General features: G+C 41.3%; 3 protein-coding genes across 6 annotated transcripts in view; 1 reads left to right on the forward strand and 2 right to left on the reverse strand.

The window, feature by feature from the left end:
• si:ch73-383l1.1 (receptor tyrosine-protein kinase erbB-4) overlaps positions 1-28,057 on the reverse strand; it is a 252,376-nt gene extending 224,319 nt beyond the window's left edge. For all 4 annotated transcript variants that reach the window (XM_032506281.1, XM_032506280.1, XM_032506282.1 and 1 more), the window contains exon 1: positions 27,688-28,057. In XM_032506281.1, the coding sequence (XP_032362172.1) occupies positions 27,688-27,751 (64 nt within the window). In that variant the 5' untranslated portion in view covers positions 27,752-28,057. The remainder of the gene's footprint in view (positions 1-27,687) is intronic.
• A 3,857-nt stretch (positions 28,058-31,914) lies between these two features.
• On the forward strand, positions 31,915-41,541 carry LOC116673919 (receptor activity-modifying protein 1). The gene is made up of 3 exons (XM_032506287.1): positions 31,915-32,200; positions 35,332-35,470; positions 41,049-41,541. The coding sequence occupies exons 1-3, from the start codon at positions 32,146-32,148 to the stop codon at positions 41,302-41,304; spliced, it is 450 nt and encodes a 149-aa protein (XP_032362178.1). The 5' UTR covers positions 31,915-32,145; the 3' UTR covers positions 41,305-41,541.
• A 3,301-nt stretch (positions 41,542-44,842) lies between these two features.
• si:ch211-93g23.2 (putative methyltransferase DDB_G0268948) lies at positions 44,843-48,059 on the reverse strand. The gene is made up of 6 exons (XM_032506285.1): positions 47,907-48,059; positions 47,416-47,576; positions 46,722-46,938; positions 46,509-46,612; positions 46,097-46,234; positions 44,843-44,969 (listed from the first exon to the last, which is right to left on the reverse strand). The coding sequence occupies exons 1-6, from the start codon at positions 48,012-48,014 to the stop codon at positions 44,873-44,875; spliced, it is 825 nt and encodes a 274-aa protein (XP_032362176.1). The 5' UTR covers positions 48,015-48,059; the 3' UTR covers positions 44,843-44,872.
• Between the last annotated feature and the right edge of the window lie 12,889 nt (positions 48,060-60,948).

The following is a 60,948-nucleotide window of genomic DNA, read 5'->3' on the forward strand; positions in this document are numbered from 1 at the left end:
TGTTTACATCAGCACAGATAATCAGGAAATGGCGACATAATGGCCTTTGAAATAAAAAAGAAAGCAAACTGCAGTGTGCACTGTATGATTCAGGTACAAAGAGACTGAGACAGGAAGCTAAGCATAATTTACATCACTAACACAGCTGCAGCAACCAATTTAGCCATGCGTTTTCCTTGTGCTGTGCAAATACATGTAGCCTATTAGAGTTCTGCATAGGTCTAAATCTGAGACATGAACCCCCATACCCAAGTCTTTAAAACCCGTTGAATCTGACACTGCTATACTCAATCTCTGAACCCAATCTAAGCCTTATATACATTATAGTTTAACTTAATGTGTGGCTTTTAGAGAAATATCTCAACTATTGGATGAATTTTCATGAATTTTGGTACAGATATACTGTATATGGTGCCCGGAGGATGATTCCTAATCATGTTGGGTATCCTCTGACTTTTTGAATCCAGCGCCCTTAACAGGTTAAATCAGTCAATTTTTTGGTTTATAAGGACAAACATTCAAATATAGTATGATGCCATTCCCATTATCCTCAGCTGTATTTTCTGTCCAAGTTTTAAAAAGGTGAACATGCTAACATGCTAAACTGATGATGAGCCCGGTCTGCGCAGAATCAATCACCGGCGATGCATGTCGGTTAGATTTGTGTCCGACTTGATCCCGACTTGTTCTGATGTCATGCACACGCAGGCAACGATGATCTCGCGAGATTAAGGCGGCCGCAGTAGCTTTTGACCCAGGGCATGCTGGGAAACGCCAGCCACTCGGCTGATTTAACAGCTGATTGGTTCAGAATCGACTCAACACAATGACGTTTTATATAAACTTTTTAATGTTTTTGAATCTGAGGGATTTTCATTGTTAACTTTGGCTTATTCTGTGTGTATGTTGTGTGGCTGATAGAAGTCAGAGAGACTAAATCCGTTCTTATGTGCAGCCTCACAAAACGTACTGGCATGGCTGTAGACCACCAGTCATTTGTACACGCAACAAAATATGAAGATCACACTTTTGAAGTCAAACCATCAAGTTGTGCGAAATGGATCCACATGATCACTTCTTTTAGCATGATGTGTGCAGATGCCTGTATGGTATGAATCAGAGTGTGTGATGTGCGCTCCAACAACACAGCCTGCCATTGTCTCCCGCCCATATGTTGCTGTCCTTACTCGCTCCTGTTCCATCCATCTAATAATGGGAGGAGGGTGGGAGAAAATGCCTTAGTGTCAATGGCCCAGCCACTGAGATTCCATTATTACACCCATAAATCCTTCCCCCATCTCTCCCTCCTGCTTTCTCTCTCTTTCCATCTCATACACAAGCAGTATCCACGTTTAGATGACAAAACACACACACAGTTGAGAGTGTTTAACATCTTCTTGAAAAATAACCTTCCATCACGACATCAGTGGCAACAGCTCCGCTCATGTGAGGCAACTCTAAGTGCTGTCATTAAAGAGTTTGAGAGGAAATGTGTGGCTGTGTGTGTGTGTGTGTGTGTGTGTGTGTGTGTGTGGTGTTGTACATATCTAGATTTGTATGTGGTTGTTTTGTGGTGTTTTGGCCACTTTCACAGTTTATCTATATATATTTTTTTTTTCAAAGACCACCTATATTTCCATTTTTATAGTACACGCGTGCATGTGGGTGTGCATAAGTGTCGACAATGAAAGCCGTAATGAAAGTCCATGACTCCATTCATCTCTTGAGGGAGGAGATCCACCCTTCAGTAGCCTCAGATTTACAAGCCCGGTGCTCGATTGTTAATGCCTGACCTAATGGCACGCACACAGGATCGCGGTGATAACGATGGACCCTCGGTGAACCCGATTAAACAATGGGTGAAATATCTGGACCATGAAAAACGAACCTGCCTGCGTGTGACAATCACGCCAGACTTGAAAGGGGGGGAAGGGAGAGACGAAGAGACTGCCAACTGCTTTTTGGTGAGTGGCATTAAGTTCAATAGCGTGATTAATTAGGTGAGAAGGGATGGTGTGATACGGTCTGCAGCAGAGTGAGATGTGAAGAATTGCATTTCACAGATAGCAAAAAAGAATCTACAGAGCCAGATAGGCACATCGCATTCCATCCATTCACTGCTGACTACTGTGAGTTTATCATATGAGGGCAGAAGGGAAGTGAACGCAACACCTGCTCACCATTTGAATCAGCTCATCTGCCATCGGAAACAGCAACAACAAAAAAACTAAGGCGTTTCAAAATCCACTGGCTGTGAATCACCAGAAGTTTACTGCTTCATCTTAAAGTCCACTTGCTAAATTGTAGTGTTTCTTCTTGTATTTATATTCCAACTGTGATGTGAAATTTCAAGGTCAAATCCCAAAGAGATGTCCTTAGAGATTCATAAACTTGAGTGTCTGAGAAATTCTGTTCATGGATAGACTTTGTAGGTGTGAGAGGTGCGTGATTTTTAAGCAAGGCGAGGCAAGGCTTTGTTTTTATGGCACATTTACATGAAACATTAAAGAGCAGTCGAAAAATTTAAAAAACCTACAATTACAAAAACAGATAAAATATGCTAAAATATTAGAAGTTAATGACTAATAAGTCTACTAAGAATGGGTTCTCAAGAGTTTTTGTGTATTGGTGTAAGCTTTGGAATATGTTCAGATCTGTGTGTGTGTGTGTGTGTGTGTGTGTGTGTGTGTGTGTGTGTGTGTGGTGTGTGTGTGTGTTTTTTTTATCAGCTTATGGAGTTTCTTTTATTTTCTATTTAACCACAATGTACACGTACATGTTTAAAAAAATAACATTATGGTTTTTTTTCAATCTATTTTTTTACCCGCAACGCAGATCTGGTTTTATATCATCATATATCACTGTGGCAATATCAAACTATTTTATCCCATTTTCCAACTTTGAAATGAATAAGTATTTTCCCTCACGTGTGATGTGCTACTGAAGCTCGCTTGAGCAAGGCAACAGAACTGGAACCACTCAAGCAGCGCTGCTCAAAAGGACAGGAGTACAAAAAGTTGTACTTGTACTGAAGGAGCTCCCAGGTGTATCTGTTACTGCATGAACATGAGGCAAACCGTTGCTGAAAACAAGTATGAATGCTCAGCCAACCTGAAACATTACAAAGAAACAACGAAACAAACATGTAAGGTTAAATGAGATTGACTTTACAGAAGCGACTGCCTTTACAGTGGAAATCTGGGCCCTGGGCGTACACAAATCAGTCTCTCTAAAGGAAAAGAAAGCAGACTTGTGTGCTTAATTTCAACCTTTTAAATAAAACTTGTGAAAAAACAACATTTGTGGCCTTGTTTCTCGATGGGGAGCTGCTGCTCAAGATGATCCCGCTTTGGAAAGGATGCGCAAAAAATGAAAGTGATGGTAATTTCCTAAAATGAACGTCAGCCTCGGAGTGCGTTGTGAGACGACAATGAAAGCGAACTCCCTTTCACCTCACGTTACTATCTTATTCTGCCGCTGTTTCGCAATGCTGCGTCTTCCACAGGCTCCTTCCCTTTCCCTTTCAGTCGGCACATGAAATGGATGGTCTCTAATTAAACCATAGCCGTCAGTGGGGAGTGGTTTGCTTGTTTACTCTTATTGAAATTAGCAAGGCCTGCTTCCCCAGAGACACGACGTCAGAAGCACAATTAGCTGGCACTGGACTAATTAGGACACGATGCTAATGACACCTCCATGGTTGCATGGGTAAGCGAGGAGAGAAGACCAGAGGAAAGGAGGGACGGGAGAGAAGAAACAAGGGAGGGGAGCGGAAATAAGAAAAATTAGGGAGAATAGTAGAGTTCCTCCACAAGGTTCCTACGTCAGAGGTGGGTGAAAGGACACATAAAGCTCCCAGTCAAGCTGAGCTTACAGTGGCTGAGCTGGTGTCCCTGTCCTCCCAACTTGGCATGCACACAAACCGTCAGAAAACACCAGTGGCGGATTTGATAGGAAGCAGCCTTCTCGCTCTTTCTCCTGCAGGCTTTCTCGACACCTTGGCAGGCAGCTGGCCTCGCCGCCACTGCAAACTGCCATTAGGCCGATTATCACCCCTGTCAATCGCATGCTCCGCCCCCCCCCCAGGGGAGGCATGTTCGCCCAATTAGCAAGTGGGCCGACCTCACAGAGAAGTAAAAAAGTAAAGAGTCGAGGAAGGGAGCGGGCGTTCGCACGGGAGAAAAGATCCGGGCTGAGATGCATCGCACTCGGTTTCCATTCTGACAATAAAAGAAGCAAGCATGAATGTCAGAAGGAAAACATGTATTTTCGCACTAATTCACACTGTGCACACGGGGTGAAAATGAAGCGAGGGGAGTCAGGCGGCACGTATTACTTTGCAAGAGTAAGAAGGTCACATAGCAACAGTAAATACGCTTTGAGCTTTGATCTCCTGTACAATTTGTAGGCGGCAGCCCACAAGATTGGGGTTAACCTTGTTAGAAAAAAAAAGACACCATGGGTTTAGTGAAGAGAAATCCCACGAATGACACCAGCGCTTCCAATGAGGGTTAACAGAAAGATCAGGATCAAACTGTGACCGCATTAAGCCCACTGACATGAACATTTCCTCTCATGAAAAGACCCAAGAGAAAGACATAACAGACCGGCACAAAGCTTTCAGCTGCTTCCTGAGTTTGCTCATCAAGGTAGGAAATCACGATGTCCACACCAGTGCTCCTGCGGCTGCTTTTTTTTTCTTTTCTTTTTTTTCATTTTTCTTGCCGAATTTCATCTGAAAAGAAAACCCCACTTTCTCCTACTTCCTTCTGTCTTTCAAAACTGTGTTTCCTTTTTTTAAACACAGGGAATAGCAATTTCAAAACTACAAAGGCGCAAGTCTTCCGAGAAACAGAACACTCACAGTGTAAAATAAAAAAAAATAAAAAAGGTGATAAAACAGTAAATTCAAGGGCAAAATGAGTGGGATAAATCTCCCCGCTCAGTTCATGGGAGCGAGTGTGAGAGCAGCTCTGAAACTCTTTCTCAAGACTTTCCAGGACTTGGTGTGAGCCATGAATTTAAAAGCAGCCTTTTCCTCATCACAAAGATAATCAAAAGAAGACCCCACTCAAGAGGTAAGCTAATGAAGAAATGACTGAAAGAGCTCTTGCACATGAAAACAGCAGGTACGCGGTCTATTTGTAGGTAGTAGTGAGAAAGGATTTAAAGCAAAATGACAGTTGAAAACAATCCCACAGCTGAACAACTCGGCCCAGTTTCAAAAAGCTGATTTTTTTTGTTTTCCTAATCTTTCTGATTTGAAATAACGGGAAAAAAAAAAAAAATACTTCTTTTGAATCTGACATTGTTAAAATGCTGTATTCCCCCTGATACTTCCTAAGCGTTTCCTGCACTAAACTCTGAAGCATGTGCTTGGTTCCAATCTAAAAAAGAAACTTCTGAGGAAGGGAAAAACCTGTCAAAATGCAAGGTGTATGATTTAAATAATGCAATGAACTAAAAAGGATATTCAGCCATACTTAGCAAAGAAAGGAATGCACTCAAAGCACTAGAAGGAAATTTGAATAAAAAGCTTCACCAAAATGGCACACAAACAATTGTGACTTTACAAGCCGCCATCAAAACCTTTTAAAAGACAGGTCCTTGAAAATGTAAAAATAGACAGATTTGAATCTTCTTTTTGAACATTAAACAGGGAAAAGAAAAAAAAAACAGAGTGCTTCTCATAACCATTTAGCACCCTGACGGAAGTGGCAGGCCTCTTAGGAAGCGCTACCCTGGGCTTCATGAGAGAAAATGTCTTTTTTCTTCTTCTTCTTCTTCTTCTTTTATTCCGGTGGATGCTACAGGAGAAAATTTGCTGGACGTGCACCAATGTTGGCTGACGTGAGCTTGGCTCAGGCCGAAGCCGCAGTGTGAATGGGTACACCAGTGGCAGCCAAGCGGCAGATGGAGTCGGGCGTGAAAGAGCTCGGTGGAACAAACGGCGTTGGGACACTGAGGAGGACGGAGAGGTCAGGGAGAGGGTGTCCGTGTCAACCGCCGCCGGTCTGATGTCACCACCATCTATGCACACTCGATGTCGTGTGTGCGCATCTCAAAAATGTCCAAAATATTCATTCGCGGTGTTGTCGGCGCAGCTGTTTGCTTTTTTTTTTTATTTGTACGTACTGTACTGTGTGTGTTTCTGTGTTGGTCCGCGTCCCAGGCGGTTTCCACGGCAGCCAGGACTGTTCCTGTGTGAGGCTGATAAATGAGCCCTGGTAGCAGCCTGGACACTCCCATTTAACACAGCATGGAGGTACAAACTACCACTGTAGCAAACAGTAGCAGCTTGGGGACACACACACACACACACACACACCACACACACACACACACACACACACACACACACACACACACACACACACACACACACACACACACACACACACACACACACACACACACACACACACACACACACACACACACACACACACACACACAGAATGTACACTAGCACGGCTGCACCGTCGAATTGAAAAGACTGTTCTTGACAGAAAAAACAACAGCGCCGGTGATTGTTTAAATTCTGGCATGTCAAATTGCCCTCGTTTTTTCCGTCTCTCGCATAATTTGACAACATCTATGCACAGTGCGTGATGCCATGGTCGGTGGCATTACTGAATCCAGAAGTCTTCGGCCCTCCCTGTCCTATCACCTTTGTACTAGTTCATTGTTATTTGGTCAGGGTTCAACTTGTAGCCAGAAATTTAAAGCTGCACTTTAATCCATTCTTGATTTCAGAAAAAGAATCTAAATGCTATTGTTGTGTCATGTGTGCATAACGTAAAAAAGGCAACTCCTTGCTAAAATGTTCCCCACAACAACTTTAATAAAATGTTAATGTTGTGTTTACAGCGTGTTCTAATGCCCCCCAGTGGCAAACTAATCAATTATTCCTGCTTTAAAGGGGAGCACGCTGAAATTAAGAATTCCAGTATGTCATTAGTATATTTGTGAACAGTCTCTCTTTCTTTTAAAAGGCAGAAACCAGAGAAGTAAGTCTTAAACTGGATGTCATTAAGTATAAAGTTAGGAGCTGCTCCATAGACAATAAATGGGAGACTGACTTTATGGACCCAAATCATGTTTGTCTTCCTTTTTTATGCCTAAATGAGCTTTATTGTATTCTAATATTGGGTGTAAAAAAGGCATAATGCCCATAAATGAAACCATCACGTATAGAAATCAAAGCAGAGAATAACATTTTACATGACAGTTTCTTTTGCTGATATGTATAACATCAAGAGAGAAAGAAAAGTGTGAGCTGCTGGTGTTGGCACTGTATTTAATTAGGAGTCAAACATGTGGTATTTAAATGGTAAATTAGCAGTGCTGGGAATTGGCCGTGTTGGTCCAAGCTGTGGTGGCAGAGAGCATGTTTAGCAGCTCCAGGAATCCACGCATGCAAACACGACAAATGAGCACACACACACACACACACACCACACACACACACACACACACACACACACACACACACCACACACCACACACACACACACCACACACACACACACACACACACACACACACACACACCACACACACACACACACCACACAATTATGCTCTTAATTAAACCTGGAACTCAAAAGGCCAACAACACGCACTTCATGAGTGTGTGTGCGTGTCTGCTTGCAAATAAATGGCATGCTTTTCATTAGCTAGTGTGTTTGTAACAGAGCAAATTAATGCCTGTGTTTCATTTGTGGGTGTGTGTGTGTGTGCCCGCGTGTCCATTTGGGAGTCTTTGAGCAAATTAATGTAATATCTCATCTCCTGGTAAATCAGTGTCATTTCTCATCTCCTGGTACGTGTGTGTGCTCAAGTGTTTGCATACATAAATCCCTTCCTTTGCATGCTCGTGCATGTGTCCATTTGTGAAATTTAGAGTACATTTAAAAAGGACCAGTTTGCTAAAATTGCATTCTCACTTAAGGCTAACAGAATGTAGCCATTCAGACAGTTTTATGTGGCTTGGTAGTTCTAATAAAAACTGTTCACTTCAAGGTTTTTGAATTATCTAGAGTAACTGGGATGATCCAATCACCCAATGTGTTCAGTCGGCAGCAGTTATCTCGATGACAAGAACCTCAGTCCTTGGACAGATGAAACCAAATAAAGCCACGTGGGATTAAGTCATTTTTGGTAACAATGTTCCCTGTGATATATTTGCTGTATGTTGATTTCTACTTCAGCCATCCATTGCACTCCTGCAAGGTGAACAGCATATTTTGGCGTCCGTCTGTCCGTCCATCCGTCCGCCTGCATCGCCCACCCCGAACATGTGTTGTGATGCAAATGAGGCCTGCAGCCTCCACGCTACAACACCACTTTTTAATTGAACCTTTTGATCTGTGGCTAATTCCACTAATTAGCAGCACTATTTTCCCAACAGAATGATTTCTGCCGTGCAAGTGTGTGTGTGTATGTGTGTGTGTGTGTGTGTGTGTGTGTGTGTGTTCGTTCTCTGTTCACTAACTACCCACCAAGCCAATTGCCGACTGGCATTTAAAAGGGCTTCTGAAAAAATAAAATAAAACAGCAAATCTCCGTTCCTTATCCGAGGCGCAGAACAGACAGGTGCTCTGTTAAAGGTAATAACGTTACATAAAAAAACAAAACACAGATGCTCATTATGGCACACACAGGCAAATGAGCAGTAAGTGTTTTTATATGCCTGTATAGTTTTATATCGGTGTTGTTCTCTCATCGCCTCTATAAATGTAGTTTATGTACTCACTGTTGATGTGATGATTACTTTTAATTAGTGCCTCCATAAATTATCTTTCTGTGATATATATATGTATAAACAGCCTACAAATGCCTCACATATAAACGCAAGCTAATCATTTACATAAAAGGGCAGGGTACTATATTAGCATAGACTAACTAGGCAATCTCCTTTAAAGAATTACTAATTTCTTGTGTAATCTGAGCTATAGCTATATATGATTCACAGCAGACGACAGCTGTATTCACCCGGTTTCTTAGCATTTACATTGTATCACAATGGAGAAATGATTACACTAAAGTGGTTTGAAAAGTTAATAGCAGTGTGTTTTTGTCTGAGGTGAAATTACTATGTGATTAATTGATCAACAGCTGCCTGCATCTTTCAAGCAAGCTTCTCAGATGTTAAAAGGTCCCATTTCATACAAATTTCACTTTATGAGTTTTTTTTAACATTAATATGCGTTCCCCCAGCGTGCCTATGGCCCCCCAGTGGCTAGAATTAGTGATAGGTGTAAACCAAGCCCTGGGTTTCCTGCTCTGCCTTTGAGAAAATGAAAGCTCAGATGGGCCGATCTGGAATCTTTCTCCTTATGAGGTCATAAGGGGCAAGGTTACCGCCCCTTTCTCTGCTTTTTCTACCCAGAGAATTTGACCCACCCATGAGAGAGGGACATCATGGCTTTCAAACGAGCAAAGTGGCAGTTGGTCAGGGCCACACCCCTGGCCTCCACCTTGCCCCCCCCCCCCCTCCCTCTCTCCTCCTCAATAGCTACAGACTCAGAAATGGCACATACTAAGGAAAGCTCATTGCGGGACTGGATCTAGTGGCTGTAATTCTGCACCAAGGCTGAATTTGGGAAAGAGACTTCAGATACAGTATTAGGGGACCACTGAGGTCTATATAAAGAGACTTCAGATACAGTATTAGGGGACCACTAAGGTCTATATAAAAGAGACTTCAGATCCAGTATTAGGGGACCACTAAGGTCTATATAAAAGAGACTTCAGATCCAGTATTAGGGGACCACTAAGGTCTATATAAAAGAGACTTCAGATCCAGTATTAGGGGACCACCAAGGTCTATATAAAAGAGACTTCAGATACAGTATTGGGGGACCACTAAGGTCTATATAAAAGAGACTTCAGATACAGTATTAGGGGACCACTAAGGTCTATATAAAGAGACTTCAGATACAGTATTAGGGACTACTAGGTCTATAAAAGAGACTTCAGCAGTATTAGGGACTACTAAGGTCTATAAAAGAGACTTCAGATCCATATTAGGGACACCAAGGTCTATATAAAGAGACTTCAGATACAGTATTGGGGACCACTAAGGTCTATATAAAAAGACTTCAATACAGTATTAGGGGACCACTAAGGTCTATATAAAGAGACTTCAGATACAGTATTAGGGACTACTAAGGTCTATATAAAAGAGACTTCAGACAGTATTAGGGGACTACTAAGGTCTTTATAAAAGAGTGTGCACTTGCATCTCAGTGTTGTTAGTCCCTCACGGTGGCAGAGATGTTGGACTGCTTACAGCCGTAACATCTGGGTTTCCCTCTGCAGTCTAACTGCTGTACATTCATTTTCTGCCCTTTTCTCAATGTTAAAACACACATGCAACTACTAAATCAGCCGTTTATAAAAACACAAAATTAACAAGAGCCTCTTTTGCTTCTGCATTTGCAAACGTTGAGTCGAAGCACCGCCAGACGCTCGGAAGAAAACTGCAAACACCCAATTTCTACTCATCTTTACACTCCAGTGAAAGCTTGAAAAAAAACGCTGGCTTCATTTCGTGATAAATAATAATCTTTTATTAGTTTGATTTCATCTACAAATGAACTCAATGTGAGCAAACACTATGTCAAAAAATAATGAATCACTTTATCTCACTTTGAAAAGTTAAAACTGGAAGTTATCTCACTTTTGCTGTGTTTCCACATACAATCCTCCTCTTTTCTTCTCCATTGTTGCAGATTCCCTGAGTCTCCAAAGCTGTCTTGATAACTAGGGGCCCCCTGCCGCCTCCCTCCCTTGGTTAGCCGATTACCGCAGCCCTCCCACTGATAAAACTGGGTCCTTGCATCACCGTGTCTTCTTACAAAGCTTCATTAACGTTGCCCTCCCTCCCCCCTTTCTACTAGACTTACTTTTAGGCTGGCAATAGCGCATTGCTCCAGATAGAAACCTCAAACGTGCTCTCTGAACAAGGTGCTTCTTTTGCAGGAACATAAATTCCCAGGAAAATGTGGAAGAAAACAAAGCAAGGCATCTCCTAGGAGTGATACAAGGCCTTCATTGAGATCAAATGTTAAACGGTTTGGATGTGTGGCAGAAAATTTAACATCCTCATAATGTTTCCCTCGAAGAGTTGCCTTTGACTTATTTTATTCCTTTTTTCACGTGTGCCTCGAATGAGGGTTTATGTGGTCTCCTGTAGTGTGTATACGGTAAAAGGAGCTACTGAACTTGTTCACGAGGGGAATGAAGGAGCGCGGATGTAGTTTCTTACACGTTTGATGTCACACAACAAAGGGCGTTCAGCCTGAAAGCGCTGCGAAACAGCAACACAGCGGCAAACTTAGAATGTTGTGTCAGCTTTTGGCATCTCTCTCTCTCTCTCTCTCTCTAAAAACTTAAAATAGGATGGCGGGATACAGGCGTTGATACCCATCAGTAGACAGGATTCAGAAGGGAGGAGAGCATAAGTGAGTGACAGCTCGCACTGTCCCAGGACTAGATCCACTGTCACTCCTGCCTGTGTGTGTGCACCAGAGATGGGGACTCGCACTTTGGTCACACACACAGTGACCTCAGCCTTGACTTAAGACTAGTCCTCCAAAGACTCCCAGACAAAACCCTCGACTCGCGCTCGAGATGCAGGACTCGTGACCTATCTTTATTTTTGGGAAACATCTTATGTTATTCCTTTTCCTTTAGGCTTCCTGTTTGTTAGAGTTTCACATCTCTTCCGACTGTATCCTGTCCAGAGAGTGTACCTGAGTGTAGTGAAAGCTCTTAATTGGAAGTCGCTTTGGATAAAAGCTACTCCACATAGCATTGTCGGATGGGAGAAAACCAATCACAATCGTCTTGGGCAGTGCTAAACGCTGGATGGAGCCGCTGCAAAATCTTGTCTCGCAGGAGAAAACTCAGATTGGACAGATAGTCTACCTAGCTGTCTCAATTTACCCAGCAGAGATCTGTAGAGCAGTCAACCACGGTCCTCATAAATCCACCGGAGTTCAAAAATCCAACACAAAAGAGGATATAGACTACATACCAAAAGACTAATGAAAGCTGATACTGTATGCTAATAGATAAAGGAGTCATAATAACATATTACATGCTATATTATGCTTATATGTATTAGCTATGCAGTGTTCCAAACAGCCGGGGTGGAACGCAGCGGGGGATTCAACACTAATTATGACCACGAGAGATTTGAGACTTGGTCTCTAGCTCAGACACTTGTAGGCCTGGCTCTGGTCCATCACTCTGAAGCATGATTACAGTCTCAAAAGTGGCAGCAACACTCAAGACAACAATTGATTAGGCCTGTTTTTCCCATAGCACTTGAGAAATAAATTAAATCCATTTGTTGGTTAAACAATAGAAATTGTGAAACTTTGACTAACAATCAACTAGTTTGGCCACACAGTGTGATTGATCAAATACATGGCATGCTCTTATACATACATAAACTCATAAGCCTTTATTATTGATTGCTTTATTATTTTTAATTGTGTTTAATTAGCCTTAACCTATTTTCTCCACTACTACTTAAATACGTCCAAACTAGGATTAGACATATTGGTTTGCCATTTTATCTCGCAGACATTGGCCTTTTATTAAATATCAGATATCAGTGTCCTCTGTCACAGATATGATGGATGGTCTTTCCTAGCCACAGCTGCAATAAAAAAAAAAGTCTAAGCTGCAATGCGGGTTTATTTTCTTTGCCATTCTACATTAGTTGAACCGTTTAGATTTTTGTCCATTTAAAGCTATAGTGCATAGTTTCGGTCTCCCCCATGAGGAATTCTAAGTAATGACACTGTTGGCGCCTGCACGTGATACAAGCCTTATGTGATCGCACACACGCACACACCCCTACCCCACGTAGTTGCAATTAGCCACAGAGGACATGGAGGATTAAAAAAAACAAAACATGATGGATTCTTCAGTTCAAAATGGAGTTTCTGCGCACAAAACTCGCCGGACGACACAATCTTCTGAACATTCCGTTATGAGAAATCCAGAGAGATTTGTGTGTCGTTGATAGTCTTGATTAGCTTTGTAGCAACTCATTTGAGGGTGGCTTAAATGTAACGGACGTTCATTGACATATCAAAAAGTTAAGCGCTTAAGCATTAAGTCTTCATTTAAAGACAGGTGTAGTGGGTCACCTTGGGTGATGGAGCTGCAAGGCTCTTAAATAGGAACGCATTAGCTCAAGTTAAAATTAATGAATGAGGAGCTGGTGTGAATGTTCTCAAGGCTTTCCCACTCAAAGTCATTGTATAATACAGCCCTGTCTACATGGTTTGAGACTATTAAAAGGCTAAGTAGACAAGAGAATGTGAATAAAAATGACAATTAAGCCAAATATTTCTTTCAATTCTGGGCAAATATCAATGTATATGTTTGTAATTGGCATTTTCAGTTTGCTTCTACCTGCAACTCATACCTGTCACACATACAGAACTCAGTACTAAAAACGGACATGATGACTGAAGTGGGTCAGGTAGAAGACCAAAAACCAGTGACCACTTATGTTGTGTTGCTATTGGCTGGCGGTGCGAGTGGAACTATGATGTCAACATTGTTTCTTTTAAGTGAATTTTGTACAGGAATTCCAGAATTGCATTCTGGAATTTGTCAGTTGTCAATTCAATTCAATTTTATTTATAGTATCAATTCATAACAAGAGTTATCTTGAGACACTTTACAGATAGAGTAGGTCTAGACCACACTCTATAATTACAAGGACCCAACAGCTCTAGTAGTTCCCTCCATAGCAAGCAACAGTGCGACAGTGGTAAGGAAAAACTCCTTTTAGGGAAAAACCTGGGACAGACCCAGGCTCTTGGTAGGCGGTGTCTGACGGGGCCGGTTAGGGGTGAAATGAATAGTAGCAATAACAGTTACAGTAAAAGATAATGGAACAGTGACTAAAAATAGAAGTTAGTAAATGCAAGTGTCACAGATGAAAGGGACCATGGGTTAGGTTTTATTAAAAATGTTGCCTGTTATCAGCAACGTAAAGAAGAGTAGCACACATGGCATATACACGATAGCATAGAGTTAATATAACCATGTCCAGGAACAAAAAGTCAACTATTACTTTAAATCAGTGGAGATTATAGCAGCTCAGGATAATTAATAAGAAAAGCTTAGTAGAGCTTAAAGTCGATCACAGCAGTCAGATTTAAGAGGAGAATTTCTAATAGCTTGTATTTGAGCCAAAATACAGGTCACCGCTCATTTTCCTTCCCTGCATTACCAGATTTTGTGTGAGGACGAGGGTGCTACAGTGACCTGCTCCTTCTGTTTTGAACGAGCCCTGCCTTGGGTCAGCCCTCAGAACACACCACGCGCACACACACACACACACACACAACATACAAGCCTGCCTGGTGCATGTACACACCTGCAGATGCGCACGCATGCACACACTGCACCACGTTAACGCATGCCTGAGGTATGTGCACACATGCTAATAAGCAGTAGTCACACACACACACACACACACACACACATTTGGTAGCAGCGGCCTTGAGATGCTGTGCTCTAATTAAGTAAATGAGAGAATCAGAGGGGCAGATGGTGGGAGAAGAAGGCAAATAGCCACACTTCTTCCTCATTTTGTCTGGGTAGCCCACGGGGCTGCAACTGTTTCCCTTCCTCTCACCTATGACTTTTTTTTTTTTTTTTTTTTTACTTCTTCAGCTTGCTTGCCTTTCTCTTGTAAAACACACACCGCGCCTGCTTTCTTGTTGTCGAGCTCTCTTTGTCTTTTATCTCTGCTTTCCTCCCTTTTCTTGCTTCTCTGCTTTCTTTGCCAGTGTCTGCACGTGCATACTGTACCTCCATATGCCAAACGCCCTGAAGGTAGATATAACGTCCCAGAAAGGAAATGAAAAACTCCCTGTATGCAGGGAAATGAAAGATGACCGCCTGTGTGAGTGTCCGTGTATCTAATATGTTCCCATTTAGGACAAACTGCATATCTTTTACCCTTCCCTTATTTAATGTCAATGTCAAGTTCTCTGCTGCTTAATGTAATGGTTTGTATGTGTATGTATCTGTATATATATATATATATATATATTATATATATATATATATATATATGTTCTCTGTCTGGCACTACAGCAACTCTCTCACGCTGTCCCATCTTCACTTAAAATGAAAAAAAGAATGTTTCTGCACCGACGCTCTGCTTGCTAGCACAGTCAAACCGTGACATTAAGTTCGAGTGAAGTAGCTGTGATAGAGATTGCTCGACTGTGTTGGCGCTCTGGGAACCCTGATGGCAAGTAACAGGTCCAAAATGAGTCCAATTATATAAGTGAAACATTATAATCTTTAGTTTCTCCATCCTCTGAGTGATCAGTACATACAGTACATAAAAAATCAGCAAACAAAAAGAGGAGATGCATTATTCCTACTCGCACTACTAGTAAATGATGTGGTCTAGACCTACTCTATCTGTAAAGTGTCTCGAGATAACTCTTGTTATGAAATGAAATTGAATTGAAAAAAATTGAATTATTTCTCCAACTTTAGCTCAAGTGTGTCAGGTTTGAGTGTGAATCCGAATCAGAATCAGAAATACTTTATTGATCCCCGAAGGGAAACTCTGTGTAGCAGTTGCACAAATATTATAAATATCAGAGTAGAAATACAAATAAAGAAATAAAGAAATATAAGGAGTGTGGCTATGTACGGTATTTACATAAAGGAATGTTATTATACATTATTTACATAATTAACATAATTTAGGAATTGCAATGGTGAAATGTAAAATAATAATAATAATAATAATAATAATAATTGCAGTAGTTGAGAATTGCACACGTCAGGCCAGTGTTATTGCACAAAACAGATAATACAGGTAATATTGTCCAGTTTCAACCTCTTTAAGTGTCCGTGGTGCATTTTGGGTGAATGAGTCTATCACTGAAAGTGCTCCTGTGATTGAGCAACAATGATGTCCCCAGAAAGATTAAATTAACAATTGACACGCACCTCTCTCCGCTTTACAAATACTGAATGATGAGCAGGATCTTTATTATTAATTTTTTTTGCTTAAATGGATTAAGGGTGTTTCCTAAACTGAAAATACCCTCTAAAAGCAGTGTATAATCTGGCACAGAAAGCAACGACAGACCACATCAAGGAGTTTTGTGAGTGAATCTGTTTGTGTGCCCCAGTGCCCTGTGGTTGAAACACGATTTCAAGGCAGTGAAAGCCTTTTGAGGAATTTCATTTTCAAGCGGAACACGGGTTCGCAGAGGGCAGCAGCGTGACGGTGTATGAAGCTGGAGCACCGGACGATGAAACCACGTGCGTTTCAACTCTATCTGTCCCTCCCTGTATTTATCCCCGGCTTTCTAAATGTCTCTCTGTCTGTCTTTCATACTCGCTCTGTCTCTTCTCTCAGGATTTTCTCTCACCGCTTATCTTCAGGAAACAACATGAAGACGTGCAGCCGCTCTGGAATTCAAGGACTTGGAATGAACCTGGGATGTAGCAAGACTCAGACATTTCAAGTATCAAGTCAGCCATGATTGCTTCTTTGTATTATAGTCTCTCTTGTTATGCCATAGCTTGAAAAATTACATTCCAGGTATTAATGTGCTGTAATGATTGATGCGTTTGTTTGAGTCATTTTCTAAAGCAAAAATGCACACTGATTCCAGCTTCACGCGATATTTATTCCATTGTAAATTGTATATGTTTGATTTTTAATTGAAAGATGAATCTCGCAGTTTGAGTCAGACTTCAACTGAAGCTCTGGGGAGTCTATTAGCTACAGAATCTGGTTATGACTAATTACATTTGATTAGTTGCAGCCATTAAATTAACAACCCTGTCAGCTACAAAATACATTCATGTATACTGTACATTTCTTTTGCCAAATAACATTTCTGAAGGATATAGCGTGATCTTGTTACAGAGCCAAAACGTCCACAGAGGGAGGACATAATGATTGACAGATCGGTCAACCAAACATCTCGGGACTTTGGGAAAGGGGACCGCTTTTTGTTTATGGTCTGCTGTCCCATAACCTTAACTAAGATGTTCTTTTAACCCAGACCAAATAGCTTATGCTCATAAACCTAACCAAAATTTCTTCTATTTTTTTTTTAATAGTGCTTTGTAAGCCGACCACTGTCTTTTCCTAACCTTAAAGGTCTAATATTGTACAAAAGTAACTTAAAAGCAACTTAACATATAAACCCATTATTATTAATATATAAGTATGAACCTGAACATGAGCTTGTTGTGGGGTTTGGCTTGCCTAAAAATCACTGTTTAGCCACAAAAATGTTTGGTACTGACTAAAATGCGTCTGTGGCATTGAGTATTGAAAACCTACATGCACCAAGTAGAAAACCTTTTTCTGTTTTCTTCAACAAATGTTTTGCCTTTATTGGACAGTAGAAATTATAAAAATCAGACAGTTTTGAACAGTTTGTAGATGCATAATCCAGTTGGCCTTACCCTCAAAACCAATATACTGTATGTGCCCATGCAAATGAGCTGTGTATGAGTTAATTAAAATAACACATGGTTGAAAATAAACAAACCCACATCCACTATTAGATATTCTCCATGTTTTGTTTTTTTTCTTGTCTTCAGGTACAACCAGCACACGACCCCATCAGCTTTATCCATAGAGACAAGACAAAACAAGTCTGTGTGTGTGTGTATGACGATGGTGCATCCCACTGATGCAAATATAGATCTTGACACGCTTCGCAATCACACAACATTTACCTGACAAACACACAACCACAGATCACACACACACACACACATACCGTACACAGTGAGTGCCTGTGTGGCCCGGGCTGATTAATTGGAGCGTTTAGCGGCAGTGATAGCTGTGCTCCTCAGAGACAACACACTGTCTCTCTCACGCCCCACCTTAACCTCTGCTGGACACACACACACACACACACACACACACACACACACACACACACACACACACACACACACACACACACACACACACAACTAGTCCTTTCTCAGCTGAAATTAGAACACGTCGCTTTTCTGTCTCCCATCTTGTAAATGACCCATCATCAGAGCACTTTCCCCTTGCCGAAAGCGATTTTGCCACGGAGCAACTGGTTAAGGTACGACGCAGGGGAGAACTCAGGTGAGGGTGTGTGTGGTGTGTGTGGTGTGTGTGTGTGTGTGTGTGTGTGTGGTGTGTGAGCCTGAGAGTGTTTTTTGTTTGCCTCTCAGCTGCAGCGGGATATTAATGAACCGATGCACAGACCCATAGAAATGCACAAAAGATTCTTAAAAGTGCACTCTTTGCAGCACTCTCTAATCTTTCTTGGTGCTGAAGGTGACTCACACACACACACACAACACACACACACACACACACACACACACACCCACACACACACCACACACACACACACACACACACACACACACACACACACACACACACACACACACACACACACACACACACACACACACACACACACACACACACACACACACACACACACACACTTATAGCAAGGCCTGACCAAGGTTTTCGCTTCCACGAGTTTTATGTACCTTTAAAACCAGCCGAATGAGCGGCCATATCTCTGCTTGGCTGCAAGGTGACTTCAGAGAGGCGAAAACGGGGGGGAGGGTAATTAGAATAAGAAGAACAAGTGGCACCAGAGAAAGAGTCTCCACCTCTGGTCGAGGTATTGTTCCACGCCGACCGACCTACAATCCCCCACAATCGCCCTCCTCCCTCTTCCCATTGTCTTCCTCTCATCCCCTCATGCTGCCCCCTTATCTCTCCTAAGAGACTTTCCATCTCTCTTACCTCCGCTTTGTCTCGCTTTGTCTCTAACACACACTCTCCTCGACACACACCTCCACCTTTTCCCTCCCTCACTCTCTCGATTCCCTTCCTCCCCAGTCAGCTGTCACGGCTGCCACTTTCTCGCGCCCACTCATTTATTACAGGTCACCATCGCAGGAGGGGCCGTTATAAAAAAGGACAACGTGCCGCGTCTGAACACACAGACCCACACACAACCTCTAAATCACCCAGTACAGATGGATATGCAAATACTGTACATAAACACATGCAAACATGTAATGAGAACTAGCTCCTCAGAACTAGTCTTTTTCAGGTGCTGCTTTCCACAAGAATATGCTATAAAATGTTCAAATTCAGACTCATGGTTTTAACCAAAAGTGAACCACTTTGATGTTCCACAAAAATACCAATTGATGTATATTCAAATCTTTGAACTGACTCACTTTGTATGTAATTTCACCCCACAATAAAATTGGCTTGCAATTGGTTTGAACGCATTATAAGAGCTTCCTTAATTCACTCGCATCAAAATGAAGTCTGTTTCATCAGTAAGTTCTAAAAAAAATGTTTTTTTTAACAGCTGAGTTACATTTTTGGAATATTACCACAATTAAAAAGAGCACAATGGTTACAAAGAATGGCATTTTGTTATATAAGCCGTTACAAATTTGATCTATTGGGTCTGAGAAATGTAGAGATACTACAGGCATTGTATATAATTCAGACACCCATTCATATACAGGCTGTTCTGTATGTGCAAACACATGGCTACATTCTGCTTTCGTTATCATGGCACTGACAAAGAACACAGCATGTTTCCATGGTTCACACAGTTTTAATCTTGTAGATCTTGTTGCGTCTTTTAAAATGTTTTCTTAATCCTTACAAACCTCGCCTTTCTCTGCCATGACGACAATTGGAAAAATACTGTAATCTCTTGTTTTCTTTTATATACTGTATATACAGTGCATTTTTTTAATGTGGGCAAATATTCAGAAAAGAATAAAATCAGGCAGACTCTGGCAGAAATAGCCTGATAGACACAAAGACGCACATGCCTAAGCATACAGAGTATCAATCACACACACAACACACACACACACACACACACACACACACACACACACACACACACACACACACACACACACACACACACACACACACACACACACACACACACACACACACACACAACACACACAACACACACCAAAGAGTATACACACTCCACAGTGCCAGACAGATTAGGGCCCTGATTAAGGCGTGTGTCGCATAAAAGTCTTGGAACAGTAAATATCCTTAATTTGTAGTGTAATTAAACAGATTAGCTGCCGTGAATATCTTAACAGGGATTAGCTGAAACACAATACACCAGGCGGGCTTGACTACACACACATACTGTGTGCACACACACAGAAACACATACACAGAGAGGAAGCCAACTAATGAAAAACGTCCAAAATAGTTTTTTAACTACCGTAAAAAAACACAACTGGGAGACAGACAGGTTTGTGTTTGTGTGTGTGTAGAGGTGTGTGTGTGTGTGTGTGTGTGTGTGTGTGTAGTGAGTGAGCGTGTGCAATGACATCACATGAGAGAGAGAGAGAGAGAGAGAGAGAACAGTGGTAGAGACACAAATCTACAGGTCGGGTTGAATTGCCGGATCGACGCGCTCACAGATGAGGGATTAGAGACCAGTGATCATTTCTCCTTTCACAGGCTTTCATTAAAATGCCCGACTTTGTCAAGGTTACGGTGAAAAAAAAATTCTATTGTTATTCTAATGGACTCTATTGTGCTGCGCTGAGAGCCAGAACAAAAAGCAATGGAAGCAAGTGAACGGAGTTAAGTAAAAAAGAAAAAAGGCCAGACTGGTGGTGAAAGATGGAGTCGATGGCACTTGATCCTGCTTCACCAAGGAAGTGCTGCCAATCAAAAGGAAGCTGAACACTGTCCCACTTCCTGTCTTGGCCTTGTGCCTGAGAACAGCACTACAAATTTGAATTCAAAGCCACTGCAAGCACAGATACACAAATAGATGCGTATGCACTCTGATATTTGTTTCTTACAAGGTGGATCAAGCCTTGACTTAAAACCATAACCCCTTGCCCCAACCTGAACCTAAAACTAGTCCTACTGCATAGCATAAAAACACCCTTAAAGCTGCACTAATGTACATTTCCAGATTAATTAGGTGCAACTTTAAAAATCTTTGATTTGGAATTGCCAACTCTAGTCAATTAATTAAAGTTCAATTAGTATTTAGCTTTGGATGTGCAACAAATCTCACTTTTGAGGTAAAACAAATCATCCATTTTTTTAAATGAAGCGCCAAAGGAAACAAGCAAATAATTACTGAGACGTGGATGATGCTTTGAAGCTAAATTGACCCAAGTGGATATATCAAACTAACCTTGACTCTATCAACAGTAAACAAAAGTCAGCATCTAATCAGCATATAATGTAATGCTGCATTTAAAGCTCACAAGCTTAGCACACACAGAAAAACAGACAGTACATGCGTGTAGCATGTAAATGACAGTTGGAGTGGTGTACGAAGGAGCCGCCGACAGCATGTCTTGTTGTCCATGTAACAAATTGGGTGTTGTAATTAAAAGGTAGAAAAATGAGCCGTTTTTCATTCTCCCTGCATGTTCAGTGACTCACACAACACTGCTAATGAAAGACAGAGGGAGGAGTGTGTCTGTGTGTGTGTGTGTGTGTGTGAGAGCAGATTTGCGTGTGAGAGAAAGAGGAGAGAGAGGCAAGAAACTAAAAAAGCTGTTAAAAGAGAAGAAAAGCAGAGGCAGTGAAAGACGAGGGAGAGCAGGGAAAAAAGCACATTGGAGATGTTAATGGATGAGAACAGGAGGCAGAAAAGGTGTGTGTGAGGATAAGAAGAAGAAATAAGGAAATAGAAAGAGGAAAGGAAAATAAATGACAATTGTGTGAGAAAGCTAATGAAATAGAAGTCTAATAAAAGAAGAGATACTCTGAAGTGGTGTGAGCAGGCCGGCACTGCTAGGCAAGAACAGTGAGTGTGTTTGTGTATTTGTGTGTGTGTGTGTGTATGTGTGTGTGTAGGAAGCCCCTCAGACGCAGGATGGAGGCATTTGTCTCTGAGTGGAATTACAAGTGGCGGGCCGAAGAAACCCTCCAGTGGTTGAAAAAGAAACAGAAGAGGGATGAAAAAAAAATAGATTCCTCTGTCTTTCCTGTCCTTTTCTTTTCTTGGGCCATGCCTTGCTTACACAGTGTGTGTGTGTGTTGTGTGTGTGTGTGTGTGTGTGAGTGTGAAGGAGAGTTAAGAACAACACAAACCACTAAAAGCAGATTCAAGACTTGTTCTTAAAGCTAACAATGACAAAGCATAAAGCTGCCTCAAACTTAGGCTTCTACGTCTAAGCTTCTACTGCCTTTCACCCATGCACTTGCATGCATGTGTGTGTGTGTGTGTTGTGGTGTGTGTGTGTGTGTGAGGCTAAAGTAAAAAAGCTGAATCAGCATGCGATTAGAAATTAAAAGAACACATGTAGATTTGAGGGTGTTAACAGTGAATCCCTGCGCATGGGTGAACTGGGTTTTCTGTGGGAGTGAGATCTCAGTCCTCCTGAAAAGGGGGCATCTGCGCCAGGCTTCCAGCGTCCAACCAGCAAATCCAACTCACACTGGGAGTTGGCACCGGACACCTTAGCCCAACCAAAGCCAACCCTGCTCATCATTAGGCAGCAGAGGAACGGAGGTTCAAAAGTCTGTCCTGCCAAGCACACAAACACGACGCCAGAGACGGAGAGGGACTAAGAAGCGTCGGGGACGATTGTAGGGGCCAATAAAGCTGCTATTTTGCACCCAAGTCTTGGATGTTTTCCTTCCCATGCTGTGCAGTTGTGATTCCGCATGTAAATATTTGGGTGGTTCGCAAACTCGGAGGAACAAAAGACCCTCTGTACAGCCGGCGGGCAAAGAAAATGTCAGCAAACAGGCTTGTGATGTCGCCGGAATCGCTTCGGAATGCCTGGGAAGAGAAAAGTAAGAGACAGCGTTGTCTTTGTTTGGCCCGTGCAGATAATAATCTGAACGCTGATTCAGACAGAGAGTACCATGAGAGTTAGCGCCGCGGTCTTAGGCCTCCGAAGAGCGTTCCATCACCCCCCCACGCGTTCCATAGTCATTTGTAAGGTCTCCCCTGCGGCCCGCTGAGACTGTCCAGTTGTGAAAGTGGAAGCAAATAACAGCCCACACTTCAATGTCAGCCTCACTGAACTGCAATTATTATTCTTTTGTGCATTCAGAAATATTTTATTCCCACTCTTCGTCGCTCCGTGTCTTTCACCGGAAGACACCGACAATCGCGCGATCAGTGCATTCGACCAACACCCAGCCTCTGCCTGGCACTGGTTAAGCCTGGGAGATATCAAGTTATGATAGCAATGTTGACTAATTTCGAGCAAGATTGAATTCCTTCACCTCCCTCATCTCGCATGCTGTCAAATAAAGGGCTTGCGGTCTAGACTGATGCTATCAAAAAAAAAAAAAAAAAAAAAAAAAAAGCTTAATTAGCTTGTAATAAATTCTCATTTCCGCCAGTCTTCTACAAAAGCCTCGGCCAGCTCCGTGGCTGTGTGTGCCAGCTGACAGACGCCCAGCAATTTGATACATGGCATTCAGAAGGTTCCCTTCCCGATGCCTACCTCCTCCCCCCCGGCCATTTCACAAGTGAGCACGTCTTTAAATGTCACCCAAAAACACACACACACGCCACACACACACGCACGTGTGAATACCGCATTTGTCATACACACCGGAGAGCAAGGGCGATTAAAATGTTTGAGCCATTTGTTTGTGCGAGCAGGAAAAACAGACAGCTTGATACATGATGGTGAAACCGCTGGGGTGAGCTTCATTTAAAGGTCCCATGACATGGTGCTCTTTGGATGCTTTTATATAGACCTTAGTAGTCCCCTTATACTGTATCTGAAGTCTCTTTTATATAGACCTTAGTGGTCCCCTAATACTGTATCTGAAGTCTCTTTTATATAGACCTTAGTGGTCCCCTAATACTGTATCTGAAGTCTCTTTTATATAAACCTTAGTGGTCCCCTAATACTGTATCTGAAGTCTCTTTTATATAGACCTTAGTGGTCCCTAATACTGTATCTGAAGTCTCTTTTATATAGACCTTAGTGGTCCCCTAATACTGTATCTGAAGTCTCTTTTATATAGACCTTAGTGGTCCCCTAATACTGTATCTGAAGTCTCTTTTATATAGACCTTAGTGGTCCCCTAATACTGTGTCTGAAGTCTCTTTATATAGACCTTAGTGGTCCCCTAATACTGTATCTGAAGTCTCTTTTACTGTATATAGACCTTAGTGGTCCCCTAATACTGTATCTGAAGTCTCTTTTATATAGACCTTAGTGGTCCCCTAATACTGTATCTGAAGTCTCTTTATATAGACCTTAGTGGTCCCCTAATACTGTGTCTGAAGTCTCTTTTATATAGACCTTAGTGGTCCCCTAATACTGTGTCTGAAGTCTCTTTTATATAGACCTTAGTGGTCCCCTAATACTGTGTCTGAAGTCTCTTTTATATAGACCTTAGTGGTCCCCTAATACTGTGTCTGAAGTCTCTTTTATATAGACCTTAGTGGTCCCCTAATACTGTGTCTGAAGTCTCTTTTATATAGACCTTAGTGGTCCCCTAATACTGTGTCTGAAGTCTCTTTTATATAGACCTTAGTGGTCCCCTAATACTGTGTCTGAAGTCTCTTTTATATAGACCTTAGTGGTGAACAAGGGGAGGTAACTTTGCCCCTTATGACCTCATAAGGGGTAAGATTCCAGATCACCCCATCTGAGCTTTCATTTTCTCAGAAAGCAGAGCAGGATGGCGTGGCACTTCGCCGAGTTCCTTGACAGTACCTTGACCCTAAAGAGGTAAATCAGCTGACTTATACACAACTGGAACGCTGTACAAAAGAAAGCTGGATTAAATCAAAGAGGAGTCCTTCACCACTACAAAAAAGAAAGTTTTTTTTAAATGAGCTTTAAAACCGCATCTCCTCAGATGATGGGAGACAGAATTGAATTCAGGACGTCGTTACCTCTGGTTGCCATTTTCAGCAACCAAATTGTTTTTCAAGTAAAAATGCCAACATCCTCTGGTCTCAGCTTCTCAAATGTGAGAATTTGATGTTTCTCTAGAATAGCAAACTAGAATATCTTTGAGTTTTAGACTGCTAGTTGCATAAACAATATATTTGAATGCATAATTTTAGGCTGTGAGAAATCACGGCCATTTTTTGCTATTTTCACAATTTATAGAACACTTAATTGGGAAAAAGAAATGCCAGATTAATTGATAATGAGAATAATCATTGGTTGCATCCCTAATCCCACTGTCCCACTGAAAGCCAAAAAGCTATGGCCAGTTCACTTCCTTCAGAGCAATCAGAATTTTTTTGTGTGTGTTTTCCACAGTGTCGATCAGCCTCCTGGAGATCTTATTTTATCAATTAATGAGCTCTTAAACGCATCGGCTGGGTCAATCCTGAGCTCTGAACCTGTTTATTTTAAACAAATGTGAATATGAGTCAGCAGGAGGCCATGCCAGAAACACTGAGATTCTCCCGCACTGCCAACAGACTGTGAGACAAGTCTTCAATCATGTTGCTCGCAGTGTGAACACCTCCATTTTTGGCACATCACGCAAACACCCATACATAGTTTAGTGTACATAGACCGGCTGACTGGCAGCAATTGTGCAGACATTTGTCTCGCAGCTGGAGCGTGCAGACAGATTCAATCACCGTGTTAAACACGGCTGAACATCTCCAGCGTTGACTTACTTGATATATGGTGTGCGGTATGAATTTTTTAAACCTGCAATAAGGAGAGGGAGATTAAGTGAAAGAGAGACCAAAGAGTGGACAGATAGCACACTAATATCTACTCAGTATACACACACACACACACCACACACACACACACACACACACACACACACCACACACACACACACAACACACACACACACACACACACACACACACACACACACACACACACACACACACACCACACACACACACACACACACACACACACAATGAACTTCCCAAGAGGCATAGCTCAGATTCTTGGGTGGAATTTGCATCACAAATATCTTGGAGGGGAGTGTATGCATAGTGAACAAATAAACCAGTGAGGGTGCCACTTTTCTTCCCAATTCATCCTCGCCTGACACCCATCCATCCGTGCATCCATCCACTCCTGTTTAACTGCATCCAAAATCTACACCACCGAAGGGAGTGTGTGTGTGTGTGTGTGTGTGTGTTTCTCCAGCTCCGCCTGAGAACCCCAAACCACCAGAGATCGAGCCAAAACTCGCTGTCCTTGGAGGCATGAAGAAAAGCGTCCCGGAATCCCATTTGTGCCTCTGAGAGGTTGGGTCGATGGCCAAATTCACCTCTGAACATCAATCCACGAACTCCCCTATGTTTCCACTTCCTGAGCAGGTTTCTGCTTGTTTGTTTTATTTCCAGTTCGGCATTCCTTGCCAAAGCTTGATTACATCGATTAAGAAGGCAGATTCTGGCACCATGTAGTGCTTATCAGCCAAACAAGAAACACAAAATATTACTCTGCAATTTACTTGAGTGCATCTTAAATTCTGACATGATTCCAGAGCAGATATAACTCCAAACCAAACAGAATAGAGCACACTAAAGTCCTTATAGATCACTAAGTCTAGGAACAGAAGCTGATTGAAAAAGTTCAACAGCCCAAATTCTCAACATAAAAGCCTCACATATGTATTTGCTTGGATAAACAGTGTTGAAATTATGCCTCATGCACACACTATGACACGGGGGAGACCTAAAATGTTTCTCAAATATCACTGACAAACGATCTGCAAATATCCTACAGGGGTGCCAAAAGGAACAATACATACATAACATCAACTTCACTATAAATTGACTACTGATGCGTGACATGGACGCATTACAATTACAAGCCTTCATAGGGGTAGGCCTGTTGCAGGATCTTTAAAGTGATTTTCGTCCTTTTGATGAAAGCTATATGTTTTTCTACAGCCTTCAGTGTATCTGCTACATCTAAATTATTCAAAGACAGTGCAGGATAAAAACTGCAACCGAGCTCAGTTCATATAAATCAGCGCAAACAGCCACGGTCGCTTAGGGGAATTGTATTAAAACGATGGCGCATTAATTCATATTTAGGGTACAATATGAAACGGCACAACACGGGGCTCATCTGCTAACATCTGAGATTCGCTCTCTTCAGTGAACCTGAAAAGATATTTGATGTAAGAGTTTTATTCACCAGTATATGTATCAGAGGAGGCACGTGCAAAGTGGTATCACATATTTTACGCTCAAAAGTGTGTCGTTTTTTTTTTATCCGATAAGCTTCGGATAAAAAAAGGTCAAAAAAGCAAATAGCCAATGTGTAGGTAGTTTGGAAAGATTTTTACGCAGAGCCCAACACGCTCCTACAGGCTGCGTAATGTCACAGTTTACTGCAGGTGCGAGTCTCGTTGGGATGATTCAAATCCGCGTCAGAGTGGTCGGATATGAAGTTGGGTTAAGTTTGTGTCAGTGGTGTAGCGCCAACATCAAAACGGTGTTAAACAGCGATGGCCATTCATTATAATTCAACAAACACATGCCGTGAATTGATCAGTAAATTTAGGCCATTTGTAGCTTCGTGCCAGAAACGACGGGGTTCAGGTTGTTTGGACCCTAACTTGATCCCTGCTTTGCTTTTCCAGTCTGACCTGGGAGACCCAGGTACTGAGACGCGCATCCAAGCACTCACCTGACTGTGCTGCACTCGATCCGATCACCAGCAAAGTGACGAGAACGCAAGCGTGGAACTTCATCTTCGAAAAGGCTGGCTTGTCTTGTTAACTCCCGTAACTCACATGTCCAATTAAGATATCCTCGTTTATTTCCACACAATCACAGAAATAAACAACCAAAGAGACACGTCGTAGTCTTCTTGGATTCTTGGACTGCTGGGCACAGTGTCCGTGCGCACCCAGAACCCGCGCCGTGGAGAGCTTTTACGCACCGCGTTATTTGTTACGTTTGTTTATCAGTTCCCAGACCAGTGTTTAGGTCGGTTTCCACCACGGATACTCAGAGCCATACTCCTCACGCTGCCGTAGAACCGGTGGCTGGGGGGGTGAGGGGGCTGGAGTGTGTGTGTGCGCGATGGGATGGGGGGACTGGACACGCCCCCTTAATGATTGACACCTCCTTCAGCCTATTAAATCAGCTATCCAAAAGGAGAGTTTTTGGAAATCCGCCCACTTTCCTTATCACCTCTCCTGATTGGCCATTTGGCATCATCGCCACTTTCAAGACACCTGTCAGGAGCATTCTCTGTTTTTGCTACCTGTGGGTCTTCTGTGTTGGCTTTTTATCATACTATAATGATCATAAGTCAAAGTCATGATTAATTAGTTGCTATCTAGCCCACTGGTTACCAGTATAGAGCAATATATTCATAGGAGATACGTACGTTCCTGTATTTAGAGGAAAAGGTGTATATAGCATTTTCCAGGGGACGGTGTTACAATAGCTACTAAAAGTTTGTTTTGGTATTTTATTATATTAAATATAGACTTACAGAAAGTCTCCTGTGGGGCCAGAAACATCAACCTCTGCAAATATCCACCACTAGAAGGCCCAGTCTATAAACTTTGATGATGCTGGTCCAAAGGGTCTGCAGTGAACGGGAATGGCTCCGCAGTATACTATGTTCAGGGCCGCTCATTTTACAAGCCAGTGTCCCCTATTCCGCTCTCCCAGCTTCATCTGTGGGCTGGTGTGGAAGTGTGACACTGTCTGGCGAATCCGCGAGGACAGAAAGGTATTGATTTGTGGTCCATGTAAAGTGAAAACTAAGTCATAAACTGGCTCTATTACCAAACGACTCCAGCAGCAAGGCTCTAAATGACCCTTCATAAATCCCCACTGTGCTAAAGAGAGGATTCATTCAGTGTCCTCTGCTGCTCTCTAGGGGACTTTCTGGAGAATTGCTCGATTTTGTGCCCTTTTTCTCTGCAGCTTGCATGAAACATTAAACTGTTGGGGGACATGAAATAAGATTTGGGATGTGTTTTATTTTATTTATTTATTTTACAAATATTGTGCTCATGAATGGAAATTCATCCAACTGGCCACACGCTCGCCCCAAAGCCTAGTTATCAACATTGTTTGACTATAAAACAAACTGTGTTAAGGGACTCTGTGCTCCACAGCACGGAGTCCCTTAACACACAAAAATAAATACGGCAGTTGGTGGCTGCAGCCTTTTTTATTTTCAGATGTTGAGAGGAGTTGCAATGTTTCTCTCACTCATGGGAAGGGTTCCCATAGTAAGATGTAGCAACACAAAGGATGGCCCATTGCCTTTATTATGAATAAATATACATACACTACATACACACTATTTGTGCAACTGCAACACAGAGTTTCCTTTCGGGGATCAATAAAGTATTTCTGATTCTGATTCTGACATACAATTCAATGATTTGTGTGCAGTCCCTAAACTGAATTTAAGTTTTTCAAAAAAATGCCATTTGCAAGTATGTCAATCAGTGATAAAATGTGCAGCATGTGTAGTATCAAAAAAAGCTCAGAACAGGGTTTGTCTTTAAAACCTTCTTTTTTTTTTATTAAAAATGTTTCTTACCCCAGAATCAAGATAATACTCACTGATACATGAACAGTCTATAGTATATCGTGTTATGGAGATAGGCTACATAAAAGCATTTGTGCTATGGGACTAGTCACACTCGCACACATGCACACATGCACACTCACACACACATACACACGCACACACACACACACACAGGGTGGCAGCACAACGCAGAGCAGCCTTTAAAATACTAATGAATGTCACTTTCCTTCTGTACAAAAATCTGCAGATAATACATTCAATTAGGGACATTACTGAGCTGCAGAAGATTTGCTCTGATATGAGGTTGACGTGGAAATGGGAATTCTGTCTCTCGGTGCTGTAATGGGTCCCTGTGATTGGAGGGTCTGCTGAACGATGGCACGCAGCTCAAAGTAATCCATTACAAATTATAAATAAGTAATGGGGAAAACGTGACTCATGGGCATTTAATAAAAAACGTAGTTCAATTCAATTCAATTTATTTATAGTATCAATTCATAACACGACTTATCTCGAGACACTTTACAGATAGAGTAGGTCTAGACCACACTGCAAAATTTACAAGAACCCATCAGTTCTAGTGGTTCCCTCCAGACCAAGCAACAGTGTGACAGGGGTGAGGAAAAACTCCCTTTTTAGGAAGAAACCTGGGACAGACCCAGGCTCTTGCTAGGCGTGTCTGACGGGGCCGGTTGGGGTTGAAATGAATAGTAGCAACATCAGTTACAGATAAAGATAATGGAAAAGTGACTAGAAAAAGTGGTTGTAGTAGTTCACTGCATAGCAGGAAACTGCAGGGCATTAAAAGACACAGCAGGACATAGCAGGACGTAGCAGGGCACCACAGAGCGTAGCATGATGTAACAGGGCATTGCAGGACGTGTAACAGGACCACAGCGACAGCTGCAACCATGGTTTTGGAACCTCCCTGATCCGAAGAAACATGCTGGGTAAAAAAGAACATAAGGACTCCGGGGAATGACTCCCCAAAGCTAGGTTAGTAACAAGCATTTCTGGGACATGGATGCACACAGATGGAAAGATAAAAGGAGAGAGGAGCTCATCTTGTCAAAGGAAGTCCGGCAGTCTAAAACTAAAACAGCATAATTAAGAGAGACAGGGTAAAGAGAGGAGCCTGGTTGGGCTGTACTGAACTGTTATTATATCATTGATTATATGGTAGATGAATCTCACAACTAGGAAGAGAAGCGGAGAGGAGAGGGATGCAGTGTCTGCGGCTATACACCCTCCCCCGCCGGTCTAGGTGAAGCTGCAGTATGTTGCCCGCACCAGCTACGGGGCGCTGACTAGCTACGAAAGCATTTGATTTTGATTCCATGGAGCCGTGCCTCAAACTCACTAAGCCTCACCTCCAGAGCAGCAAATATACTACATTTACAACATCTACCGTCATCACTAAAAGGAGGCAGAGGAACAGCTAAACATTGGACACAGAAGGAGAGGGACAGGAATTAGCCATTGCTAATGGCTAAGCTGGAGTAACTAAACAGTGTTCTAACTATAGTGAGATCAGCGAGAGAGTTGTTGTAAGATAATGAAACTAAAGTGCTTGAGTAAAACTAGTGTTTGAGCACAATCAGCCACTTAACCACCAGATTTAAGCAGTAAAGCAGAGTTGAGTAAGTTTTTGCTGGAGCGGCGAAGCAGCGTCCGTGAATTAAACAAATGCTCATGCCTGTGACCTGTTGATGCGGGCTCTAAGCGAAGCAAGTGTAGTTTAACGCACAACACCTATCTCCAATTCCAGGCACTTAGCCACCAGATTTTAACAATAAAGCAGAATTCAGTACGTTTTTGCTGGAGAAGAAAAATAGCTTCTGTGAGATTGGAGCGCCGGAAATGAGACAAACGCTTACCGTAAACGTCAGCACGTACGACTCTCATGATGTGTTTATCTTGCAGCAGTTCTTTCAATTTATTATACAATTTTGTTATAATTGTGTATTAAAAGGCATGTTTAAGAACAAAAGTAGTTCATGAAGCACCTGTTCAAGATGCAAAGTAAATGCCCAAATAACGTAGCATTCCTTCAGGGACAGGGAGTGTTTGAGTTTATAATGACCTTGTTACAATTTGCAGACTCTGGCTGGGCTATAATAGGCTATTCCTATAATATTCCACACAGGACATGTGGTTTGAATTTATGGGGTCGTTTAACAGCGCACACTAATTTAAATGTATCCCATATGCTTTGATATTTGTGCAATATGACTGTAAATTAGATGGTTTCCCGGGTTCATCATGTCTGGGACTAATTTTGGCGTCTGACTTTGTTTTGTCCCCTGTGAGCAGCAGCACGCTGGACAGAAGGATCAGATGACACGCGGAGCTTCTATGATTAGGGCTTTGGCGAGGGAAGGAGGCGGCCACTCTGAAAGGGCAAGGGGCTTTTTACGCGCAGTTGGCGCCTTCTTGTTGACCGAGCACCACGAGCTGCGGTTCGTATATCTGTACCGGTGTGGATCCCGAATCAGTGTCTTTGCGGTTAAACTACTTGAGGGAGGATGAGATCCGTGATATCCAGGGTGTGAGCAGAGTGCGCAAAACGTCTTGGAGTTGGCCATGGCTCTGGAGAGCGCGTCGCTCCTGAAAGCGGGGATGGTGTTGTTGATGGCTGGTGAGTGTTTGTGTAGTGAGTAGTAAAGTACTTCTAAGTGTTTTTTTGTTTTTGTTTTTCCAAGTAAAATTACTGCATCCACTTGAACTTGTGTGAAATACTTGACTAGTTTTGGGCAAAACTTCCTTTAACAGGGCAGCAACTAACGATATTTCATTGTCGATCACTCTGTCTATTATCTTTTTGATTAATCAATTAGTTGGTCGTTCTAAAATGTTAGATGAATGGTGAATAATGTCCATCAGTGTTTCCTAAAGACCAATGTAGCGTCTTTAAATGTCTCCTTTGAACCCACAACTCAAAGATATTACTGTCTTAGAGTGGCGAATAAACAAAATATTCACATTTAAGCAACTTAAATCTGAGACATTTTACTTTTTTCCCCCTTAACAAAAATGGCTCAAATTGATTAATCAAATATCAAAATAGTTGCCAATTAATCGAAAAACCTTTGAAGCTCTAACTTCTAGTATCAAAAGTGAATGAATCAATGTATAAAATTGGTCCCTTTGACTGTCATACTATTAATATAAAATATCATTGTATTATAAGGATTAATGCATTTGGTGGACTTGAAGATGATAGTATTATTTGACAAACTGTTGGGTAGTTTTATCTACACATAAGTAGTTATAAATTATACCTGTGAAAATTGCAATATTACAATTTGATGTATTAAAAACACCGGTTGCATCATCTCATGTATCAATCAGCTCTTGGGGTTTTCAACAGGTGACAAGGAAGGCTTACATTTACATTTTGCTGCTAAAATGTTTTACACAGCATTGAATTACCCCGTGTAGCTACTGTGTCTAACTGAGGACAACATGAGGACTGTATGAAGGTGGTGCTCCCGAGCTGAGGAGCGCAGCAGCATGCTAAGCATCCCTGACATCTGAGCCAGATGGATCCTCTTCATATTCATGAAAATCATTTTTTTTTAAATCAATATATATATTGAGTCGTAAAGGCGGGCAGGCCAGAATACATGATTCCTGCTAGACTGATGGGTGTTTCCTTTCCCCCAAAAATATGAAAACAACTTCAAGGCTTTAAGCCAATAGAGTGTAATCCTCCAGCTAGGAGCGCTGCAGCATTCGGATCCTGGAAAATGAGCTGTGAATGCAAGGCTGGTTAGCAGCCAAGTTAGAAGGCATCTTTGAACGCATGGATGTCAGATTGCTCCAGTTGCCAACAAAGAGGGAAAACAGAACACCCTTCTAACTCTGAGGGTGATAAACAAGCTAACACACACACTTTACTTCTTTATAGACTAAGCAAAAAAAGAAACGCCCTGTCACTTTCAACTGCTTTTACATTTTAAGCAAACTTAACTGATGCAAATATGTGCATGACCATTAAAAGATTTAACAACTAAGACATAAACTGAACAATTTTCACAGACATGTGACTAACACAAATGGAATAAAGTGTCCCTGAACAAAGGCCCCCAGTATCTGGTGTGGCCAGCAGCAGCATTAAGTACCGCAGTGCATCTTTGGGGGGACAGTAGCTCAGTATGTAGGGAGTTGGGTTGGGAACAAGAGGGTCACTGGTACAAGTCCCCGTATGGGCCAAAAAGCATTGAGTGTGGATTGGTGGCTGGAGAGATGCCACTTTTGTTTCACCTCCTGGGCACTGCCAGGTGCTCTTGAGCAAGGCACCATACCCCCCCCCCCCCCCCCCCCAACCGCCCAGGGCGCTGGCTCAGCTGGCAGCCCACTCCCTCTGACATCTCTCCATGAGTGTATAGATCCTGAGCGTGTGTGTGTAGTTCAGGACTGTGTGTGACAACTAACAAAGTGTGGACACAGAGTGTAAATTGTAATTTCCCCATTGGGGATCACTAAACAAATTAAAATCAATTCTCCTCCCCATGTACTGCACCAGACTGGCCAGTTCTTGCGGTTGTTGTTGCCATCCTGTACTTGTCCCGCAGGTGTGATATTCAAATGTACCAATCCTATGCAGGTGTTGTTCCTCGTGGTCTGCCACTGCGAGGACGATCAGCTGTGCTTCCTGTGTCCCTTTAGCGCTGTCTTAGTCGTCTCAAGGGACATTGCAATGTATTGCCCTGGCCACATCTGCTGTCCTCATGCCTCCTTGTACCTTACCTAAGGCACGTTGAGGCAAATTAGCAGGGACCCTGGGCGTCTTTCTTTTGGTTTTATTCCGAGTCAGTGGAAAGGTCTCTTTACTTTCCTAATTTTCTTTTAACTGTGACCTTAATTGCCAACTGCCTGCAAGCTGATTTTGTCTTTTCGAAAGTTCAACAGGTGCCTGCTCATTAATCGTTTATGGTTGAACGAGCATGGAAAACATTGTTTAAACCCTTTACAATGAGGATCTACAAAGTTATTTTGATTTTTAAAACATAAGGGGGTATTTCTTTTTTCTTTTTTGCAGAGTTTATGTTCAGGTTTTGCACGTTTTGATAGTTTTTCGTATTTGAGGGGGTGTCAAGACCGTTCACATTTTTCTTTCAGTAGCATCTCTTTCAAAATCCCCGTGTCAACACATTCAGTCTTCCTTTGAGTGTTTCAGAGCCTTGAGAGCCAGCTGAGACAGAGCAAACATAATAGGCACACAGTTGGTCCTTATCAGGCGGGCGCACACCGAGATCCACCATGTTTCTCGATCGTAACAACAACCTGTTCACTCCACACAGGTTTTTTTTTTTCGCCAGCTTATGTTCCCTCGCCTACTGTACATTCAGCCGGAGTCCTGGGGGGCGGCAGCGGTCTGCCTCCACGTTAAGAGCCTGTTAACACACATCTCTGAAGTAAGCAAATGGGTTTCAGACTCTGTTTGCAAATTAAAATCTTTTCTTAGTGAAAGTAACAGCCTCATAGGGGAGAAATGGCCCACTAGGAATAACCACTGCCAGGCCTTGACCCGGTTTGTTGCACAAACATGTTCCTAATTATCAAGCCCTGAACACAGGAGAACCTCTGTCATGCTTTGTCAAATCTTTTGTATCCTTACAATGATGCAAAGTTTTGCTCTTCACTCACTGAAACAAAGCAGTCACCTTATATCACCCAAATTCCTTGTCTTATTTATATCTCAAATTATTAGGGCTACATTTTGTTTGATTTCTTTTGTCTCTTTTTGTCCTTTTCTGTCTTTAGCTCAAGTTCTTCCATCAGTGTCCAGCTGCAACAGAGGTTTCTACGAGAGGATGATCAATGATCTCTGCTTAGAGAAGTTCAAATTCGACATGGGGGCGCTGGACCAGGGCTTGTGGTGCAGCTGGCCGGACACCATGGAGTGAGTTCACCTACTGGGTCGTGCAGGTTTCGGATCAATCCTTAAAGAGTAGAGGTTTTTTACACCAGATCTAAGGCTAACATTTTTCCATAAATCAAGTCCTAGAAGGAAGTATCTCTGACTAAAGTGTACAACATGAGGGGCAATTTGATGAGGTGATTTGTCTTTTCTTTGGAAACTTTTTTGCTAGAATGATCGACATAGTTAGGTTAAGGCATGGGGAGTGGTTAGGGCTAGGGTAGGAATACCAGGGTACGCCAATCAGAGGCAGAATAAGGCGGAATAAGGCAGAATAAGGCGGACCAGGAGGTACATCCATTGACGTCAACAAGTCCAAGCATCTACCCTCTTTGATGAAGCTATCAAAAAATAAGGATTTTGTGGGAAAAACTAGTCTTTTATTAAACACAGGAAAAGTTAATACCAAAAATGATACATAAGGAGATGGTTGGGTATGCAAATGATCAGGTTATAATAGCTGCACTGAACACCTGAATGATTGTGATTGGATGTTTTAGTCAGCTGTGTCCAAACAGCTGATGAATGAGCCAGTGATGTCTGAATGTAGCAGCTGATGTCAATCATGAGGTAAAATGTGAATGTCAGCACTGGGACAGTTTTAGTATCAATAGTCCTTTAAGGATAATGTGAAAAAAAAGCTTACATTATATGTGATGCTCTGTGCTGCATTATATCATTAAAGCTGCAGTTGGTAGAAAGTGCAGTTGGTAGAAAGAGACCTCTTCCTACAGCTTTCCCTCTCTGTCGCACACATATGCATGCACAGATCAGCCAATAGAAACACTCTCTCTCTCTGATATGATCTGTGATTGGCCCAAAAACCCTATTTGCACAGATTAGCATTACCTGCTGACCTCTATTCATTTGAAATAATTTGAGAGTTGTCTGTGATCTTAATCCAGTGCAAATCAACATATTAGCTCACCAGAGGTGGAAAGTAACAAAATACATTTTAAAACAAAAGCTGTCGGTTTGTAACTGTTTATCTTAGTTTGCTTGGAATCTTGAAATTTGACAAATTCTTGGACGTATTATAAGACCAAAACAGATGCATGTGGCTACTTAATAGGCACGTGAATGACGCAGAGTTATGTTTGCCTTCTTCATTCTTGATGATGATGATGCTGGTTGTATTCTTTTGCAACAGCATGGTTTTAGTGCAAATGAGGCGTACAGGACGAATGCATCGCCTGCTTATCAGTCCATTCATCACCAAAGCTGGGCTTTTCCACGTCAACTTTTCACTTCAGCCTCTTTGACACTGACATTTCTACCTGACAACAGCCGTTTCTTTTTGCAAGCATTTTCCACCAATCAGGACGCTGCAACCATGTTTCAGTAATCACAGACGTTAACCATCATTCCTCTGTGAACTGCCTCCTAGTCTGATCCATAATCTTACAATTATCCCTTATGGAATAAAAACGCACTTAACAATCCCCAAAACTAATTCAAAACTATTCAAATGTACGCAGTGCCATGAGGCTTGTTCGAGATGAGCCAGGCCTGCACAGAATCGGTCACCAGTGATCGCCCCCCAATGCATGCCGCTTACATTTGTCTCTGACTTGACTCTCGACATCAGTCATACGTGGGTAACGATAACCTCACGAGATCAAGGAGGCCACAGTTTTGAGACACAGGCAGCACAGTTGCTTTCCACCGACTGCAAGACACAGGACATGATGGAAAACGCCTGGCCTAGGCCTCTATCCTGATTGACAGGTCGCTGTGGTAGTAACTAAAGCACACCCTGCTTAATTGTCTATTTCACTCTAAATGGGACCATCATTTACAAAATGAACATTGTGCTGGATTTAAAGAAAATAGTGATTGGGACCGCAACCTGTTTACTGAGGTAATGAATCAAAACTAGGGTCAATTTCTCAAAGACTTAAGCTGCCGCGAGGGACTTAACACTGAGAGAGGCACACATGTGATGCGCTTGTGATAGTATTGCAATGATTTTATTTTTCTTCTTCTTCCATATGTACAATACACTCAAATTGCTCAAATGTAATTGTTACCCGGTGAGAAGAAATAATTGCGTAGTACTGCGTGCTGCGGTCAACAAAAGTGTTCGCTCCCAGCTTCACCCCCCTCTCCGTCAAAGCCCAAAAGAACCCAGGTGCAAAGGTGAAGGAAACTTATACTGTATATCACTTCTGCTCAAACCGTCATGAAAACGCCCACCACCTACAATATCAGCGCATAACACAACAATCAATAAATGAAACCATAAACAACATAATGTGGCTCCTACACCATGCTAGCCATTAAAAGGAATGCAAGTGCGGCCAGGTTGGCTCAGTGGTAGAGCAGGCGCACATATACTGAGAGGTTTATGCCTCAATGCAGAGGTCCAAGGCTCGAACCCAACCTGTGATAATTTCCTGCATGTCTTCCCCTTTCCACCATCTCTCCTATCAAATAAAAGTGGAAAAGCCCAAAAATAGTAATCTTTAAGAAAGAAAGAATGCAAGTTCAAGGCACAAATTGGCTTTACTTTTCAGACCCCAAGCTACATCCACTTTTTATAGTCTAAATGTATGTGTCGCACATTATATTATGTGTGTATCCCTGAACAGTCACTTTCCAAACACTGACAGTCTGAGGATGAGTCAGAGCGAGGGGAAAGAAGCTGAAAGGCCCACAGAAGAAGCTACTGTCAAAACTCTGATTTCCCTCCTGGCTCGCTGTCCTCTCTTGGTCCAGCACATAATTAGTGGTGTTGCTGTTTGTGTGTGGTTGTGTGCGCGTGTCCGAGTGCGCGGTTGTAACTCAAAAAGAACTGTGCAGGCACACAGAGGGTTTGGTTTGCAGTCACGAAACTCCTAGCAACAATGTTTGACGCCGTCGTCAAGGTCCTTTGGAAAGCTAGCTGTGCAACAGATAAATAAACCATACAGAAAAAAGAAAATTAGAAAAACACAAAGGCTTGTGTGTGGGTGCAGACCAATTAAGAGGCACCGAAAATAAATGTCTTCCTCCTACACAGGAAAAGCTGAATTCACAAGAAATAATAAGTGTTGATTCAATACACTCACATAGGCTTACTTGGTCTGTTGTGACCAGTTAGCCTATGGTTGCTTTTGTGCCATCACCTCTGTAAAAGCTATGTAAAAGTCATCTATTCTGATCAGGGTTATGCTTTATTATTAGGTCTAGGTGCCATTTTTTTAACCTGCCCATGTTGTCTGCTACAAATCCCCAAATCTTCTATTCAGTCTCCATGTGATTGAATGTTATAATTCTACTGTGGGGAAACTGTCCATGTTTTCTAGAATCATACAAATGAACCCCATCTGAAGGATTTTCTAAATTAGCAACATGACATTCTGTCTAATTAACACTTTAGATTGTTTTCTCCAAATGTAGATTAATAAATCTTGTATCAGAGAATTTATTATTCAGCAAAACTGTTATTATAATAATGTATAATAATGCATACTTTATTAATCCTGCAAGGGGAAATTACAATGTTTTCACTCAGGCCTGAATTACACACACATGCTCAGTACCTATACATGCACTGAATGGAGAGATGTTATATTTGAGGATATTTGTGGACACATTACATATCAGTGTGTGGATGTGTTTGCGGCTTCGCTACAAACTGATTTTCTTACTTGCTTGTTTTAACTTGAACAAGATGGCTTCATTCACACACTGTAGCCTGTTGCTCAGAGCTATAAAAAAATAACTCCAGTCCCTCTTGACTTGTGTCTTATTTTTAGGCCAAACATGTTCGCTGAGTGGTAGCTCAACACATGTTTGTATTAATATACTTGTGAGAATCCATTAACACAAACTGAGTCGGTCAGTCATGTAGCCTAGAGTATAATGTTTGGATTAGCGGTACAGTACTTGTACTTGCAACACTTGCAAAAAAGTTCTCTCAAATTTGTGGGCCTATGAGAAACAAATACACTCATTCATCTACAGTAAGATACTCACACAGGTTAACAAATTTGGACCCAAACAGACTTTAAATGGTTAAATTATGAAAATAAACGTACTCTAAGTTCAGCAGGCAGGAAATCCAAAAACAGGAACACTAGGATACTGGCACTATAAACGGACAAGTGTTGTAAAGGGAAAAACACTACAAGGTACAACAAATTGACACCAGACAAGAGGAGGGAACAGACTAAACACACAAGGCAACAAGGGTTGTTTTTCAAGACACAGGTGTCATGAGGACTAATGAACAGGTGAAACACTGGAGGGCGGGGCAGACAGTCCCAAAGACGGGAAAACCACATGGCAGAAAGTCAGACATCGAATAAGACATGACACATGAGGAGTCAACCTTCAAAATAAAACAGGAAACTGAGCCCCACAAGTCCCTTGGGCCCCAAAGTCCCCCAGATTGTATAAATTGCAATTTCAATAAAGGGAAATGACACTAGTGATGATACTTTGGAGCGTGTGTCAAGAAATCCCTGATGTTTTCGGTAAAGTGCGTACCGAGGCTTGTATCGTTTTAGACCAATGACATCATTGATGACATCTGGAGACGCCCTGCCCGTCCATATCACCTAGGGACTGGTTTAGGAAGTGGTTTGAATCTACACTAGTTTTATTATACAGCCATGATCTACACATGCAAATTCACTGCCCTCTGACTGGGTAAACCACTGTCACTTTCCAGTCTTAGTATAATTCTAAAATGCCCCCTCTGCCATTCTGATATTATAACCAAAGGATGGATTTACACACATTTGACATTCCAAGACCAATTATTTTACTATGTAGTTGTGTTATACAATCAGTTTATACCACCAGAAAATGCACACTGTTTTAATACATATGGTTTACGTGGAAATGGATTCATTTCTAAGCCTTTTCTGGGAAAAAATACGTTGCATCATAGATCACACCAGAGCACTGATAATAGCCTATATGTGCCGGTTTTACACTCTCTTTAGCAGGTGGGATTCTGACCAAATGCGACCTTGAGAAATGACCCCTTTTGCGAACCATTTTGTTGAAAAGCTTTAACGCTTCACGAGGCTACATTAAGATCATTACGAAATGAAACACTAAACAATAAAATAAATTGCACCCATCAGAAAAAGCCAACCTATGATTAACGTTGAATTTGCGTCCGCTTGGCCTCCAGCTATGCGTTCAAACGCAGCGGCCATCTGGAACAGAATCTCTCCTGGTATGGTGCAATGTTGCACTGAGGGTGCCACAGTGTTGGTATGCATCTCCATTTCCCCTGCCCACTATACCACCTAGCAGTTATATTTAGCTTTGTTAAGCCCAGTAGTAATTCTAGACACTCCTTTGGCTTTTTTTCCCACCAACAGGAGTCCCTACTCTGGTTCCACTCTGAAAGGTCTTTTCAAAGACACAACAAGAGACTATTTTGACCTAAAGAATGTATTTCTTCTAACTGGGAATGGGAACTAGGGGAAGTTCCTGATGGAAAACATGGCTTCTGAGCTTCGTGATGCTAGATGTTTGTGATGGCATTTGAAAGTTGGATCATGTTTTTCCTCTGTGAATCATTTAGGTAGGTTTGACTGTGTGTTGTCGCCCTCTGCAGCATCTACGAGGGGCTAACAAACTGCACCTTCCAGGTGGCCTTGAGGGTGGACTGCTTCTGGCCAAATCAGATAATCGACCGCTTCTTCATGCAGATTCACCGGATCTACTTCCACGACTGCGCGCTGACCGGCCGGCTCATCCACGACCCCCCGGCCAGCATCCTCGCCCCTTTTATTGCGGTGCCAGTGCTGGTCACCCTGCTCATGACTGCCCTTGTGGTGTGGAGAAGTAAACGCACAGAGGGGGTTTTATAAGGACCGGCTTCAGGATCGGGGCTCAAGGCTTGTAAATACAAATGGACTCCCGATGTCCAATGACAGAGCATGGAAAAAAATATTTGCAGGTTATTTTATAAAATATTAAGTTGATGCACTTATAATTCTTGTCTTTCAAACATATTATTCCCATATTAGTTTGAATATTGTGTATGTGTATAGTGCATGTCTCATGAAAAAACTGCAGCAGTCTTTAATAAAATAGCATTTGTAATACAAACTATTTACTATAAATGTGATCGAAATTGATCTGTGGATAAGTTTGGCAGGGGGAGGTAATATAGTTCAAGAAGGCCATGCATGTTAACTACCATCTGTTCTCATAGTAGCCCTAAACAATCTGTAAACTCATAAATTATTGTAGAGTGGAGACACCAATGGATTTGGAAGATTTTTGAAAAAAAGGTGACAAAAGCTAGAAAAGGAGTGTAGAAAATGGAGAAAATTTGTAGAGAGGAAGGGATAGAAAGAAGATGTTTTGGACCAAAAGAGTTCAGAGTGGATCTGATTTATCAACGTATGTTATTATTTGTTCATATTCAAAGCATCTACAGTGCAAGCATTCATTGTTAGTTTTTTTTAAATGTGTTTTTCCTCCAATATCTGTTTCCCATCTTCTTGTGGAGGGCTACTGTGGCACTGGAGGTTGCATAGCGATGAATAAGCAATTCAGTTTATGTTTAAATACTTCAAAATACCCTGATTGATTAAAAGACAACAAAATATGTTAATGAGAGGAACTAGTGGCATTTTTTCCGTTACTTCATGATATGGATATTCTGAAAGAAAATGACCCTGGTGATGAAATAGTAAGTTCCTTTCAGACTGTACACAAGGCTCAAAGTGGACACCATCATCCATCACTTTATGACAAGGCTCCATCAAGTGGTCACTCCGGGAGGCTGTGGATTTACAGATGTCAATGTTCATATAGAAAAACAAAAAGACCGAGATCCAAATTGGTATTGTGTATAAGTGATCAACAGAAGAGGAGTAGCACTAATACTTGGCGCACCAGGTTTGTGTCATGGATGAAACCAACAGCTGTGGTTTCTAAACCGGGGGGTCGGGATCTGGAGGACTCGGCCAGTCAGAGCGATCGAGGTTTGTGTGCCAGCCAATAGAAATACCAGGAGAAGACACCTTTACGGCAGACATCAACCTGTGATTAAAGGCAAGAAGAGACAGGTTTAATAGGAGGAAAAAGGAATTATTGGATGGATCACTGGCTACAACAAGCTGGAACAATGGAAAGTAAAACCTCAAATGGCTCTCTGTCCTCCCTACAATTTTTTCAATATGCCATAGCTGTGAATATAAAGGAATTCATAGCATTTATGCTCATACTTTTATAAGGACTACATTTAGAACTGTGTTAGTAAAGTCTCACCACTCTTTGTCGGAGGATGGGCAGGAGTCAAATAACTTTTTTTTAAATAGCTCATGTAATAACAAATGTTTTATAAAGAACATGACAATGCCTACTACCAGTGTACGGCCTTTAATTACCACATACACATGACTTAATGCATCAATTGGTATTTGACATATTAATAATTCACATTGTAAGGCATCTGAAAAACAGGTGTAATGGTTTATCTCAGAATTTCTTCTTAGTCATATTAAATAACTTCCAATACATACTGCATATTGGCATACACTATGTGCCATTTGTCTGAAATTGTTTTTTTCTGCCCCAAATTAGTACATAAGGACATTTTCCATAGAGATATCTATTATTTCTCGTAGGCCTTTTGTGGTCCCCTAAAAACAAGTTGACAACTTTATTGTAGATATTCTAAATGATAAATTCCAATAATTAAACTGAGCAACTTTGCCAATTTGCCATTTGCTCATTTTAAACCAGCCTTATGTCATCTTTGGTGGGCAGTGTGTTTGGATGGAACGGCTTCTCTTTCTGGCATAGATGAGGTCTGACCTCCGTGACCAATTTGCGTCATCCGATGGATCTTGGCAGCCCTTTGCTGCTCTGCTCTACTGAGAGCTCCGTGCACTGGCGCCACAGATGGGAAGCCATACACGGTTCATCTAAACACATTTCCCACACTGCCATGACACAGAGCTGTGTCAGCAAAATATCTCTTTTAGAATTTTTAGATTTTGAAAAAAACTTTTCACAGATGCCATTTAGTGCCGTGTTGGAGACGCCCCCATACTCAAGCTCCAAGGCCATGGTGTAGCTCAGGAGAGCCAGGCGGCCTCCAGGCCTCGGCACCCTGTCAGCTTCCAGGAGGAACCGCCGTCATGGCCGCCACAGGGTCCACCTCACCAGAAGCAAATGTCTGCTCTTTTGCTGGACATTTTCCATGGGATCCGAGTTGGTGAGAAAAACAACTTTTTTTGTAAAGGTCACATAGTCACGTTTGCAATGGTTGCAGTCTCCTGAAAACTGGGTTTTGGCATTTGAAGCATATTAGCAAGTTTTCAAAGGGTCAGGCTGGGAAATGTTCCTCGCCAGTGGTCTTTGGGGAATTACTGGAATTGTTGTGTCTTTGTAAATTACAGAGTATGGCCTAGACCTAATCTTTAAAGTGTCTTGCGATGACTCTTGTTAGGATTGCATTATTGGATATAAATAAAACTGTCTTGATGTGAAATATAGTAAAATTTATGTAGGCTATGTAGAAAATGTGAGCTTTGAATGGTACTAAATATACCGTTCAGAGCTCAAAGGACACTGTGAACACATAACTAACATCTTTTTGTACTCAAATGTGGGAAATATAGTTGGTTGTATCTTTAAAAAGTAGTTACAAAGTTCTGTTTGTAACTACCACACATGCACAGCTTAATTGAACCGGTTTGGTGTCTTATTGGAATGGGGTTGCAACTTAGTTCAGTCTTCCATCGAGATATAATTAATTTGGTAAAATCAGTCAATTAAAGTTCGGTTTCCTACTAGAAAGTCATTCCTATACTCTACATATGCTTGTAACATATCTGATTGGGAATGATTGTGCAAGTTATTTTTCTTTCTCTTGCAGTTAATGAAAGGGTACCTGAGTAACCTGAAATATGGTATAATAAATATATAATAAATAATAAAGGTTTTCTCAAATAAATACAAAAAGCTAAATGCAACGAGCTATGTATTTTTAAAGCTTGTTTAGTGTTCAACCTATAACTTATTTAGAGGTAAAACTCATGTAAGCATGTTGCAGCTTGTTAAAGTGCTAAAAACAAAAGCATACCTTTTTTTTCATGTGGCTCATAATCCTGCTGATTACTTCATCATGTGCTATTCTGTACAGCAGGTAAGCTGGAGTCAGGTTCATCACATGATTGTTACCTAATTAAAAATCAAATATCTTCATCATAAAAAGAAACACAAAATATGCTTGTTTTTAAAAAGGATCTAGATCCAACTTTTTACTTCAAGTGATTCTCAACATAAGAAGATAAGCACCATTAGATTTGTGTACACTTGCTTTCCATGTTTGTATCACTTTCTAATGAAACAATCTGTTGATTTCCAACCGGGGGGGGGGGGGGGGGGGGGGGGTCGGGATCTGGAGGACTTAACCAGTCAGTGTGATCGAGGTTTGTGTGCCAGCCAATGGAAATACTTCACAACCACCGTAACTTCTGTATCAGGAGAAGACACCTTCATGGCAGACATCAACCTGTGATTAAAGGCAGACAGACGGAGTGGATTAATAAACTGTACAATAAATTAATGGATGGATTACTGGCTACAGGAAGCCAAAGTGGCATAATCCAAAATATAAAGTGTAAGTAAAACCTCAAATGATTCTCTCTCCTCCCTACCTGACAGAATGGGTCAACTCTTTTTAGACACAGAGAGCAGAACTGTGTGTAAATCTGATCTAAAAAAATCTAGTAATTAAATGCAATCTCATATTTTTTTGATCTAGGTAAAAGTTGTGGTTCAGTGCTTCCCCTTGATATATTTTGTGCGCTGAGCTACACTGTCCTATAAGTGGCAGGGGAATTAATATTTTTTGTCTATATTATCAAAGCAGTAAAAGCCTTCAGCAGTTATGCTTAGTCAAGCAATCTTTGGATTTTCTGATTAATGCCCAAGACTGTGACAGTATTCAATGCAGTTTTTTTGATGATGATAAATGAATTTAGAGACATTCAGAAGGTGAGAGCTAAGGGCCAGAACTTAACCATTAGACTTATTGATAAGGTGTAGGTTGAAGCGCCCATATTCTGCTCATTTTCAGGTTCAGAATTGTATTTTTGAGGTTGTACCGGAATAGTTTTACATGGTTTCATTTTCAAAAAACAACAATATATTTGTTGTACTGCACATTGCTGCAGATCCTGTTTTCACCCATCGTCTTTGGATTTCTGTGTTAGCTACTAAGTGAGACATCTCACTACTATACTATCTTTGTTGGGGGCCGTACAGGCTCAGTAGCTAAGTAAGATCCCATCAGCTAGATAACTCTTTCTCCAACTTTGGTCAGTATAAGGCAGGATTATCTGGGAGACTTCTTCTAAATGAGGACAACTTGTAGAATACCTGCAAAACAGGGACAGGAAGTAGTTCTTTTGGAGATTATGGTCAACTAGTGTGTGTTGTAGCAGTGTTTTGGCTTTGAGAACGAGCTAACATGTGCTACGGTTAGCCACCTCGTCTCATTCAGGACATTCAGAAACCCGTATCTCACTAGAAACAGCAGGGATGGTTTTTTTTCTTCCAAGTTTGTATGCGTGTGGAAGCACCAGAGACACAAAATAACACCCCAAATTCCATAATATGGGCACTTTAATGTCTTACTTGTTCCTGATGTTATTAGAAAGACGTTCAGCCTCAGCGGGGTCCTTTTGCAGCAGGGCCTGGTAGGTGGAGAAGGTCTCCAACAGGCCAATGTATCCGCTCAGTGGCAAGATCCTTTTAACCCTCACACACTCATTCCTGGACACAAAAGAAGGAATGATAAGGGGGAACAAGGCTGTAAAAATGAATCAAAAACGCTCTCCTCTCGATTAACTATAATCGGAGATTCCCAGGAGCAACACATTTGACCCCAACTGCTCTGTGCCAGTAAACTCCCAGACGTCACAGTGTACACATGTCTCACTCTCACTTTTCCATCATGCCATAGTGGTAAATATGTAAGGTTTTAGAGCATTTATGCTCCTGGTTTTATATGGACTGCATTTAGAACTTTATGTTAGTGCAGTCTCACCACTCTTTGTCGGGGTATGGGCAGGAGTCAAACAAGTCTGAGTAGATCTTCATAGAGCTCGTTCCTATATGGGGATTTCGGAATGGACGCAGAGCAGTGTAGTACTAATCAAAAAAGAATAAAAACACATTCTCATTACCAACTAGATAACTTCTTTAATAACAAGTGACTTCTGACTATATGAGGTTAGGCATGAAATGGTAGTTGACACACCTCTTCACAGATGTGATTTAGTGCTGTGTTGGAGACGCCCCCATACTCCAGCTCAAAGTCCATGGTGTAGCTCAGGAGAGCCAGGCAGCCTCCAGGCCTCAGAACCCTGTCAGCTTCCAGGAGGAACCGCTTGCGGTCGAACCAGTGAGCCGCCGCCATGGCCGTCACAAGGTCCACCTCACCAGGAGCAAACGGTAGCTCTTCTGCCGGACTCTCCCTGGGATCCAAGCGGTAGGAAAAAAAATATTTGAAAAAAATGTAAATATATTTTTTTGTCACATAGTCACATTTGCTAGGTTTGGTGACTTAGGCTGGAAAATATTCCTCGACCTGGCACTGGAACAATCATTCTAATCATTTCACAAAGGAAACGTAAAACATACCTTTTACTAAATATGTTGTTCAAAGCTCAATGAATGCTGTGCACACATCACATGAGTACACAACTTACAGCTTTTTCTTTTACAGAAAATGTGTGAAATATAGTTGGTTCATCTTTAAAAAGTTGTGTTGTAGCGACTGCTGTGGGTAACCAGTGAGTCTCTACTTATTCACAGTCTTAATGCAGTTAGAGGATGTTTGCAATGTGGACAAATAAAAACAGTTTTGCGTCACCCTGGAGATATTTTGCACTATCCTTGAAGTTAAACGACAAAGGTGTTTTACGAAAGTGCCCACCTTCTGTTCACCTCACCTGTATGATACATTTGGAGGGCAGCCATTGGTCAGAGCCATCTGTAGCTGGGCGGGGCTGACGTCTGTTCCAACAACCTTGGTGAAGTACGGAGCCAATAGGATCGTCCCTTGTCCCGAACCGCAGCCCACGTCCACTGCTAGATTGAACTGGTTTGGTGTCTTAAATTAATCAAGTCAAACCTCAGTTAGCTTTTGAGTATTAAAAAAACATAGGTAGGTTTTATGAGTCAGGCTACAGCAGTGCTAATCAATGGTTCTGCAACTCTCCTATCATAACATTCAATAATCCTGAGTGGGCCATAATACTGTGTAAGTCATTCTAAAAGAGCCAATAAGGCAGCTTCCATCTTAGTCTATACAGTCCCACTGCATAATAACCAAGGGTTATTTAGCGGTTTTAGAAGTATTATGGGCCACATAAAACATCAAAACTCATATAAGCATGTTGTGGCTTGTTAAAGAACTGAAAACATTACCATACACACTTACCTTTTTCTCCATGTAGCTCATAATCCTGCTGATTAATTCATCAGGTGTTATTCTGTACTGCAGGTAAGCAGCTGCATGAGCTTTACCCTCAAAGACACGAACAGCCATGTTTCTGTGCACAGTGCTTGTGTCTGTCAAAGGGCCGGTGGTCAGAGCCATCTCTAGCTGGGCGGGGCTGTTCCAACAAGCTTGGTGAAGTACGGAGTCAATAGGATTGTTGCAGCCCACATCCACTGCTTGATTGAACCGGTTTGGTGTCTTATTGGAATGGGGTTGCAACTTGTTTGTCTGCTTCTACACCAATGATGGAAATGTTTCTGCAACTTAGTTCACTCTTCCATCGAGATATAATTCATTTGGTAAAATCAGTCAAAAAAACTTCTGTTTCCTACTAGAAAGTCATTCATGTACATATGCTTGTAACAATGTTTGATTGGGAAGGATTGAGCAAGTTACTTTTCTTTCTTTTTATGCATGAAAATGTGGATGCAGGTAGAAAGGGAACCTGAGTAACCTGAAATACTATAGGGTGGTGTTTGTAAAGCGGCTCACGGTGAAAATACCAGCACCGTTTTGCCACATTTAGCTTCAAACAATGAATTGAGGGTCAATTTTTTGCACATTTACAACAACATTTGTCAACTTAGAGCTATTTTAAATAGTTAAATCCAAATATTAAATATTACACCTAATTGTTAAATCCATATGCTAAATATAACTCTAAATGTGAAATCTAAATCTAAATGTGAAATCTAAATGTTAAATCTAAATCTAATGTTAAAACTAAATCTAATGTTAATCTAAATCTAAATGTTAAATGTAAATCTAAACATAAATACAAATGTTAAATCTAAATCTAAAAGCTGAATCAAAATCTAAATGATAAATCCAAATGTTAAATCTACATCTAAATGTTAAATGTAAATGTTAAATCTAAATCTAAATTTTAAAAATAATTCATAAGTCAGTGTGTGTTTATAGTGTCAAATAACAGATAAAACCCATCTCATCTGGGGAAATGGACTCTGGGACATGGATTATCGTGATAATAACTAACTAAAATTATAAACATGTTTGGAGAAACTGTATTGGAAGTGTGGTTTGAGTTTTCAGTGTCACTTTTATGAAGGGTGCGGGACTTATGACCTGTAGCCACTGTAGCCAGCCAGCCATGAGGGGGGGCTCACTTTGACTGATCTGACGTGTTTGCTTGCATAAAGGCCAACAGAAGCCTTGAGAGCTCACACACTACTTGCAGTTTGCTGGGGCAGCAGGGTGAGGGCATTGATGCCAAGCTCACCAGGATGGCAGCCTCCGTCCTGAGGGTGGAGCTTGGTCCTTTGAAGGAAGTGTCAGAGAGGAGGATCATGGGGCAAAGACTCTTCACAGTGAACCTCACCAGAATTGTGATGTGCACGCACAAGGAGCCCCTTCAACAGCAGACTCATACCACCACAATGCACCAAGAGAAATCCTTTCTCCTGTCGCGATCGAACATCATTTCATGTCGAGACATGGACAGCGGAGACGTGATCTGATGAGGTTGCTCCAGCCCCCATTGTTTCAATCCCCGTCTTTTGTCTCTGGATTACTATCTATCCGGATTACTCTTTGATTCATGGGACCTTATTGGACATTATAGACAAAATCATGAACATTCCAGATAATCAAATACTTTAATATTACTGTACATATTGAACTAAATGCCACTTCTCAGACATATCTCTCATCTTTACTGTTAATCTGTTTATATTTTTGGCACTGACTGTATTTAAGATTGGCAGCTGATTGATATTTCATGCTAGAGTTGTACAGCAATGAATTAGCAATTCAACTTATGTTTAAATACGCCACACGTCCCTGATTAATTAAAAGACAACTCAATCTATTAATATTAATATTGTTGAGCACGTGGATATTCTGGATGCAATTGGATTTCTTCCTCCCTGGTCCTGAATAAACTTCAAGAAAAGTACAATTTTAAGACTGTAAAAGGCTCAAAGTAGAGGTTATGAAGATCTCCATCTAGTGTTCACTCTGGAAGGCTCTAGATTCCCAGATGTCAACGCTCATAAGCCTGGAGTTAATTTAACAGCAGGTTCATCACATAATTGTTTCCTAATTGAAAATCAAATATCTTTATAGAAAAAAAAACGCAAAAAATATGATTGTTTTTTTTTCTGTTGATTTCCAACCGAGGGGTCGGGATCTGGAGGACTCAGCCAGTCAGAGAGATCAAGGTTTGTGCGCCAGCCAATAGAAATAATGCACAATGACCGTAACTTCTGTATCAGGAGAAGACACCTTCATGGCAGACATCAACCTGTGATTAAAGGCAGACAGACGGAGGGGTTTAATAAGCTGTACAATGAATTAATGGATGGATTACTGGCCGAAGGTAGCCAAAGTGGCATAATCCACATATGAAGTGTAAGTAAAACCTCAAATGATTCTCTCTCCTCCCTACCAGACAGAATGGGTCAACTCTTTTCAGACACAGAGAGCAGAACTGTGTGTAAATCTGATCTAAAAAAAATCTAGTAATTAAATGCAATGTCATATCTTTTTTGATCTAAGTCAAAGTGGTTCAGTGCTTCCCCTCCATATATATTGTGTGCTGAGCTACACTGTATTAATATTTTTTGTCTATATTATCAAAGCAGTAAAAGCCTTCAACAGCAATCTTTGGATTTTCTGATTAATGCTAAGACTGTGACTGTATTCAACGCAGTTATTTGATAATAAAAAATGAATTTATAGACATTGAGAGATCAACGTTCAGTGTCAGGCGAGTGAAGGGGAGCGCTAAGGGCCAGAAGTTAACCATTAGACCTATGGATAAGGTGTAGGTTAATATCTTACTTGGTCCTGGTGTCATTAGAAAGACGTTCAGCCTCAGCGGGGTTCTTTTGCAGCAGGGTCTGGTAGGTGGAGAAGGTCTCCACCAGGGCAATGTAGCCGCTCAGTGGCATGATCCTTTTAACCCTCACACACTCATTCCTGGACACAAAAGAGCAACACGTTTGACCCCCAACAGCTCTGTGCCTGTTAACTCCCAGACGTCCCAGTGTACATATGTCTGACTCACTTTTTCCACCATGCCATAGCTGTAAATATGTAAGAACTTAGAGCATTTATGCTCCTGGTTTTATATGGACTGCATTTAGAACTGTATGTTAGTGCAGTCTCACCACTCTTTGTCGGGGTATGGGCAGGAGTCAAACAAGTCTGAGTAGATCTTCATAGAGCTCGTTCCTATATGGGGATTTCGGAACGGACGCAGAGCAGTGTAGTACTAATCAAAAAAGAACAAAAATACATTCTCATTACCAACTAAATAACTTCTTTAATAACAAGTGACTACTGACTATATCAGGTTAGGCATTCAATGGTATTTGACATATTAATAATTCACATTAAAAGGCTGCTGAATAACTGGTTTAACTCAGGCTATGGTTATAAATGACTATACACCATGCTCCATTGGTATGACATTTTTTTGTTTCTGTCCTACATTAGCACATATGCACATGTCCTTGTCTTATTTCTCAGGGGCCTTTTTCTTGTCTCCTAAAAACACGTTTACCATAAACAATACATTCCAGGAATTAGCTGGATTTAAAACAACAAAATATTACTTTAAGTTTTTAGATTTTGGAAGAACCTCTTCACAGATGTGATTTAGTGCTGTGTTGGAGACGCCCCCATACTCCAGCTCAAAGTCCATGGTGTAGCTCAGGAGAGCCAGGCAGCCTCCAGGCCTCAGAACCCTGTCAGCTTCCAGGAGGAACCGCTTGCGGTCGAACCAGTGAGCCGCCGCCATGGCCGTCACAAGGTCCACCTCACCAGGAGCAAACGGTAGCTCTTCTGCCGGACACTCCCTGGGATCCAAGTGGTCAGAAAAAAAAATACTTCAAAAAATGTATACATTTTTTGTCACATTTCCTAGGTCAGGTGGCTTAGGCTGGAAAATATTCCTCGACCTGGCACTGGAACGATGAAAATTATAACGCAGCCTAACTTGCTGAACTTTGGAAACCAATCATTTCATAAAGAAAATGTATAATAATACCTTTTACTAAAAGTATAGTTCAAAGCTCAAAGGACACTGTGCACACATCACATGAGTACACAAACACAACTTTTCTTTCCAGAAAATGTGTGAAATATAGTTGGCTATATCTTTTAAAAAGTAGTTACAAAGTTGTGTTGTAGCAACTGCTGTGGATAACCAGTAACTCTCTACTTACTCACAGTCTTAATGCAGTTAGAGGATGTTTGCAATGTGGACAAATAAAAACAGTTTTGTGTCACCCTGGAGACATTTTGCACTATCCTTGAAGTTAAACGACAAAGGTTTTTACAAAAGCGCCCACTTCTGCTCACTCACCGTAGACACATTTGGAGGCGCCATTGTAGCAGAGCCATCTTAGCTGGGGGGCTGACGTCTGTTCCAACAACCTTGTGAGGTACGGAGCCAATAGATCGTCCATTGACCCGAACCACAGCCCACGTCCACCGCTAGATTGAACTGGTTTGGTGTCTTAAATTAATCAAGTCAAACCTTATGAGTAAAGCTGTTAGTTGCTTTGAATTTATAAAAAACACAGATAACATAGGTGGTTTTATGAGTCAGGCTAAGGCAGTGCTAATCAAGTTCTGCAGCATCTCCAATCGTAACATTCAATATCCTGAAGTGGCCATAATCAATGTGTAGTCATTCTAAAAGAGTTTAATAAGGCAAGTCCATCTTAGTGTATACGAATGCCAGCTAACAACAAGGGTTTTTAGGGTTTTAGAGGTATTATAGGCTACAATACAGCATTAAAACTCATATAAGCATGCTGTGGCTTGTTAAAGTGCTGAAAACATTACCATACACACTTACCTTTTTCTCCATGTAGCTCATAATCCTGCTGATTAATTCATCAGGTGTTATTCTGTACTGCAGGTAAGCAGCTGCATGAGCTCTACCCTCAAAGACACGAACAGCCATGTTTCTGTGCACAGTGCTTGTGTCTGTCAAAGGGCCGGTGCTTGACCTTATTTAACAACCACGTTACACAATAACTCCCAGAATTCAACAATCATCCACAATCCTGGACTGCTGCCAAAAAAACGTGTCTACATGCAACAAAAAGCATCAATAGATTTCACACTTTTTTTGATTTCAATTCATGGCAAAAGTACATTATGTTTAGTTTGTGACACATTAAGTCTAATAATGTCTTTTTATGCTTTAAGCACTTTTCCTCAGTTTTGACCATTCACCTTGACCACACTTTACAAGTCGTTTAAATATGTCACATGAAAATGCATATTTGTATATGTATGCTTCTATGAAGGTGAATGTTTTACTTTCTGTGGTGCACCAGAGTACAGAAGGTTTTCTAGCATGTGGCCTATATGGTACTGCATCATGTTTTTCCACTGGAAATGTGTTCTTAAGGGCACTGCATCAAGTTTTCTATACTAAAAGGGCACCCAGTTAATACTTTTTTTCACTGCTGTGAGGGGCAATTTATTATGTTTTCTCTACTTGTAGGTCATGCACATGCATTTGCTTGCACATGGCAGCAGGTGGCAGTAAATGCAAATGTATGATGTTCTGAGAGCTGTGAGTGTTGAATGCTTGGGAGTCACATGTTAGTTGCAATTTGAAAGATATTTTGCACTGAGATCACCAATGCATTCCCTTATTCAATCTCTAAAAGCATTATTTCTTTGACTAACTTTTATATTAGACATGGGCTAGATTATTCTACTGCTAGGATGGGTTTAATTCAGAGATCGAATTTCACTTCATTGTACTGTACGATTGAATGAGATGAATAATAAAGTTATTTTTCTTCCTAATAATAACATTATATCTAGAGTATCTAGAGAAAAAATATGTGTGGTTAAAAATCTGATCAAATATACTTTATGTACAAGAATGGTGCCAATAATTAAAAACCAGAAATGTGTCTGTTTGTATATGCATTTAGGCTTTGATTAAGAAAATATTTCACACTTGAGTTCCAAATATAATATAAATTATTTAAGCCGGAATCCCCCTAGCCCTGTATTTTCTGCCCAATCACCAAGTATTGATCCTTCCCTTTCACCTGATCAATATCCATTGTCAGATATGGTTTGCAATAGGGCTTGTGTTAACAAATGGAGTGGGGGTGTGAGACAGGGTCTTCTCAGACACCTCGGGAGCCCCAACCCTTAACCCCAGCATGTTGCTATGCGCAGCCATGCCTTGTGTCGTCCAATCAATCAGCTTTGATCAAAACTGTCCGTTGCACTCAAGTCCCACTGTTGCTGTGTGTGCAGCTGGAGCATAATTAACACACTTTGGAGGACAATGTTGTCATCCAAGTACAGTACATGTGGCAGCCCAGATGTAACCGTTTTATCACCGAGTTTTTATAACCAAGTCTTATTAAAGTGAGTGTCCTTACACATTTTCATAGACGCCATTAAAAACACAAAGTCAGTGGACTCAGACAAGCTGCCTCATGTATTGCTTTAATATCTGCCGGCATTCCCGACACAGTAAAAAGAGCTCTGGGAGTGCTTCAATCAACTGTGACGAGCAGTGTTGCTAATGCTGCATTGGGAATTCTCCCGGCAGGCAATCACACAGGTAATCCACACAAGGAGAAGAAAATTTTGGAAATGTTGCATTTACACTGGGATGGGTGCAGGGAAAAATCTTGATATGGGGATTTCCAAACTGGTTGAAGCAGAATTTGTATGTAACAGGTATAGTGGAAAAGGGGATAAAACATGTAAGAGCATGTTATTTTTTACACTGAGTGTATAGAGTATATATCTTTAAGATGCATTTCAGCCTTACGCAGACACACAGTAATAAATACCTGTGCATCCTTTTCTTCTTTCCCCTGACAGTGTGAGTGCAGAGACATGCAGGGTAGGGGATGGATAGATGGGTATTGGGAATAAAATCCCCCTTCCCTGCAGGAATCTCAGCAGGTAAAAGCAGATTGCAGCTGTTGGATGTAATCCACGAATGTAATAAGCAAGTCGTGTTGCCACATTGAGGGCCAATGCATTTTTTTTTCTCTTTGGGGGGTTGGGGGGTGGGGGGTTATAGGGGAGGGGACATTTGTCAAGGCTTTTGCATAGATTTCACGGGCCCATTGGTCCTGCAACACACTTCTTTATTTTTTTTTAATAAGGTAGCACGAAAACCTTCAATTGAAAAAAAGGAGCCAGCCATTGGAATTTGACATTTTATAAAGCTAATGGTTTGAAAGCAGTGGATAGTACACACAAGCTCAGTGAAGGAATTATGAATTGCCGTTGCAACACAATACTGTTTTTTTCCCCCATTATGAAATCAACTCGGCAATCTTTGAAGTGAAAGGGAAAGAAAGAGGCAAAACCCTCCCTGTCTTTTTATTGTGGCACTGTGCATTGTGCCAAACAGCGTTTGCAATCTCTGGTAGGATATGAAGATCTTAAATCTTTACCCATTAAAACTTCACTTGAGACACTCTCCACAGCCAGTTGTAAAGAACAAATATGGAGGAGATCTGAGCGACTCCTAGGCTGTTTTTTTTATAGCCGAGATGCTCGCTCTGAGATACACTCGGAGGATTAATCCCTCTCTCCAAGGGGAGAGGTAGATATTGGCTTTGATGATAGAAATGGATTAAACAGATTACATTAAAGGCCAGTCTAATTGAACCAATCTATCCTGATTCTGCTGCTGTAAGATAAATGATGAGAAGGCCAGATAGTATATATAGGTTGTGTGTTTGTGTGTCTGGCTCGGTGTTTGTCTGTGGACATTTTCAGGCTTGCTTAAAAAACAGCAGACGCACTTTGTTCTTATACACAGGTCCATATATTAAAAAAAACAAATTAGAAAAAGATTTTCAACCAAAATGTATTTCTGGACTGTCCCAAATCCTTATTGCCAAGGAAAAAAGAATGTCACGGTAGGCCTATACATAGGTTTGCCAATATACATGCATTGTCTGTTATTAAATAGCTGATATCATCCTTGATGCATTTATGCGCTTGTTGGAAGCTTAAATCTGCAGCTGGAGACAAACCAGGACTTGTGTGTTGGTAGCAAGCTTTATTTCTGTCTTGATAGAAAAAGAAGGACGCACTCTATTTAATCATCATATCTGGTAAAGCTGTTAGGAAACAGGATGCACTCAACCAATTCAGCAAATTGATCAAATTTGATATCCATTCCTTGTCAGCCACGGTGTGTTTTCAGAAAAAAAAACGTTAAACTGACAGAGAGCGCTTTCAACTCACTACATTAGGCAATATTAAATATCAAGAAGGCAGTGCTTCTCTTTCATCATTGCCAAAAACAACAACAACAACGCACACTTCTTGTTTGCTTTGGTCGACAGGCGGACAGACCCTCCTGTGTCAGTGGCCCTTGAACTTTTATCTAAGCTGCCAGTTCCTCTGTGTCCGGTATTATGTGTACGTAAAACCAATTCAATTAGGATGTTACAATTTGATCCTATCAAGTATGAAACCGTGGAAGAAATTGTGCAACACCTGGGCTCCTCCTGCTGCCTTGTTATTCTACATACCCTTTTTTATTTTTCATTTCTTTTCTTGTTTTCTCTTTTCTTATTGCTTTTCATGCCAAATGCAAAGCACTTTAAATTGCTTTGTTGTTAATGCAATTCAACTTGTGTTGCATTTATGTCCCTGTTTTCTTTATCATCTTCCAGGATAGATTCCCCCCCTCCCCCCTAAAAAAAACAACACAGCTTGCCTACGCCTTTTAGCAGCTAACACTTAAATCTTCCATGTCAAAGCTTCAATAAGAAATGGATTTCAAACAATCCCTGCTAAAACCTTGAGGTGGGGCGTCTGTTACACTGATGCCCATCTAAACAGATTCTTTGCAAGTTGTTTTTTATGACTCTAGTCATAATTGATTAGAATAACTTAATGTATGCTCAGATATGAGAAATGTAAGTGGACAATTATGGGGTCTCGTGAAGGTCATAATGCTATTTTAAAGAATTAAAATTCCAAAAGCATAAAAATCAAGGAGAAACACAGGGAATTTGTGACTTTATGGCCAAAAAAGACAACTGAATAGTATGCTATTGCTCTCTCAAGAGCGACAAATCCAATTCTGAAAGCTTATGGAAGACTGACCAGCACAAAAGAAGTCCATTCTGCATAAGCACAGTCTGATTAATCTGTCATTCCCAATGCATAAGCTGTGAGTCTTTCTTTTGGGTGATTACCTTTGTATGTGTGTGTGTGTGTGTTTGTGTGTGTGTGTGTGTGGGTACCTGTCCTCCCAGGCAGGGTTGTTATTGACGGTGTCCAGTTGAAGTGAGCGTGATAGGGTGACCTTTCCTTCCAACCTTGTTATCAACGTGAACTCGTTAAGCACGACTGTTTAATTAGCAGTGGAATGACAATCAGGGAGGAGTCAGAGACCTCTGTGGTCATAGACACGGATCAATGGTCTTCAGGGAGCCGTTGCTCTGCAACAGGGGACCTTTACACATATGTGCATGCAGTATGTTGATGCATACATTTCCATGCAATTACACACTATTTACTTCTTCGGATCTGTTCTACCTATTTTGGATTTGGCTGATTGTCTTCTGGATATTTAGACGGGTAAAGAGATAAAGCTAAAACAGGTGCAAAGTGGGGCCAAACTCTATATGCACTTAAAAACGTGGTTATGTAACTTTTTATTTTAAAACCATGAGTATTAATATAGACACAAAAGCATCTTTGAGCTCGGGCTAGGACGTTGGGCGATAAGGTCTGGCTCACAGTCAGCGTTCCAGTTCCTCATGAAGGTGTTACGTTAGGGCTCTGAGCAGGCCAGTCAAGCTCTTTCATTTAAACTAAGAGACCCTAACAGCCTCAAAACCCAGAAGTTAGTGTAGTATTTGTTCCAAAATTTCAGCTCCTCATTGGCACCAATAACAGGAAACGCCACTGCCAGACTAACATCTTACTTTTATTAAAATCCGAATACTGCAACAAACTGATAAAATAGTCTTACCCTGGTTGACCTGCACACATGCTTCAGCATACACACACTCTAGAAAGTGTGTGTGCAAACACACATGTATAAACTTGCACATAGGTACACAAATATCCAGACAAAGAAATGAGAGGCGGGAGCCAACAGACGCTGCACCTGGTGAGATCCAAGTGAAAGTGAGAAGCATAAGAAAAAAAAAAGCTGAACGCTCAGGTCTGTTGATCTATTTTTACCGCAGAGCAGGGGGCAGAGGGAGAGAGAAAGAGAGAGTTTCCTGCATAATGCATGGCCCTGTAGAGCAGCAGTGGCTCTTACACTGCACTCTCTCACTGGGCTTCCAGGTGTCTGTGCTGTCTGTCAAACAGGCAGCATGTCGGAGAGCCAGGTGCTCCCTCACCATGCTCTGGTTGATCTCTCTCGGAGCACAAGGCCACCAGCCTATCCAGCTGCTCGCGCTCTCCCCCAACACAAGATCTCACCTGAAGTTTCAGTCACCATCTTTCTCTGAAGTGTGAGAGCAGTCGAGAGCCAGAGGGGTAAAACAAGAACAGATGCATCACAGCAGTTGGAATGGGAAAGCACTTTTTTATTCTTCAGGATCTGTGGTAAAAATGAGTGGCAACTCATGAATTGAGTTCACACCAAAATCCATCCAAATTTAGCACGGAAAAGGTTTCTTCAAGGAGATAAACACACTGTAGTGGCCACAGTGCGTTAGTCTGTTCTTCTCTTGGAAAATGATATGTTGTATAAGAGATCATTTGTGTCTATTAATGAGTACTAAAAGTTTGGTTTTCTTAAAACAAATGGCTAAAGAACCGGTTTTCTGAATTTTGTCAAATCAAGTGTCATTTTTCTTTCTTTATCAACTGACACATGTTTTTTTTAATAGAGTTATTTCTTTTCTTTCCTTTTTTGCTATTAGAAATTGTAAAACCCATTTGAATAGAATATTCTTGCTCTCATTAGAGGTGGTTCGGGTGTAGGCTATCTGAGCATTCCTAAAGGGGGTTTGGTTGCTGCTGGGCATCACAAGGAGGGAGACTAATGAAAGCTTGATGAGGATGCTTCTCTGAATCCACCAGCATGATTAGGCTTTAATTACCGAGGGCCACCTTGACATATTCCCTATAATTGGAAATACCTAAGCACTTGGCTGCTCGTGGAACCAAAGAATCCATGGTTCACAACCCTCCGCAAGACAAGCCTCATTCTCATTTCAGACGAACTTGACTCTGAAACAGGACATTTGGAGGCGTTTCAGATTGAATCCTTGTCTTTATGCAGATTATAGTTGCTAAGTTTTGCGTAAAGTAAGGACGTTTCACCTGAGTTAGTGACAGAGTGTGCTGACAGTCTGAGCATGGAACAAGACGTTGTAAGGGAGGCTTTTAACTTATAGCTCTGCCTCTCAGTATGCTGGCATCTCCATATTGCCAGATGTGACAATACCATCACTATGTAGCTGCCAAAAGCCTACAAGACACCCACAGGCATTGGCAGCTCCCCTGGTGAAATCTTTTGTTGCACAACCCCATGGAAAAAGGTGACTTATGTTCTGCCGTTTAGTGAATCGCTGCCTTTCCCGAAGAATCTGGTTTTCTTTCATTACAATTTCTTCAATGCAGCGCCATCGCACCATTTGCACCCCACTTCAATGGCTGAATCATTGTACGTAAAAAACAAAGACCACATTTCTGAAATGCGCTCAGGTGTTGCTGCGGTGAATAGCTGAGCAGAGACAGTAGACGAGTCGAGGGCAAGCTGATAAGCCAGCAGGATGCCAAACAATGACACAGCATGTTGGGGAAATATGCTGGGGAAAAACTGCCCTGAGGTTTACTTAATTAAAGCTTTTTTTAAAGTTTGATTTCCACTTGAGAAATAGTTAGCTGTTAGGACCTTCATTTGTTGCTTTTAAATTGAATTCAAGACTCCATGCATAGATAGAACATCTATCTTTATATACATATATATATATATATATATATGTATATATGTGTGTATGTGTATGTGTGTGTGTGTGTGTTAAATATATACATACATGTTTAGAATAGCATAGCACAGTATCACAGGATGTTTAATCCTGCTGTACTACATGATTTACATAAATGCTATAATTTGATGCAGATTAATGGAAACAACAGAGGATGACAGGGTGACTGAGCACATGTAACCAAGCTGTACGGCTTTAAAATTAAGGGTTTAAAAGTATAGCTATATTGACGTTTTTTCAGTCTGTTAAAAGCATATCTTTCTCTTTTTCAGGCTACTCTAAAAAGGAATCCTGACGTTATTCCAGCTTCATTCCAAGTCTCGGGGAGACATCACCTATCCAGTGTGTCTCTCAGGTCATTTCAGAGCATACTGATGGACAGTTTTAAAATTAAGGGCTTAAAAGTATAGCTATATTGACGTTTTTTCAGTCTGTTAAAAGCATATCTTTCTCTTTTTCAGGCTACTCTAAAAAGGAATCCTGACGTTATTCCAGCTTCATTCCAAGTCTCGGGGAGACATCACCTATCCAGTGTGTCTCTCAGGTAATTTCAGAGCATTCTGATGTAGGATTCTAAAAATAAAGCCTACAATGTCTAATACATAGTATAATTTAAATCTTTTTCATGCTGTTAAAGGCATATTTGTCATTTTTTCAGGCTACTCTAAACAGGAATCCTGACGTTATTTCAGCTTCATTCCAAGTCTGGGGGAGACATCACCTATCCAGTGTGTCTCTCAGGTAATTTCAGAGCATTCTGATGGACAGTTTTAAAATTAAGGGCTTAAAAGTATAGCTATATTGACGTTTTTTCAGTCTATTAAAAGCATATCTTCTCTTTTTCAGGCTACTCTAAAAGGAATCCTGACGTTATTCCAGCTTCATTCCAAGTCTGCGGGGAAGACATCACCTATCCAGTGTGTCTCTCAGGTAATTTCAGAGCATTCTGATGGTACGATTCTAAAAATAAAGGCTTCAAAGTATACATATTGAATTAATTTTTCATGCTGTTAAAGGCATATTTTCTCTTTTTT

Source organism: Etheostoma spectabile, chromosome 24 (assembly GCF_008692095.1).
Source record: "Etheostoma spectabile isolate EspeVRDwgs_2016 chromosome 24, UIUC_Espe_1.0, whole genome shotgun sequence".
Lineage (NCBI taxonomy): Eukaryota > Metazoa > Chordata > Actinopteri > Perciformes > Percidae > Etheostoma > Etheostoma spectabile.

Bases quoted from the DNA above. Each gene is read 5' to 3' on its own strand.
- si:ch211-93g23.2 (XM_032506285.1), bottom strand. From the start codon at position 48,014: ATGGCTGTTCGTGTCTTTGAGGGTAAAGCTCATGCAGCTGCTTACCTG. The intron at 46,235-46,508 runs GTGAGACTGCAC...TTTTGTGTCCAG, and splicing joins CCATACCCCGACAAAGAGTG to GAATGAGTGTGTGAGGGTTA. The intron at 44,970-46,096 runs GTAAGACATTAA...CTTTAATCACAG, and splicing joins TCTAATAACATCAGGAACAA to GTTGATGTCTGCCATGAAGG.
- LOC116673919 (XM_032506287.1), top strand. From the start codon at position 32,146: ATGGCTCTGGAGAGCGCGTCGCTCCTGAAAGCGGGGATGGTGTTGTTG. The intron at 32,201-35,331 runs GTGAGTGTTTGT...TTCTGTCTTTAG, and splicing joins GATGGTGTTGTTGATGGCTG to CTCAAGTTCTTCCATCAGTG. The intron at 35,471-41,048 runs GTGAGTTCACCT...CGCCCTCTGCAG, and splicing joins AGCTGGCCGGACACCATGGA to CATCTACGAGGGGCTAACAA.